Source organism: Phoca vitulina, unplaced genomic scaffold (genome assembly GCF_004348235.1).
Source record: "Phoca vitulina isolate PV1807 unplaced genomic scaffold, GSC_HSeal_1.0 scaffold18, whole genome shotgun sequence".
Classification (NCBI taxonomy): domain Eukaryota; kingdom Metazoa; phylum Chordata; class Mammalia; order Carnivora; family Phocidae; genus Phoca; species Phoca vitulina.
The window spans coordinates 21,046,660-21,118,748 of NW_022589721.1; the positions used below are offsets into that span (position 1 = coordinate 21,046,660).

The 72,089-nt window shown below is 43.6% G+C and overlaps 1 protein-coding gene and 1 long non-coding RNA gene across 3 annotated transcripts; one reads left to right on the top strand and one right to left on the bottom strand.

Annotated features, from left to right (window-relative positions):
• Window positions 1-21,084: 21,084 nt before the first annotated feature.
• LRATD2 (LRAT domain containing 2) lies at window positions 21,085-26,850 on the bottom strand. Its single transcript, XM_032415899.1, has 2 exons — window positions 26,393-26,850; window positions 21,085-25,870 (listed from the first exon to the last, which is right to left on the bottom strand). The coding sequence occupies exon 2, from the start codon at window positions 25,772-25,774 to the stop codon at window positions 24,833-24,835; it is 942 nt and encodes a 313-aa protein (XP_032271790.1). The 5' UTR covers window positions 25,775-25,870; window positions 26,393-26,850; the 3' UTR covers window positions 21,085-24,832.
• Window positions 25,894-43,841, top strand: LOC116639481. Of its 2 annotated transcripts, none has more exons than XR_004300851.1 (3): window positions 25,894-26,144; window positions 38,282-38,407; window positions 38,903-43,841. It is a non-coding gene; the product is annotated as an uncharacterized LOC116639481 (long non-coding RNA). The 2 variants fall into 2 exon arrangements; XR_004300852.1 differs by lacking the exon at window positions 25,894-26,144 and adding an exon at window positions 26,902-26,960.
• Window positions 43,842-72,089: the final 28,248 nt, after the last annotated feature.

The window sequence follows — 72,089 nt, forward strand, 5'->3', positions numbered from 1 at the left end:
TTTTCAACCAACATCTTATCAATCCCTTCTTAAAAAAAAAAAACATTTTTATTTTTCATTTTTAAAGTCATATTCTATCCCTTCATAGTAGTTACCCGTATTTTTGGCATATATATATAAGTTGTTCTCTCTTTAAAATCTTGAATAGTTTCTTCTAACAGATCAAAAGTTACTCTAAATCTCTAGTGTATGGTTTTTTTCTACTCCCCTGCCTGATCACATTCTCTCCCTTTTTTCTTTCTTTTTTTTTTTTAATCCTCTTTCTTTTTTCAAACAACTTATCAAATCCTTTTATAAAATTTTTATAATTTCCATCTTTACAGTCATATTCCATCCCTTCATCATATCAACCCTTATTTTTGTACATATATAAGTTTTTCTTTCTTTAAAATTTTGGGAGGGATTTTCTTTTAACAGACCAAAATACACCCAAAATCTAGTGGGTGGCACTGATCTATAAACCAGCCTGATCATATTTGATCACATTCTGTTTTTGTTTTGTTTTGTTTTGTTCTGCTTTTGTTTGTTTTTATCTTTATCTTTATCTTTTTCTTTTTTCTTTTTTTCTTTCTTTTTCTTTTTTCTCTTTTTCCCTTTCTTTTCCCACTGCTTCAGGTCTTTTCTGATTTGTTTAGAGTATATTTTCTGGGGACGTTGTTACCCTGCTAGCATTTTGTTCTCTCATTAATCTATTCTCCTCTGCACAAAATGACAAGACGGAAAAAATCACCTCAACAAAAAGAACAAGAGGTAGTACCGACTGCCAGGGACCTACTCAATACGGACATTAGTACGATGTCAGATCTAGAGTTCAGAATCATCACTTTAAAGATAATAGCTGGGCTTGAAAAAAACATGGAAGTTATTAGAGAAACCCTTTCTGGAGAAGTAAAAGAACTAAAATCTAACCAAGTAGAAATCAAAAAGGCTATCAATGAGGTGCAATCAAATATGGGGGCGCTAACTGCTAGGATAAATGAGGCAGAAGAAAGAATCAGTGAGATAGAAGACCAAATGATGGAAAATAAAGAAGCTGAGAAAAAGAGAGATAAACAACTACTGGATCACGAGGGCAGAATTCGAGAGATAAACGATACCATAAGACGAAACAACATTAGAATAATTGGGATCCCAGAAGAAGAAGAAAGAGAGAGAGGGGCAGAAGGTATAATGGAGCAAATTATAGCAGAGAACTTCCCTAATTTGGGGAAGGAAACAGGCATCAAAATCCAGGAGGCACAGAGAACCCCTCTCAAAATCAATAAAAATAGGTCAACACCCCGACATCTAATAGTAAAACTTACGAGTCTCAGAGACAAAGAGAAAATCCTGAAAGCAGCTCGGGAGAAGAGATATGTAACCTACAATGGTAGAAACATTAGACTGGCAACAGACTTATCCACAGAGACCTGGCAGGCCAGAAAGGACTGGCAGGACATATTCAGAGCACTAAATGAGAAAAATATGCAGCCAAGAATACTATATCCAGCTAGGCTGTCATTGAAAATTGAAGGAGAGATAAAAAACTTCCAGGACAAACAAAAACTAAAGGAATTTGCAAACACGAAACCAGCCCTACAAGAAATCTTGAAAGGGGTCCTCTAAGCAAAGAGAGAGCCTAAAAGCAACATAGACCACAAAGGAACACAGACAATATACAGTAACAGTCACTTTACAGGCAATACAATGGCACTAAATTCCTATCTTTCAATAGTTACCCTGAATGTAAATGGGCTAAATGCCCCAATCAAAAGACACAGGCTATCAGATTGGATTAAAAAACAAGACCCATCGATATGCTGTCTGCAAGAGACTCATTTTAGACCCAAAGACACACCCAGATTTAAAGTGAGGGTGTGGAAAACCATTTACCATGCTAATGGACACCAAAAGAAAGCTGGGGTGGCAATCCTTATATCAGACAAATTAGATTTTAAACCAAAGACTGTAATAAGAGATGAGGAAGGACACTATATCATACTTAAAGGGTCTATCCAACAAGAAGATCTAACAATTGTAAATATCTATGCCCCTAACATGGGAGCAGCCAATTATATAAGGCAATTAATAACAAAAGCAAAGAAACACATTGACAACAATACAATAATAGTGGGGGACTTTAACACCCCCCTCACTGAAATGGACAGATCATCTAAGCAAAAGATCAACAAGGAAATAAAGACTTTAAATGACACACTGGACCAAATGGACTTCACAGACATATTCAGAACATTCCATCCCAAAGCAACGGAATACACATTCTTCTCTAGTGCCCATGGAACATTCTCCAGAATCGATCACATCCTAGGTCATAAATCAGGTCTCAACCGGTACCAGAAGATTGGGATCATCCCCTGCCTATTTTCAGACCACAATGCTTTGAAACTAGAACTCAATCACAAGAGGAAAGTCGGAAAGAACTCAAATACATGGAGGCTAAAGAGCATCCTACTGAAGAATGAATGGGTCAACCAGGAAATTAAAGAAGAATTAAAAAAATTCATGGAAACCAATGAAAATGAAAACACAACTATTCAAAATCTTTGGGATACAGCAAAGGCAGTCCTAAGAGGAAAGTATATAGCAATACAAGCCTTTCTCAAGAAACAAGAAAGGTCTCAAGTACACAACCTAACCCTACACCTAAAGGAGCTGGAGAAAGAACAGCAAATAAAGCCTAAACCCAGCAGGAGAAGAGAAATAATAAAGATCAGAGCAGAAATCAATGAAATAGAAACCAAAAGAACAGTAGAACAGATCAACGAAACTAGGAGCTGGTTCTTTGAAAGAATTAACAAGATTGATAAGCCCCTGGCCAGACTTATCAAAAAGAAAAGAGAAATGACCCAAATCAACAAAATCATGAATGAAAGAGGAGAAATCACAACCAACACCAAAGAAATACAAACAATTATAAGAACATATTATGAGCAACTCTATGCCAGCAAATTAGATAACCTGGAAGTAATGGATGCATTCCTAGAGATGTATCAACTACCAAAACTGAACCAGGAAGAAATAGAAAACCTGAACAGACCTATAACCACTAAGGAAATTGAAGCAGTCATCAAAAATCTCCCAAAACACAAAAGCCCAGGACCAGATGGCTTCCCAGGGGAATTCTACCAAACATTTCAAGAAGAATTAATACCTATCCTTCTGAAACTGTTCCAAAAAATAGAAATGGAAGGAAAACTTCCAAACTCATTTTATGAGGCCAGCATTACCTTGATCCCAAAACCAGACAAAGACCCCATCAAAAAGGAGAATTACAGACCAATATCCCTGATGAACATGGATGCAAAAATTCTCACCAAAATACTAGCCAATAGGATCCAACAGTACATTAAAAGGATTATTCACCACGACCAAGTGGGATTTATCCCTGGGCTGCAAGGTTGGCTCAACATCCGCAAATCAATCAACGTGATACAATACATTAACAAAAGAAAGAACAAGAATCATATGATCCTCTCAATAGATGCAGAAAAAGCATTTGACAAAGTACAGCATCCTTTCTTGATCAAAACTCTTCAGAGTATAGGGATAGAGGGTACATACCTCAATATCATAAAAGCCATCTATGAAAAACCTACAGCGAATATCATTCTCAATGGGGAAAAACTGAGAGCTTTCCCCCTAAGGTCAGGAACGCGGCAGGGATGTCCACTATCACCACTGCTATTCAACATAGTATTGGAAGTCCTAGCCACAGCAATCAGACAACAAAAAGAAATCAAAGGCATCCAAGTTGGCAAAGAAGAAGTCAAACTCTCACTCTTTGCAGATGATATGATACTTTATGTGGAAAATCCCAAAGACTCCACCCCAAAACTGCTAGAACTCATACAGGAATTCAGTCAAATGGCAGGATATAAAATCAATGCACAGAAGTCAGTGGCATTCCTATACACCAACAACAAGTCAGAAGAAAGAGAAATTAAGGCGTCGATCCCATTTACAATTGCACCCAAAACCATAAGATACCTAGGAATAAATCTAACCAAAGAGGCAAAGGATCTGTACTCAGAAAGCTATAAAATACTCATGAAAGAAATTGAGGAAGACACAAAGAAATGGAAAAACGTTCCATGCTCATGGATTGGAAGAACAAATATTGTGAAGATGTCAATCCTACCTAGAGCAATCTACACATTCAATGCAATCCCCATCAAAATACCATCCACTTTCTTCAAAGAAATGGAACAAATAATCCTAAAATTTGTATGGAACCAGAAAAGACCCCGCACAACCAGAGGAATGTTGAAAAAGAAAAGCAAAGCTGGCGGCATCCCAATTCCGGACTTCCAGCTCTATTACAAAGCTGTCATCATCAAGACAGTATGGTACTGGCACAAAAACAGACACATAGATCAATGGAACAGAATAGAGAGCCCAGAAATGGACCCTCAACTCTATGGTCAACTAATCTTTGACAAAGCAGGAAAGAATGTCCAATGGAAAAAAGACAGTCTCTTCAACAAATGGTGTTGGGAAAATTGGACAGCCACATGCAGAAGAATGAAACTGGACCATTTCCTTACACCACACACAAAAATAGACTCAAAATGGTTGAAAGACCTCAATGTGAGACAGGAGTCCATCAGAATCCTAAAGGAGAACACAGGCAGCAACCTCTTCGACCTCAGCCGCAGCAACTTCTTCCTAGAAACATCGCCAAAGGCAAGGGAAGCAAGGGCAAAAATGAACTATTGGGACTTCATCAAGATAAAAAGCTTTTGCAAAGCAAAGGAAACAGTCAACAAAACCAAAAGACAACCGACAGAATGGGAGAAGATAATTGCAAATGACATATCAGATAAAGGGCTAGTATCCAAAATCTATAAAGAACTCATCAAACTCAACACCAAAAGAACAAAGAATCCAATCAAGAAATGGGCAGAAGACATGAACAGACATTTTTCCAAAGAAGACATCCAAACGGCCAACAGACACATGAAAAAGTGTTCAATATCGCTCGGCATCGGGGAAATCCAAATCAAAACCTCAATGAGATACCACCTCACACCAGTCAGAATGGCTAAAATTAACAAGTCAGGAAATGACAGATGTTGGCGGGGATGCGGAGAAAGGGGAACCCTCCTACACTGTTGGTGGGAATGCAAGCTGGTGCAGCCACTCTGGAAAACAGTATGGAGGTTCCTCAAAAAGTTGAAAATAGAGCTACCATACGATCCAGCAATTGCACTCCTGGGTATTTACCCCAAAGATACAAAAGTAGGGACCCGAAAGGGTACGTGCACCCCGATGTTTATAGCAGCAATGTCCACAATAGCCAAACTGTGGAAAGAGCCAAGATGTCCATCAACAGATGAATGGATAAAGAAGAGGTGGTATATATATACAATGGAATATTATGCAGCCATCAAAAGGAATGAGATCTTGCCATTTGCAACGACGTGGATGGAACTGGAGGGTATTATGCTGAGCGAAATAAGTCAAACAGAGAAAGACATGTATCATATGACCTCACCGATATGAGGAATTCTTAATCTCAGGAAACAAACTGAGGGTTGTTGGAGTGGGGGGTGGGGTGGGAGGGATGGGGTGACTGGGTGATGGACACTGGGGAGGGTATGTGTTCTGGTAAGCGCTGTGAATTTTGCAAGACTGTTGAATCTCAGATCTGTACCTCTGAAACAAATAATGCAATATATGTTAAGAAAGAAAAAAAGAAGAAGAAGAATGTAGCAGGAGGGGAAGAATGAAGGGGGGGAAATCGGAGGGGGAGAAGAACCATGAGAGACGATGGACTCTGAAAAACAAACTGAGGGTTCTAGAGGGGAGGGGGTTGGGAGGATGGGTTAGCCTGGTGATGGGTATTGAGGAGGGCACGTTCTGCATGGAGCACTGGGTGTTATGCACAAACAATGAATCATGGAACACTATATCTAAAACTAATGATGTAATGTATGGGGATTAACATAACAATAAAAAAATTAAAAAAAAAAAACAAAACCTATAATTAAGCCTATGGTAGGCAAAATTCTAAGACAGCCCCCAAGAATCCTACCCCCTGGTATATATACATTATATAATCTCTGCTCCCTAAGTGTAAGTATGTCCTGTGGATGTGATAGGGTAGTCACTCCCATGATTAGACTATGCAACTTCAGTCTCTATCTTAACAGACTGTAGAGAGACTTTTCCTGCTGGCTTTGAAGAAAGTAAGTTTCCAGGTCATGGTTAGGACCTAGGGATGGCCTTGAGAAGATAAGATGGACTGCCTGCCAGCATAAAAACAGGGATTTCAGTCCTACAACCAAAATTTAAATTCTACCAACAACCTAAATGAGGGTGAAAGAAGAGTCTGGCTCCAAAAGAGAACTCAGTCCAAGCCTTGTAAGACCCTGAACAGAAAATCCAGTTACTCTGTGCCAGGCCTTCTGACCTACAAAAACTATGACATAATAAATGGGTGTGGGTTTAACCTCTAAGTCTGTGCTAATCTGTTACATAACTATAGAAAATGGATATACAATTGGTTGTTCTGAAATAGTTGATTGAGGATCTCTAAAACCCATTTCTCTATAAAAGCAATGAGGACACTAGTGAAAACTGTCAAAATTAACTGTTTCATAATTCTGAAAAATCACCAGTGGCTTGCAGCAATCCAAGCAGCATTTATTCAAGAAAAATGGCTGAATCCCGGCAAGGACAGTGAGCCTTGTGGCATTTTTAACTGGACTTATGCCCATCACCCTCTCCCTAGCTCTTCAGTATCACTGAAAGCCAACAGCCTCACAGCTACAGTAGCTGTGAAAAACAGCAGCTTAGCAGCTACCAAAGAAAGCAAAAGGGGTTTGGAACTTCCAGGAAGTCCCATTCCTAGAAATTGTCAGCATGTGATCTGTCTGGCAGTTCATGAAAAAAAGCTCACTTTTAAGGATGTCTTTATTTCATCTCATCAGAGCTTGCTCTTTGTGAGGAGCCCCACCCACAGAGTATTTGTCAAATACAATCAGTGGCAATTGTTTAATATCACAGCTGCCCAGAGCTGTATTAACAGTTGGAGCTAACAAGTGGCAAACCAAAAATATTAAAAAGAAAAGCTGGGTAATGAGATATCCATAGGCATCTTTGAAAAGCTCCAGCATATTCCTGGGAATCTAGAAGCCCATGTGCATTTTGAGGACTGTGCGTATGCCCCAGAAAGCCCTGAGAATGTCCTACCCTCTCACCTCTGGTTATGCTGAGTCTCTTCATGAGCAAGGAGTTAAGTACAAGTTAGAGTTGTAAACTGTCTGACAGAGCACTGAAAACATAACTCTACACACACACACACACACACACACACACACACACACACACACAGCCCTTAAAAAGGTTGGAAGATTATTAGTTCAAATAGCTTTATGGAAATCTCTTGTTCAGCCATTAGCTAACCACTAAGCTAAATAAATAGAACTTCAGTAGCCACACATGACAAAGAGTACAGATTTTATAGAAATAGTCCAAGAAAGTCACTAAGCTAGCAAATAGCAGCAATAATAAAAAAGCCTGGAGAAGAGAGAGAATCTTATTTTCAGAGTTGACACATCATACTATTTAAAATGTCCACTTTTAAGTAACAATAGCAAAAAAATACAAGACACGCAATGAAATAGGAAAGTGTGGCTCATACAAAGAAAAAAAAAAAAGTTTACAGAAACTGTCTCTGAGAAAGCCCAGACACTGGATTCACTAGGTAAAGACTTAAATCAGTTATCATAAATATATTCAATTCTACTTGGTCATGATGTATTATCCTATTTATATATGCTTGGATTTGATTTGCTTGTATTTTTTTAAGGATTTTTACATTTATGTTCATAAGGTGTATTAGTCTAAAGGTTTTTGCTACTTGTGAGTCATTCCAAAATAAAAGAAACCCACATTTTTTCTTCTGAGTATCTACTCTGCCCCCAAGCTCTACTAACCAAGAAGCAATAGAGCATACACTTCCTTAATCACTATGTGACCTTGGACAAGTTGTGTGAACTCTCTGAGCCTCGATGTCCTCATCTATAAAATAGGAATGATATTAATACCTGCTTCTTTGGGTTGCTGTGGAGATTGAATGACAAAATATGTATTGTTATAGGTGGACTTGTTCTCTCCAAAAAAGATGTGCTGGAGTCCTAACCCTCAGTATCTCAGGATGGGACTTTATTTGAAAATAGAGTCATTGTAGATGTAATTAGTTAAGATGAGTTCCAACTAGAGTAAGGTAGGCCCTTCCTCTAATATGACCGGTGTCCTTATGGGAAGATAACTAAGTGGCAACAGAGACACAGGGGGAAAATGCCACGTCATGAAAGAAGTAGAGATTAGAGTTATACCACCACAAGCCAAGGAATGCCTGGGGCTACCAGAAGCTAGGAAAAGGCAAGGAAGAACAACCATCGGAGACTTTTAAGATAGTCTAGCCCTGTGAAGATCTTGACTTTGGACCTACTAGCCTTTAAAAGATTTCTATTGTTTTATTTTTATTTTTATTTATTTTTTTGTATTTTTTAATTTTATTATGTTATGTTAGTCACCATACATTACAACATTAGTTTTTGACGTAGTGTTCCATGATTCACTGTTTGTGTATAACACCCAGTGCTCCATGCAATACATGCCCTCCTTAATACCCATCACCAGGCTAACACATCCCCCCACCCCCCTCCCCTATTGTTTTAAGCCACCTAATATGTGGTATTTTGTTATGGCACTCTAGGAAACTAATGTACATATGAAGCTCTTAGAACAACACCTGGCATATGATAACTCCATAATTCATGTTATAATTAGTCTAGATGTTTTTCCTTCTTGTTTGTGTTAATTTTAAAACAATTTGATAAGTTAATTAATTAGTCTGCTTGGGCTATCGTATCAAAATACCACAGACTGGGTGGTTTCAGCAACAGAAACTTATTTCTCACTGTTCTGGAAGCTAGAAGTCCAAGATCAGTGTGCCAGTATGGTCAGGTTCTGTTGAGGACCCTCCTCTTGGCTTCCAGACATCCACCTTCTTGCTGTGTGCTCACATGGTGGAAAGAGGAAGCAAGCTCTCTGGTGTCTCTTCTTTTATTTATTTATTTTTTAATTTTTATTTATTTGAGAGAGAGCAAACTAGAGAGAGTGAAAGAGCATGAGCTGGGAGGAGGGAAAGAAGGAGAAGCAGACCACCCCCCACAACTCTGGGCTCCAACCCAGGACCCTGAGATCATGACCTGAGCTGAAGGCAGGCACTGAACTGACTGAGCCACCCAGGTGTCCCTCTGGTGTCTCTTCTTATAAGGACACTAATCCCATCATGGGGGCTTTGCCCTCATGACCTCATCTAAACCTAATTACCTCTTGAAGGCCCACCCTCCAGATACCATTACATTGGGGGTTAGTTAGGTCTTCCACGTATGAATTTTGGGGAACATAATTCAGTCCATAGCTGTAGGTATTATTACCTCTGCTTTATGGGTATGAAAATGGAGTCTCAGTGAAATTATAACACAAGAAAAATATAAAAGGATACTGGTATTAAAAGGAGAAGATTCTAGTTGACATGTAACTTCATCATGGGCATTTTCACACACAGCCATGTATGTTTCATAACAACAGTGGTGTTACAGGCCTTGGACTCAGAGAGCCTGAGTTCAATTCCACCTTCTGCCACTCATGAACTCTGGGACCTTGGGAAAGTTACTTAACTGCTCGGAGTCTCAATATCCTTACCTGCAGAAGGGACAATTCCTAATGTCATGGAGTATGTCTGAGCACTAAATGACAAATACATATAAAGAGTGTCCCAGAGTACCTGGCACAAAGCAGACATCAAATAAAAGTTCAAACTTCAAAGATAAATATACAAAGATGGTTGATGTAGCCGTGATTGTTAGAACAGATGTGAACAACTTCAACATCCAACAATAAGTTACATAAATGACGATTCATTCCCATAAAGAGATACTGTTCAGGCATAAAACAGAATAAGAGAGATTTATGTTGACTTACTGGGTTCTTTTCCTGTCCCTATCTGTTGTGTGATTTAGGCAAGTGATTTAACCCCTCTGGGCCTCAGTTTCCCCATCTAAACTATGAAAATAAAAGCAGTACCTAGTTCACAGAGGGTTACACGGCATACAGTCCAGACGAGATACTGAAAATCTTCTCAGACACATAGCAAGCACATGATAAATATTAGCCATTATCACATTACGATTCCATTTACATGGAAGGAAGGAAGGCTACTTGGTTAATATCTGGAAAAAGATAAGAATCTGCTATTAACTGTTATTTCTAGGGAGTAGGAGGGAGAAGGGCTTCACCTTTCCCTTTACCCTTTGGGTACCACTGGAAACAAACCAACTCCAAATTATTAGCTCTCCTCTTCCCTCTTCCTCACATAATGAAGAGTAGACCAAATGGTAGCTGAGCACTTTCTTCTCCTGGCAGCCAGGGCTGTTCCTCAGCCAGGACATATGAGTACAACAGCTCAAAGACTGCCATTCTGGTGGGTATATAGCCTCCTTGCCCCCTCTGATCCAATAAGGAAGCATTAATTCCTTGCCTGCTGGGGGCCTCTGAGAGCCTCTGAAATGCTGTTTCACCATGACTCTGGTTTCTTTAGGTCCTTGTAGTCCAAGTTAGTAAATACCTTGACTCACTCTTTGTGCCAGGGACTGAGCTCAGGGCTGTGCACGCACTGTATCTGACTCTAAATAAGTCTTCAAGGTACTTATTCTCATTTCCCCAAAGATGAAACACAGATTACTTATATATAACTGGCCTGCCAGCACACAGCTCATCAGAAAGTCTCTCTGGCTTCCATGGCCATGCTCCTTTCATTGTGTCTTTGCTTTCATTGGCTCACTTTCCCTCTCTAAAAATATTCCTATGTTCTGACTCAACAAGTTATTTTCAAAAAGTCAGTTTTACCAGCTTTGTAATTCTGGCTTGTCCCAACTGGTTCAGCAATTTCAAGAGAATTACCAACTCTGTGAATAATTAACAAGCTGAGTTTGAGCTGTGGCCTAAAACTGACCACTGAACTTGATTATTTGCCATGAACAGAAAGACAAGGAAAACGTCCATAGATCGGCACTTTTTCTGTGCCTGGAGAGGTAGGGAAGCCAGAAGGGTCATTTTCACTCTGTTCCCCCTCTAGGAGATGAAGTCCCCTGTGCTTGGGGACTGGGACTCCACTCCTCAGGGACTGGGCAAGGTTTTGGAAATTAAATAGTCTCAGGTTTAAGTCATAATCAGTTGTGTGACATTGGACAAAGTTACTCCCTCCATACCTCAACTTCCTTCGTCATTTGTAAATGGGGGTTATAGTATTTACAGGCACTTAAGCTAATATTCTGCAGAGATATTAACATTTTTCAGCAGTCATCAACCCATTGACGTGCTGCACACAGAGCAGCAGCTGAGCGCTGGAGGCCCCAGCTCTGCAGGCATGTACCTGTTAGTCTGTGGGGATATAATGGGGCCTCCAGGGCAGTGGCCAGGTGACCAGGAAGGTGGGGGTGCTGTGGTAGTGAGGGGTGGGTTTCGGGGAAGCAGCTATTTACCGACTGCTATGGAAGTGTTTTAAGATTTTAATATCTGCTAAGGATTGTTCGAGTGGCTACAGGATGAATAGGGGTCCTTTGCAAGGTGAGTTTCCATTTCTAGGGGAATTTACTCTGTGCTTCGTACTCTGGCTAAACTTTTTTCTCTCACATGATTCCACATAATCTTCACAAAGACTCTGGAAGGTGCTACCTCAGGCCCATGCTTTCAATGAGGAAAATGCGTCTCTGAAGTTTACGATGGCGAGTAAGTGGTAGACTAGTGATCTGAATTCACGCTGACCCACAGCAGAGCCAGCCTCACGCCTGCAATGGAAGAGAGTAGGAAATCCTGGGCAATAGTGCAAAACTGAAGCTGAGAACACGGGGAGAATGATGAGTAAGAGAGCTGGGCTGGAGGACACTTCAAATGAGAAATAACAAATCTGCTAGACACGCAGAGTCCGTGGGCAAGAATGACATTAAAAACATATCCCACCTGCACTTTGCAAATGGAATAAAATGTTGACAGAACATGAATCTGCGTCAAGGGTAGACAGAGGTTCTTCTGCACTGTGCTTATTCAAGCAACTGAAATCTTGCCCAAATAATAAGTTCAAGTTAAAAAAAAAAAAATCACAGCCCTTGCACATGGGGCTTCATCTTCTCTCAGCTCTTGGTCATCTCTCAGTTGGTTTGTCCAGTTACTTGCCTTCATCGACTCAGTTTTCAGAGTACCAGGGGCCACTGAAGAAGATGTAGGTGGGAATGTTCCACCTCGTCAACTTTCAGCAGCACTGAGGAAACCTGAAGAGAAGCTTTTGTGATTGTGTGACTTGAAGATGCTTGCAAATGAGAGCGAGTGTAACCACTGGAAGCACCTGCCATGTAGCAGGAAGAGCATTGGCCTGGGAGTCAGATAACTGTGGGTTGAATCTTGTTTGGTGCATTTCACAGCTCAGCCATCTTGGATGAATCATGACTTCATCTTAAAATGACAATCACAGTGGCAACTTCCCAGCTTCTGCTGGAGATGAAATGAAATACCATTTGTAAGGTTCCAACCACAGGGTTTGGAATACAGTATGTGCTCAGTAAACATTTTATTTCCTTTTCTCAGAGGCTCAATTTCTACACCTATTCAAGGAGAATGGTAGTAATATCTTAAGAAGAGGGCGCAGAGATTTAATCCAATACCTGTGAAACACACTTTGACAATGAGTAATGTTACCAACACGTTAAATTAGTGTTGTAGTTGTTGGAAGGAGTTGATGAACTCTTGTCCTTAACTACATCTCACAGTTGAATGTCTCATTCTATCTTTATTGCTTTCAAGTGTCTTCTGATTCTTGATTCTGATTCTTCCAACAAGACTATTGAAGCATTATATATGCCTCCGAATACAATTCACATCTCCCCCTCATGCCTAGCCCGGGGCTGTGGAAGCTGCAAACACGTTGTGAACACGGGCATTTCCAAAGGAAAGGCTACGGAGGTCACGGGCATTAAAATGAAAGGTTTGTGCAAAGTTAACTGTTAAGTGGTAAAACTATGAGGCTCTGGATATTTTCTTCCCTTACCAGTAAATCATCAATTTTAGGATTTTGACTGGTCAGAAAACATTAAAGTGCTGACAGCTTTCGGGGGGCCATGATTCTGCATCAACTTGCTACATGGAATCCCAGTGCAGTTAGGAATTGTTTGGTAAAATTTAGCTTCAGATATCAATGTCTATTCACATATATACACACACGTACATATATGTAGCCATTTAGTTTTGATACACAGTTCATTTCTTATTGTAGGTCAGTAGTCAGAGTGTCTGAAAACGCTGCTCTAAGCAAGAAGGAAAAACCCTGGTGTGTTTAGGGAAAAAAATATAGGCCCGTGAGGCTGGACTATAGTTGTAAGAGGGAGGGATAAGAAATGAAGTTGGCTGCATAAGCAGAGGCCAGACTGTGCGGCTCAGCAGGGCACGGTACAGAACTTAGATCTCATTCTAAGCACCACTGGAAGCCACTAAAGGGTGTAAACCAGCATGTCACACACTCTGATTAACATTTTTAAAAGAAGGATAATTTTGGATACCTTTCTACCGTTTGCTCAAGTTCACAGATTGGACTCTAGAATTCCCCAGACTGACCCAGTAACCAAGTGCTTTGGAGAGAATTAGAATGCTTGGAATAGAATAAAACTATAAACCACTGATTTGAGTTCTTGGAGATACCAATGAGACTAGCTCAGGTGGTAAAAAATAAAACTCCCATAGAAACTCAAACAACAATGTACTATTTTTCACCTATAAGTAAACAAAAATTTTCAAACAGCTTTACCATAATTGGCACAATCTTTTATACAGGGTCACGCAGTCGTTCCTATCAAAATCTAAATTTTACTGGGGTGCCTGGGTGGCTCAGTCTGTTAAGCGTCCGACTCTTGATTTTGGCTCAGGTCATGATCTCAGGGTTGTAAGACTGAGCTCCGCATGGGGCTCTGCACTGGGCGTGGACCCTGCTTAAGGCTCTCTCTCTCCCTCTCCCTCTGCCCTCTTTACCCCACCCCCTCAAAAAAAATTAAAAATAAAAAAAAAAACCTCTAAATTTTGCATAATCTTTAATCCAGAAATTTCACTTGAATGATTATATTTCCTTCAGAAATACTCTCATACATGCCAAGAACAGGTATAACAAAAATGTGGTATCATTTATAATTAGGAAAAAATGGATATAGTTGAAATGAGCATCAATGAAAAAAAATGCATAAATATGCAGAAGCTTTTTACTATGAAATACTAAACAGCTGTTTAAAAAGAATGTTCTAGACACTTCCTGTAATAATATGAAGAAGGTTTGGATTTATTAATGAGTAAAAAAAAGGAGTGTCACAGTAATATGGGTGGCATGATCTAATTTAAAAGCACTGGGAAAAATACATGCAGCTAAGCATGTCTGAATGTTCATAGAAAAAAATCTAGAAGGAACACACCGCACACCTAATATTGATAACCCTTGGTTACAGGTGGAACAAGGTGAAAGAAGGCAATGGAAAATGTCCTTTCTTTTACTTTATACACATTGGTATTTGAACTTCTTTTAAGCACATATTATTTTTTAACTGTAAGAAAAAAGTAATAAAATTATATTAATAAAAAACATTCATAGGCTGAAAGGGCAGGCAGAGAGAGGTACTAACCAGGAGGTAATAAAACAGTTACAGCTTTAAGATGATAGGATGATATTGGGGCGCCTGGGTGGCTCAGTCGTTAGGCGTCTGCCTTCAGCTCGGGTCATGGTCCCGGGGTCCTGGGATCGAGCCCCGCATCGGGCTCCCCACTCAGCGGGAAGCCTGCTTCTCCCTCTCCCACTCCCCCTGCTTGTGTTCCCTCTCTCGCTGTGTCTCTCTCTGTCAAATAAATAAATAAAATCTTTAAAAAAAAAAAAAGATGATAGGATGATATCAATGCCTGAGCTTTATCTCCTAGGTTGTCAGGCTGGGGAGAAACTAAAGATTCAGATGAAATGATGCACTTGGCTTGTGTGTGTGTGTGTGTGTGCATGTGTGTGTGTGTGTGTATGCACATATATTTATGATTGTGTGTGTGTGTGTGTATGCACATATATTTATGATTGTGTGTGTGTGTGTGTATGCACATATATTTATGATTTTTCTCCAAACACCTGGAGCCAGAGAGTTTTAACCAATACAAAACCAAATGTTGCATCATCTCTGACCATCTTAAGTTTCTTTGGCTTAACCTGCTCCACTCTGCAATTCACCTGTGAGATTTTGGTGAGTCATGAACACAGGGCAAAAGTGGAAAAGAGAAAATGGCTAGTGATAGCAACCGATCCCTGAGCATAAAACTTCCTGCCAGGACTACTTCTGAGTGATTTGTGTATATCACCAACTCCAAAACCTCGCATGGTGGGTGACGCATCATTCCCACTTTACAAATGAATACACTACGGCCTCCCAAGCCAGGCGAGGGCATCTGGCCGACTGGCACATGAGGGGAGGTGTGGGGCTGACAATCCAGGCCTCACTCCCATGCCAGGCAATGCTTTCCACAGTGCCTCTTGGGTCCTTCAAACACAGAGAAAGCAGCCTCAATCCCAGCTGTATTGGAGCTGCTTGGCTATGCCTGAAGTCAGCTGGGTGATGGTGCTAAAGAGAACAGAACACTTTTAATGCAGTGAAATTATCCTTTCGGAGTTTTCGATAATGTGCCCTAGTTGGCTGAGATCTGTAACAGCACTACGAAGAAGAAAAAAAGGAATTACTAAGCAATTTATAGTAGTTGTTCTCACGTCCCCCCTCCCCCCCAGCCACATACAGAGACAGATGTGTGTTTTGCTTCCAAAATAAAGGGTTGATGAGTTGGAAGCAGGATTATGTTAGAGTCTTCCTCTGATCAGACCTCCTCCTATCTGCTTAACTTTGCCTGGGAAGGCTACTCTGGACCCTTCCCCATCCCCACCGTGGGGGGTTAGCTGCCAACACGTCCAGCCCTCACGGTGCTACAAACTTCTCCATCAACACAACTTCATCACAGGTCTTGCACTTACCGCGTGCCTGTCTGTCTTGCTCAGCAGAATGTGGGTGGGCCCCTGGAGCACAGGGGCCACACGGTATTCCTCTTTCTAGCCCCAGTGGGTAGCCCTGAAGGGCGTCAATACAAACTTAAAGAATGAATGAATGCAATTCTAGCCAGACACATCATTCGGAATGGCAAAGAAAACAGAAGGGCCCTGTGCAGAGAAGTGCCTTTTAAGTTTTGATAAGAGCAGCTGAAAGTAGTCCAATTCCTTGCTTGGGAGTGAAAGAAATGAAGGAGATGTGTCTTGTGTACAACTCTTCCATGACATTATAATGGTGGATACATTTTTCAAAAGGATAGAAGGCACAACACAAAGAGTGAAACCTAATGTAGCTATGTTTAACAATGATGTGTCAGTGTTGGTTCATCCAGTGTAACCACGTGCCACCGTGACAATGCACGCTGACCCTGGGGGAGGCTGTGGGGTTGGGAGAGGGGGTATGTGGGAACTCTGTGCTTTCCACTCGATTTTGCTGTGAACCTAAAACTGCTCTAAAAAATAAAGTCTATTACTCTTTTTTTACAGTACTAAAATAGATGTCAGCACAAAGAACTGCCACCGTTTGATGCTTTATGGCTTTATGAACAACCTTGCTCTCGCTGAAATATATAAAAAGAAATAGACCCCATTAGAATAAAGTAGGATAAATCATGCATATCCATTGAGATACAAGAGAATTCTCTCCATGGGCTTTGATGTATTGGCCAACACTATAGTCAGGTGGCAAAGACAAATGTACCCTAGTATGCAAAAAAAAAAAAAGAAAAGAAAAAGAAAGAAAGAATATCAGTGTTCAAAAAGCAAATTTAAACAATTAAAAACAGAACAACAACAAAAAACAACGAAATACTTTTTCCAGAGAAAATACCATTTCCAAAGGAGATACAGATTAATTTACTCTTATCATCACCTTTTTCCTCATCCATGGCCAGGATTTGGTTTCTAATATTAAAGATTATGACAAAATTTGCCAGTTCAAAAAAATTTTTTTGTGTATAATCCTTACTTTTCATAATAAAAGCACTCCCTGAAAGTCAGTCATCTTATTATTACTTTTTTGCGTTTACATGTTAATTTTTCTACATATTAATTTTTTACATGAATGAGGTTTAGGGCTACGGGCAAGGAAGAAGTACTAATTAGTATTAATTGGTTATAATTAAGTATAGCAACTAGCAACTTCTAGAACCATCTCAAAGGATAAAGTTGCGCTTGGAATCTTGTCAGGGACTCCCGCTAGAGTCGGGTACTCCACACACACAAATGTAGATCCAGGCTCCTAGTTGGTAAAGGGACTTGCTCAAGGTCATGTATCATTTGCGGCGGGGCCAATGTGGCGCTCACGGCACACCTAAGTCCTCCACGATGCACTTGGTTTACATTATCTCATGGAAGCCAACGAACAGCCCTATGGATTAGACAGTCCTAATAGCCCCAATTTTTATGTAAGTCAAGGAGGCTTAAAGAAGTTACTAACTTGCCCAACGTCACACAGCAAGTCAGGGGCTGGAGCGAGATCTGAAGTAGGACCGTGTGACCTGAACTCAGCCTGAAAGGGGAAAGGGAGTCACAAAAGCACAGACAGAAGAGGGTCAGTTGGAGTACGGATTATCACAATGCTCAGCCACGGAAGGGTGGAGGTAATTAGGGAATGGTCAACATTCACCCAGGGCTTGTTATTGTTACTCAGAGAGTTGCTTCCCCTCTTTCTGCCCCTTCTTGCCTTGAGGGTCACTGCCTTTGGAGTTGCTGCAACAAGAGTGAAAATCTACCTGCCTCTCAGATAATGCTGCATGACAAAAGCTGGAGCAGAAGAAGGTTCTCTGTATTCTCCCTGGGTACGGAGAAGGGAGGGGCAGCCAAAGGGTAGGAGGGGCCAGATGATCTTTCAGTGGAAGGATCCTAGCCTGGGGCTTTGGAGACCAGCATTCCTAGTCCAGGCCAGAAGCTGTGGCTTATTAGCTATGTGACCAGGGACAAATGGTTTCATTTCTCTAAACCTATGTCCTCAACTATAAAATGAAGCTATCAGCAGCTGTCCAGAAAGGCCACTGTGATAATTAACACTGGACGGGGGGGCGGGAGGGGGGGCAAGGCGACCTTATCAGTGTTAATATTATCTAGCACTTCTAATCCCCCCTCGGCTCTCCAGCACCTAGTACCTTAAAAGTTCTTAGGCAATATTTGTTGAATAAAATATTATAAACAAGTTAAACGGTTCATCTACTAAAGATCAAAGCCCAAGAGACATTTCAAACCCTCTAGCAGTGGCTAAACGACTGAAGTTTTAACTAGAGTTACCTCTTTATCTTACCAGTTTCTTGTAGCTAAGAAATACTCCATTAACTAAAGGGAAGACAGAAACTTCATTTTGAATAAGGTTTTTGAATACCTATAATATCCTAGATTTTCTCTAGTCAATCATAATAGCTATTGATCTGGGCTTTATGTACATTGTTTCATTTTGTGCTCACAACCATTTGAAGTAGATATTATTTTAGTCTGATTATAATATTATATACATACTATTTTTCAAGTACAACTGAAATTCAGAGAGTTGAGTGAATTTGACCTATGTCCATAAGTCACATTGTACAGAAGATAAAATAAAACTTCCAAGCAAGTATTTAACTTTTCCCAAGGTTACCAGCTTAAGAGTAAGCGGAGCCCAGAGTAGAGAAACTCAGGGAGTCTGACTGTCAAGACTTACCCACTCTTCAGTTCTTTGTGCCTGGGTCAGACCCTGTACCTAGTGGTTAGTTAGTTTAGCCTAACCACTGAGAATCCTCAGTTACGAGGTTAAAATGAATGCACTATCAAGGTCATCAAACCTTGGAAGTTAAGTACATTGTTGTACAAGTTTCCCCCCAAAAATGCAGCAAAGCTCATCTTTTGAGTCACTGATGGCCACCCCTGACAAGGCACCAAAGTCTATATTCTAGCAGTGGCCTGTATTGGCCAAGTGAACAAAATAACGTCTTCTGTAATCATGACTCCAAGACCACGGCATGAAGGCTGTCAGACTTGGGCTGTTTTCCCTCCGCTTCCATCCAGCCTGGCCTGTGCCACTTGTCTCAATCGGATGAGGCAAAGGCCTGAATTCACACTCTACTTCATAACCTGGCTGGCAATGGGGTTCTGGGAGAGGCAAGGACAGGGTCACTCACTTGCTCCCCTTGTTCTATCCATCCTAAAACCACTGCTGCCTCACCCTCTTCAAACCATAGAGATGACAGCACCTTGAGATGAAGTGACACTGAAGACAGAAGCTAAAACTGAAGACAGAAAAGATCTAGTTTATCTTTGTATGTTAGGCACTGAGAATTTAGGAGCCTCCCGGTTAAGTACTTGGTGAATATTAGTTGTATTAGTTACATCCTTTTTGCCACCATCCGTACCTTGAGAATTTTGGTCTGAATTCCCTAATGGGAGTACTCCAATTAAACCTACCCCCATCTGCTTTATTTGAAGACCTACCAACCATCAGCACTTCACAGGGCCACCTTTATTATAATCTGTCCTATACATAGGAGTAAAATTGATTTCCCCCGAGAAACAAACTCTGGGGCAGGGAGATTGCTTGTAATCTCTATGTTCCAGTACCTAGGCTGGAGTCCAGCATCCTCTGGCCCTTTCATTAATACCTACTAGTATCTTGTTGTGATTGCAAATGCACACCAATCGTTCTTGCATCTACTCTGCAGATAAAATGGCTGTATTTGTTCAATAAGCAGTTCCCCCAGTTAATTCAGTAAAAGGAAATAAAAGCCCTTCTGCACGTATTCTGGGTCTGTTCATTTTGGAAGTCTTTTTAAATGCTTCCAAACATGTCATTTTCCTACATTAAGCAAGCTCGGTCCACATAGCAGAAATTGGAAGAGCAGCCTACACCAAGATCAACCAAGAATAAAGGCACATTCTGTAGAAGGCTCCCCTCCCTTCACTTTCGTGTGCAAGGAGAACCATGATAAATTAAGGACTCCCACTCCAGGGATAAATGGCCTCCCTGCTGCCGAGCTCCCTATCACCTTCGGCATTCCCGGTTCTTCGTATCCCTAAGAGCCCGTTGACAGCGCCCAGGCTTTTTTTTTTTTTTTTTTTTTAAAGATTTTATTCATTTATTCCACAGAGAGAGACACAGCAAGAGAGGGGACACAAGCAGGGGGAGTGGGAGAGGGAGAAGCAGGCTTCCCGCTGAGCAAGGAGCCCGATGTGGGACTCGATCCCGGGACCCTGGGACCATGACCTGAGCTGAAGGCAGACACTTAACGACTGAGCCACCCAGGGACAGCGCCCAGGCTTTTGAACCTCACGGGACTGGCGCAGTGGCTTCAGGTGCTAGCCAAAGGAGTGCTGGGGGCCTCCCACACACCAGAGCCAGCTGCCACACCTGCTCCTCTACCGACTGCTGGCATCTGCATCCCTTATTATGCCAACAGTGCCAAGTGGTCACATTTGTCCGTTTCCTGTAATTCAATTACCCAGTGAGTGCACTCCCTTTGTCTGAAACTACAATCACCCAAGATGCAACTGATTTTAATACCAAAATGCCCCAGTGTAGATTCCAATATGGGAGTGTGGTGATCAGCAATGTTTGCATTGATTCTGAAAATCAATGTGCACTGAAAATTTATGTTTATGAGACATTTTTCAGGAACACTGAGCGCCTAGGAGCAATGGGTGATTAATTCTCGCAGAGGAAATGCAGGGAGGGCTTTGTCACTAAATGAATTCATCAAAATGTTTACTGAGCAATGTAAAGATGAGACACACCAATATTCTCAGAAAAACTGCAGCTTGATTTTTTAAACCACATACGGCAGAAAGAGGTATACAAGTGGAAAAAATATAAATTCAATTAACACTAATAGATGGTTTATTGGACACCCTTACAGCGTTTTCCAAAAGGACTTGACAGATTTTATTTTAATAAGACAGTGGAGAGAAAGTGGTTCAAAAGATGTCATCAATCTTTTATTTAACTAAACACTGCCCTTCATTTTGAAGGAAATGATACAATTTCAAATCGGAACCTCCTTCTCAAGAAGTGGTATGAGAACATAACATTGATTTAACATACATTCTTCAACAAAAATACAGTTTACACAATTCACTAGGAAATAAAATATACACAGAATTTACTGTGTTAGTTAATGTAATTCTCCAGGGGTCACAAGAATTACAGCTAACAAAACATAGTGAAAATATGAATAAACCAGTCAAGTTTGTAGTTACCATGATTTAAAAAAAAAAAATTTTTTTTCACAAATAAAATGTAACTTTCCAAACAAAACCATTTGTTGACCATGATCGTAGATTTTATTCTAATGTATTTTTTAAAAAAATGGTTAGACAATCACATGATATCAAGAGTCTTCGACACAGTGGATTCCATTTTGTTAAGAAAAAAAAATAGAAAACAAGTAGTCATTAATTTTTCTTCACTCTCCATAGCATATGTCATATAAAATTAAAGTTTTGCTTCCAAAAATATGTTTCCATGTGGTTGTCGTGTTGTCTAGTGGTGCTCTTAGGGCCAGAAGCACGGAAGACACGAGAAGTTGAACCACTGAAGTGTAATTTTTCATAAAAACTAAAAATTTCCTTAAAGGTCTGGTGTCAAGTCTTCTGCTATAGGCATTTTAGTGCTATAAAGTCATTTTAAATTACATGTGGAATAAAAGCTACAAAAACCACGAGTTCTTTTGATACAAAAAGTTGCGTAGCTGATGTTGTGGGCTCCTCTGACATACATAAGCAGTCTCAATAAAATATTTGCTCAAATAAGAAAATAGAATTTGTTTTCATTACTTTTAGTATGTGATCCAGTCCGGGGTCCTGCTTATCCCTGCCACAGCTTCTGAAGAACGTTAGAATCAGTATTTCTTTCAAAGAACATACATAATTCACAGTACAAAATAGTTCTAAAGTCTTATTCCCAAGGAGAAACAAAAATGATTAAGTATATATATTTTTTTAAAGTGCCAGATGTAGCCATAGCCTGGACATTGCGGACTCACTTATCCGCAACACTGCCACCTTGAGGAAAGGCCTGCGTGGACAGATTCCCCTTTCTTGGAGCCTCCATTGGTTGGTTGGTGCTTTAGAGCCTCAGAGAGCCCTAAGAAAACTTCCAGTGGAATCATTCTTCGTATTACGTACTTCACACCTCTGGTAGCCAGTAAAAATGCTCGCATGACATGGGAAAACAGTCTCTGGAGTGGATGGATTTTCTCTTCTAGTTCATTTTCAAAAAACCTCTTGTCTAGAGGCAGAATACTACTACAGGTGTGGATTTTCTAAGAGTTCTTCCTTCAGGTGGAGACTTCCCACAAAAAGCAGTTCCTTTGTAACAACAGTCACTGGTGTACCTACCTCCGTGGGACCAATGACATTCACTTTCTAACTGAGGGCAAAGGAGGCCCACAGAGATAGGGGAGTGGAAAAGCTAGCTGGCTAGCCAGCCCAGAGCTGCTGGACAGTGCTGTTCTGTTCTGTTCTCCCCTCTTGCTGTCTGCACACTGGTCTTTCAACTACCGTGTTAAGCATAAAAACAAAAAAACCCCATATCTGTTAGATGTGTGAGGCTCTCCTAAATATCTTTTACCTTGCTTGGCTTTTCCATGAACAAGAGAATATAAACACAAAGCTGAGAGATTATTACACATGAACACTAGATCTACATTTCCCCCAGGTGACTGACGTCTCTCCGAAGTCCCAGACTATGGCTGAGTGTGGTTCCTCTATAGCAAAGGGATAGGACCTGCTTGGTGATCCTTGTGAGAACAGGCAACACAGCAAATGCCCCTAAAATTAAATTCATATTGAGGTGCTACGACGGTCTAGGCTTTGAAAAATTATGGCATCAACTTCCAAGTTTGAAAAAAGTATACAAGGAAATCCTTCAAGTCTTGCTGCATGAGTTAGAAACCCCCAGGGAGAAAACCCAAGGATTGGGTTTTATACGACGCTCAAATAGGATTCCATTCCAACTCTAAGAATTTGTTCAGAAAAGGACTTGTTCGGTGTCATCTAAAATGACACCCAAGAGAAAGGAAAACTTCATGCGACTTTTGAGACGGCGTTAGCAGTGCCAATCCGCAGCAAAACAGCACTGTGAAATCGAGGGCACACATCATCCAAGTGCTCACGTGAATACAGGAGACAGGCTGTAAAAATTTCTAGAAGCCCCACAGTACAACAAACAGGATCAGCAGCAGAACCCAAGAGTACAGGCCAGCCTGCTGCCGACACATCTCACAACCACCAACCTGTGCCCTAGGACTGTCACCAGATTCAGTGCTGACTACACCAGGTGGCATTAATTTGTGATGGCTGTCACCCCTCTTAATTGCGAAATCGCACTGAAGGGGGGAGGGAGAGTTCTCCAAGGAACAAAGGGAAGGCTGCGATATAACAAGACTCTGCCTCTTGATTAAATTGCATCAGGTGTGGCTAGCAAAACACCTTATCACTGAATAGACCTCAAGCCTAAGATTTTATCACCGGCAGAACAAAAGTGAGCGAGGGGGATGGGGCAGTGAGGAGGCAAAAAAAAAAAAAAAAAAAAAATCACAGGTCCACCACCAAAGCCTTACAGTTTACAAAAGGTTACCTTCACTGTCCAGGAAGGGGGTTAGGTGATGAGTGGGAAATTAACTAATTTCTGCCACGGCAACCCCATTTGACTGCCTCTGTAGTGGATATTTTATGGGGTGGCACCAGCGAACCCCCTATGTGACCTGCAGATGAACACAGCCAAGCAGTTTTAATTAGATCAGAGACACAGAGGGCTTCCTTCCTTTGATAAGAACGCGGCTCCAAGTGCCTACAAAAGCAGGCTAGAAACAAAGGCGGCAAGACAGAATCATAATTGAATCCCTCTCCTAGCTGGCCTGTGACAATGATTTACTCGGAACCTGGGAAGCGGTGGCTGGAGCAGGGGACTCTCCTAGAAGTCAGCTCCACAAGATGAATTACTTGGCGGTTGGGGTGGGCAGGGGGCGGTAGCAAAGTCTTTGTTGTGTAGCCCAAGTTTACCCAACTATTTATTACACTTCACGGTGGGGGGGGGGGGGCTGCTTGGTTGTGGTCTGCTGCTCCCAGACCTGGGCCTGGTCTCTCCAGCCTTAAACCGCAGGAATCCCCCAAAGTAAATCACCCGGCTTCCCATATCCCACACTCCCACACACCCCCCTCGGGGGTGGGGGTAGCAAATCTGCAGCTCTCCGTGCTGGCAGGGCGCCCCCACAAGCCCTCTCAGGCCTCAGTACAGGGCACCCCCCAAGCCCAGGGGAGGAGGGGAAGCAGGAAGGACGCAGTAGCAGGGACTGGTACTCCGAACTTCCCTCCACCCCCGAGTGCGTGAGAAGGGTCGAGTTTGGACCCAGGTCCAGCAAGGATTAAGTATCAAGCAAGTCCACCATTTGGCCCACCTCGGAAAGGAAGACTGATCCAACGGGAGGGCAGGAAGTGCCCCCGGCCAAAGTGCTCCTACCTGCTCCCTCTTCCTCCTCCGTCCAAGATAACAAGCTCAAGCCACAGCTGGCTGCGCTATTTCGCCAACTCTCCTTTTTTCCAAATGGCCCTGGAGCCCAGATGGGGCCCGGAAGGTGCTGGAGGAGGGAGTGAGAGGAGGGAGGGGGCGGCGGCTGCTGCGAAAGGCTCCCTCTCAAGACTCCGCACTCAGGGGGCCCCTCAGTGCACCACCGCCTGGCGGGCCTCGTCCTCCCGGGCCGGCGCAGGGGGGCGCCCGGGAGGCGGCGTAGTCCGCGCCGAGTCGCTGTCGCCCTCGTCCGGCTCGGCGGGATGCAGGTGCGTGGCGAGCTCCTGCAGCACCGCCGCGCGCCCGATCTGGTCGTTGCGCCGCTTCTCCATGATCAGGTCCTCCAGGCTCTGGAACTCGAGCGTGTGGCTGCGCTGCGCCGAGAGCTGGATCTGCAGCCGGTACGGCTGCTTGCCGATGCGCAGCTCGCCGCCAATCTTGAACTCGCGCTTGCCGTAGCGGCACCAGGCGGCGAAGCTCTCCGAGTTGCGCCAGCTCAGCTCGCGCTCCTTGGCGCCCACGTGGGCCAGCGCGTTGCGCACCACGGCGCCCGGGCTCAGCGGCTTGTAGCGGTACAGGTCGTTCACCACGCGGCCGCGCCGGCCCTGGCTCGCGTCCGTCAGGAAGCTGTTGCTCACCTCCAGCCGGTGCAAGTGCACCACCTGGAAGTTGCCCACGTATACAGCCCAGTGCGGGTACTGCGCCTGCGACACAAACTCCACCAGGTCGCCAGGCCTGCACTTGTTGAGCAGGTTCTCGGGCGTGTAGGTGCTCAGCGCCGCGGAGCCCGGCGCGAAGCTCTTCTGGTAGATGCACTCGTCGCGGTAGAACACCGAACACTCCACCTCGTGCAGCCTCGGGTCGTAGGGCTGCGGCGGCGGCAGTGGCGGCCCGTCCCCGCCGTCGGGCAAGCCGTCGCCGCCGCCACCATCCGGCCCCTGGGGCGGCGGCTGCGGCTCCACGTCCTCGTCGTCGTTGGAGAAGATGTAGGAGACCCCGATGCGGGGCCCGTCGTCCCGGTCCACGCCGGTCGGGTCGGCCGTGGGAACTTCCTTATAACTTAGGTGGGTCAGTTTCTCCACCTGGTTACCCATCACGCTGCGGATACACGTTCACACAGCCGAGAGGGGAGAAAGCGAAACCACCACTAGGGTCATTGGCACGGGTCCCCGGACAGGGGCGGAGACCACCTGTTGGGAGAAGAAAGCAAGAAAGCCATGTAGGAACCCCTCCATGAAAAGGACGATTTCTTAAGAGGAGGAAGAAGGCCTGGGGGCCGAGCACCTGGAGCCATTTTACGGGGAAGCTCCGATCTCCACCTCCAGGGTCACGGTCGCAGGAGACCGGGCAACTCTAGCTCTACCCCGCCCCCAGCACTTCACCTCGCCCGGGCAAACGCCCATTGCATCAGCAGCTCCAACCGCTTCCGCCGGCGCCCTACCTGCCAAGCCCAGGCAGGAGGAGGTAAAGAAGAGAAACTTTACTCCAACCCCCCTTTTCTTAACCCTGCCTTTACCCCAGGGCCCTAACTTAGCCCCTGAGACGGCTCCCAAGCCTCCAACCTCGGGGAAACCGGCGAGGATCCCGCAACTCGGCCCGCGCAGGTGAGCCACCCTACCTGGCTCACCTGCGGCGCTTTCTCCCCGCGTCTCGCCCGCCCCTCCCCCGCGCGCTCCCCCGCCCTTAGGTTCGGGTTACCTGCGAAAACTTACCCGCAGAGAGGTGGAGGCCTTGGGGAATTGGCCCCTCTGCCCCAGCCGCACCTTGAGACTTCTAAGGTGAGTTTGCAGGTGTGGGATCCGCAATCGCTCCTCTCCAGGCGCCGGTGGCAGCGAGGCTGGGCAGGGGGGAGCGACGCATGTCTTGCCCCCGCGGCTACGTAGCGCCCCAAGACTTGAAGGTGGGGAGCAATGCCTGTTTACACCGCACCCCTCCCTCCTGCTGGGGCTGCGGCTCCCCCTCAACCTGCTCTCGGGGGAGGTGGGGCGCGAGAAGGCGGAGAAGGAAGCAGCCTTGGTGCCCGGCGGCGGCAGCTCCCGCTCGGACCCGGCGAGCAACAAGCGCCGGAGCGGGAGGGACGGGATTGTAGATCCGGCTCCGGGCTCCCCCGGGCGGGAGCGCAGCCCCTAGCATTTAAAGAGACAGACGCTTGCTCCCGGAGCCCAGGTCTTTCCCACACGGCGCAGAGCCTCCGGGATCCCCGCCCCCGCCCCGCCCACCCGGGCCACGGGGCTCCGCCCAAGCCACGCCACCGCGTCGGAGCGGGTTTAAATCCAGCTGGTAAGTAATCAACCCGAAGGCTGGTGACACTCTGAACGCTGGTGTCTCCGTCGGCCACTGGGAATCCCGCTTGCCTTCTTAGAGCAAGGGCTTGATGTGGGGGTCTTCGCTGCTTGCTCACTTCGTATTTTTCCGAGCTGACGTCTTTAAAGAGAAATTGGAAGGCATACGCCACCTGCCAGTGTAGAGATGAGAGAGGGAGTAAGAGTTTTGGTGTTGGCGTTTCCCCTTCGCCTCTTCTTGCCCAGAGACCTGGAGAGAAAGGAATAGTCATTAGGGAGTAAGCAGACGTTTGCTTCTTCCTTTTCTTTCCTAGAATGTATTTTTTGCCAAAGGTCACAGAAAAGAATTTTTTACTTGGACAGCTCGAGAAGCTTTTCAGTTTATTTCTAGAATGAATGCTGTGAAACTTCACGGTTGGAAAAAAAGTTCACAGAAAGGAAACAGTATAAAACAGAACGAAGACTTAGTTCTGGCTTGCTTCCAAGCCCTGCGCTCTATTTTATTGCATGTGCCTGGAAGTTAGCACAAAGTAGATTTCATAACCTCTGTTATTTCGAGAGTTACCAGGTCATGCGGTAGAGAAAGCGTTTGCTCTCTTTGTTTTCCTTGGGGATAGGGGATGTAGGAATTGTCTAATTGTCCTTAAATGAAGAACAAATGAGCAGAGGCCTCTGGTGGATGTATTTCCTTCTTGCTGACTTACAGAAGGAAGTGACAGGAGAGGAGTATTATTGCCTATTAACCTCCACCACAAGAAGACACTTGCTCCCCCCATGCTGATTTTGCTTTTTGTTTTTCGTATTTGCGTGTGTGTTTTGTTTTTCCTTTTGTTTTGTTCCCTACCTAAGATGCAGGTTACCAAAGTGTTCTTTGTCTTTTAAAAAAATAATAGGTTGGAGTGGGGGTGGAGTGCTGTTGATAGACAAGCTTAGGCATTCACTGGAACACCAGACTGATCCGTAGTGGAATCAAGAATGCAACTTAAGACCTCTTCTACCCTGTTTTCCATCACTGTTTCTTTTACCTAAATTTTTCCGGGTAACACTATTATTTATTCAGTATGCATACCAACCAGTGGAAACAGGAATATACTAACACTACTGCGATCCTTTTTAGTTTGAGAGAGAGAGAAAAAAAAAAAAATCAATCTACTTAGGTACTTTTGAGCCCGAACAATCAATATTGGCAGGGCTGTGATGGAAGTTAGTCCTTCAGCAAGTCCAAGATCACAGTATAAGTTAGGCCAAAAAGAGACTTCTGTGTGCCTGCTGTGCAGATTAAATTAAAATATTTTCCACACAGCCTCAGGCACGTGCTCTGAGATGTTGCTGTTACCTGAACGCTTTGTGTCATCACCATGTGAGCTCATGGAGGTACCCATTTTACAGGGATGAGTTAGGCTTACAGAGGCAATGGCGAGTCATCCCATGTCTGTTAGCCTGAGCAACCTCTGCCAGGGTCAGCAGCGGTAGGCCACTTTGCCCCAGCTGGTACTGGGTAGGTTGGCTGGGGATGGGAGAATGCATAGAAGGACACACAGGTAGGACAGTTTGCTTCCAGCACTCTGGGACAAAGATCTAATGAGTAGGAAACAACACCTAGTTGTCTAGGTGCCTGTCCCCTTGTCTTGAGGAGCTGTGTTCAGGTACGTGGTGATTGTGGCTCAACAACATTTCTTGAATTGAGCAAATAGAAAGTCTTAGAGGAAACAGGTTCTGAGTCATTTTTATATCCCAGTGCTTGGTAGTTAGTAAGTGCTCAATAAGTGCTTGATGGAGGCTTTAGCAGAATTCTTGGCCATATTGGTAGCCTGCCTCCTGTGTAGCTTCTTCCATTGTTTGCTGATTAGGGCCCAACCTCCATCCCATCACCCGGGGCTCTTGGTCAGAGGTTATATAAGTGCTCTCAAACATTCTTTGCTCATCTCAAATAATTGTTTAATGAATTTAAAGTTAAATTAGCTGTCAACAATCTGGAGACTTGAGAAATCTCATGTTTAGATTTCCAACTTTACTTGAAAAAGCTAGCTATGTGAGCCCATCAGGCCCACATTCCATGACGGCAACAAAAAGCTAGAACTAAGCGATCGTTGCCTTGGAGATGAGATGTACTCTCCAGCTGGCCCCCATCCCATCCTGCCCACCTCAACTACCCTAGTTCCTTGGCTGGCCTGGGGAACCTCTGTGTTGGCCATCTCTGCCATTCAAGTTCTTTTTTTTTTTTTTTTTTTTAAAGATTTTATTTATTTGACAGAGAGAGATGTAGCGAGAGAGGGAACACAAGCAGGGGGAGTGGGAGAGGGAGAAGCAGGCTTCCCGTGGAGCAGGGAGCCCGATGCGGGGCTCGATCCCAGGACCCTGGGATCATGACCTGAGCCGAAGGCAGACGCCCAACGACTGAGCCACCCAGGCGCCCCTCTGCCATTCAAGTTCTATACTACACATTGTATCACTTGATTATATATAATTCAGCACTTGATCCTATACCATCTGGTATTATTATTTAATTCATGTATTTAAAATGTGTTTTCTAGAGAGAGCTTGATTCAAAACCTATTTCTTGAAGACGTACTAGGTACCTACTTGTCTCATACACCACACATTCATTCTACAAATTCAACAGGTAGCATGCTAGGTTTTATAGGTATTCATGTCCCCATGGGGCTCAGTGTAGTGGAAGAGACAGAGAATAAGTAGACTTCTTAGAACAGTATGACATGTCCCGAAAGAAGGGGAAGTAGAGGGTGCCTAGGGGAAGTTTCAAGGCATGTGCACACAAGTGAATTCCAAAATGTCTGCCATCAGGAGTGTTGGACTCCTGAGGGTGACACAACTCTAGATCAGTAATGACAACTACCAGTGAGCTCTTGATTCTATTATTCTGTTAAGTTTAGAGAGGCCAGATGACTTCTCTCAGCTGACAAGTGGGACGATCTCACAGGTCCTTTGACTTGATCCACTTATTTGCCACTTGCCTCCTCCTATCAACATATAAATGCTGTAAGAGAAAGGACTTTGTCTACTGTCTTCTTGGCTTTAACTCTGGAGCCCAGTAAGAGCAGCAAAACTCAAGTATTTGCCAAATCTTAAAGACTGTGTTTGTCTCTACTTAAAAGGTAGGAAGCTTTGAGGTTTGAAGGTCCTCAAGCTGGCTGCCCTTGGAAAATGGACTGGAAGGGATGGGAGAGAAAGCAGGTCCGGTAGAAGGCCAGGCTGTGGGAAGGAAGGCATTCCGCACAAATGGAGCCTGGCGGACAAAGGAAGAAGCCCGTGAAGGCACCATCCCCAAGGGCAGCCGCTCACTGGAGACATGTTCACTGGATTGGGATTCTCAGCCACACCGTCGCTTCATCCCCCCAGCCCGGCTGTGACCCAAGTGTCACATCCCACACACCTCCTTGGAGGAGACACTCAATAAAAACAAGCTGTGTTGAATGCCAGTTAGTCACTCGCACAGTCTTCCTGTCCAAAGCAGTGGGGAATAATCGAGAACTGACATTTCTACCGGACAAGGCCGTCCCTGACTCTGCAGGTGTAGTCGTTCGAGTGGCTCACTCCAAGAATGTACAAAACCAGAGCACGAGGGCAGAATTATCTGATTAGGCAATCTGGAACTCTGCCTGTTCCCTGGGGTTGGGCCCCAGGCTCCCGGTGGCAGCAGATAGCTGAGTGAATTTGCTGGAAAACAGGTTCCTCCACACCTCCTTATACTGGGAAACTCCCAGACTTACCTGCGCCTGTTCCCCGCTGCTGGGGGTTTTGTTGAAACCGTAGGAGGTGAGCCATAGCAGAATGGGAGCAGGTGATGTGGGCTGGTGTCCTGTTTGCCAGGTGCATGACCTTGGAGCCTCTCTTCTCCATCTGGCCCCCTTCCCCAGTCTCTAAAGTGGGGCTGATGATACTCCTTATCTCACTTGCGAATCCTCCAGGGAGACAGCTATATGGAAGCATCCTACAAACCCTAAAGCCTGTGGAGATGCCAGGCATTATTCACACAGCGGGTGTAAGAGCCAGATGATGATTTTAATATGGGGAGGAAAAGGCAGAGCCATTTGTTGTGGGCATGGTCTTAGAAATTTCCATACCGATCCTGTTTTTACATTCCCCAGATAAGCACCCAAAGGCCTAGGGATAGGAATCTTGCTGACTGTAAGTGGGAGAAGCTGGATTCAAATCCAAATCTGGCTGGTTCCAAGCATACTTTTCCCGCTGCATCAAGCAGCCTCAGGGACACCAGCATATATGTTCCTGCAGCCTTGGCCAGTCTGAGGACCAGGGGGCTGGTGTGTCTGCTGGACGTAGAGTGACCAACTTGTCCTGGTTTGCCTGGGACTATCCTGATTTTAGCATGTCCTAGGCCAACTGGGACAGTTGGCTGCCCTCTGTGGGTGTTTCCCCATCCTGGTCATTGCTCTCCCTGGAATGTTGCCAGGGATGGAGCAGGGATAGGAGGTGGGGAGCAAGGTGAGTCAGGTGTTTTAGCCCAGACTACCTGTCACAAAGGGCCCCCATCTCCAGGTGAGGTTACATACATAGCAGCAGCTGCATAAGCAGGGCCATCTGGTAAAAAAGACAACAAATAACCTGCTTTGGGCATGTATTCTTTTTTCTGTCTCTTTTTTTAATTGGATGCTTCACAGGAGGTGAGGACTGGGCCTCTCTCCCCTCTGAGAGCTGGTGGCCTGCAGCTGCCCTCCCCACCCTCTCAGCCTGGCTGTCTTGGGCTTTAAAACCTGCAAAGAGAGTTTTGCGCTTTAACTGAATTATTCCTTGACCTTCAGATTAAGGAAGGAATCATAGAGGCTGCTGAGTGGCATCCCTTTCCTCGGCTTCTGTATTTGACTTGCTTTTTCCCTCAGATAACCAGAGCAGGCTGTCTCAAGCAGGCTGGGCCAGAGCGGGGCTGCCCTGTGGGTAGGCACGGAGAGGAGACGCCCTGAGAAAGGGTCTGGGGCTCTAACGCCCACACAAAACCATTTAGCTCTCCATCCATTCATCCTGTGGCTAACCTGTGAGGAGGCTTTTAATCCTTTTCTAGAAGAGGGCTCACCAGTGGGAAAACACTGAAGCCTGTCCCTTCCAGATCCTTGCAGTTTCGGGAGGCCCCTGACAACATACTGTTGATGTTGAACCGGAGAGTTTGATTTGTGCTCGAGAGTCTGAGCTTGTAGCTGGGCTCCTGCAGGAGCCTCATGAAAGATGCATTTCACCAAGCGGTTCCGGGGAGAGACTGGCTTAAATTACAGCTCTATAAATCCAAATATTGGCATATCTGCAAATCCAAATGTAGAGATTTCAAAAAAAGTCTAAATTCTAAGAATCTTATTTTGTACTTCTTGTGCAAAAAAGGGGAGGATGAGATATTTAGGGAGGAGACAGGGCTGTCAATAATGAGAAAAGTTTCAGCACAGCAAACCCAACCTCCTTTTCTTTCCTTGGGCATTCTTCATGCTTCCAGGGAAAGAGAGCTGACATTAGGGAGAAAGACCGCATTTGTTCAGCATGGCTTTCTGCAGGACAGATTAGGGGGACCACCCACCCAGGATTTGGGGCGTAAGTCTCAACAAATGTGATTGGTCAATTTCTGTTTTTCCCAAGCCAAGGGAACCCCATGGGGCACTTACCCCACTGTAGTCTGTTCATAACCCAGCAGCCCCTAGCAATCCCATGAGACTATAAGCCAAGCCAGGTCACTGCTTTGCTCAAAGCCCTCCTGAGGCTCTCCCTCTCTGTTGGGGAAGGGCCCAAATCCCTAAAATGGCCCCCAAAGCCCTGGCCTGTCTTCCACATTACCTCTCTGACGCTCCCTCATTCACATCTCCAGACACACTGGCCCCTTGCTGTTCCTTCCCCAATGGTGGCCATGCTTCTCTCTCACAGCCTTAACATTTGCTGTTCCCTCTGCTTGGAACAGTTTACTACCAAATAACTTCATGGTGTGCTAAGTCTTGACTCAGATGATAGCTTCCTGGTGAGCCTTCTCTGGCAGCACTATTTAAAATTCCAAATGTCCTCCCACACATACTCCTTATTCTTCTTTCCTGCTCAATTTCTCTATCACTTACTCAACTCACTTATCACCTTTTAGGGTTCTATTTTAATTTCTATATTATTTTGTTTATTACCTTTCCTAATTGAGTACAAGCTCTATGAAGCCAGGGATTCTTGTTTTGTTCATGGAGGTATCCTTAGCTCCTAGAACAGTGTTGGACACTTGTTAGGATTATTCTTAGTTTAGAGATGAGAAAATTACTTTAAAAATTTACTAAAGGCCTGGGGTGTGCCAGGCTCTACCCTAGACAGTTGAATTTCAGAGGGGTTACGAAGTGGGTTAAGAAGAATTTAACACAGCTAAATTCATCAAGAAATTATAGCTCTGCCCTGTTCAACATGGTAGCCTCTAGTTATGTGTAGTTATATGTGGCTATTGAGTACCTGAAATGTAGCTGGTCTGAAATGAAATGTATTGTTAATGTAAAATGTACACCAACTTTACAATATGGTACGAAAAAGTAAAATATCTTACTAATTTTTTCCAAGTGATTACATGTTGAAATTGTAATATCTTAGATCTCTTGGTTTAAAAGATAATTTTACAGAGCCAGGACACCTACCATTAACATTACCGAGCATGTTCTACCACCTACCAACAAAGCAGACCTCCTGAGAGGCATTTGGGGAACCGTAGAAGACCTGCTTATAAACAGTACAAATTGACCTAATAATTATATTTCTTTTCGTCAATCAGCAAGAGAGGTGGGGGCCTGGCTTTATGCCTCAGACTCTGTGGGCTAAGTCCCTCCACTTTCCATGGGTTGGCAGAGTTGGGTTTCTGAGTCTTTGAGCTTAAGGATTATACCTCAGATGATGAAGAATTCATGAAAGTGGTAATAAACAAATAAGATAGTAGCAGCTAACATCTGTGAAGTGCTTATTATAAATAATGCCATTCTAAGAGCTTTATGTATATTCACTCCTCTAAGCCTCACCTATGAGCTAGGCATTATTATCAATATCCTCAAGCATCTTACCCACGACAACACAGCTAGTGATTTGCGGAGTCAAGAATCAGACACAGGACAGTGCCACAGAGTAGGGGTAACCTCCAGCCACCCAGCTGGCCCAGATAGTAGCCAATATGGCTGAGTTCCTTTGTCTTCATACTCCACATTCCTTCCATCTTTGCTTTCATTCATGAATCTGACTCCTCACCACACTTCTGGCCTCATGTCCTCCCAGTTTCCCAGTTGCCCACTCTGTATGGCTCAGCCACATCAGTCCTTGGTTTCCTGTCCACACCAAGCTTGTGATTACCTCAGACTTTGACATGTCCATTCCCTGGGCCTGGAATGTTCTGGAATTCCACTCTTCACAAAGCTAAATCCTTTGTATTATTTATGCCTCCAATTAAGTCAAGTCCTTAGAGGGGGTTTTGCTAACGAGCTTGTTACCCACCTCACCCTTCTTCAGCCCATTTATTTCCTACAAAACACTTATTACAATAGTGATTGTATTTGCTTCTTTCATCATTGCCCATGTCTCAAGGAGGCCAGACTGATGTGTCACTGTTGTACCCCCATTGTCCAGTGTAGTGTCCTACACACAGTAGATGCTTGACAATTATGTGCTAAGTAAACAAACCCTTCTTTGGATTAGCCTGATATTCTCATTTTGTGTGGCTCAGGAGTAGCATTTCTTTAAAAAGTGATTTTGAGTTTCAAGTATGTGTTCAGTTCGCAAAACTAAGGTGTGAAGTGGAACCAGGAAGAAGCTGATGGAGTAAAGTGGTCAAGGGGGAGAAATAAAAAAAAAAGGAAGTCAATAAGGTCCTATTAAGGAGAGCAGATATCAAGAAAGGATTTTGCTAAAGGTCATGGCATTGGGGGTTGATTGCCAGTTGAGTGGATGAGTTATCTGATGACACTGCAGGAGCAAAGGATGGGATGGGGTTCTCCCTCTACATAGGGAGGACTTACCTGTGGGCTAGCCCTGCCCTGGACTCTGGCTGGGGCTGAATGTGCACCACTGTGCATGGCAGTCAGCTGCTGTGTCTGCCAGTCCCGTTCCAGGAATCCTTACTGAAGGCCTACTTTATGCCATCCATCATTCTCACTTGCTATGCAAAGGGACCAAAATCTGATCCTTGCCCTCTGGATGCTCAGGGCTCCATCATACCAACTAGCATCTACTGAACAGCTTAGGAGATGTTCAGTAAGCATTTTTTAAGTAATAGATTAATGAATGCATAGAATTAAGCCTTTGTCTTAAGAGTCCTAAAGGCAGTTGGGGATGCCAGACAAGGGATATTTAGAGACTGAGCCAAAAGGATAAGTATATAAGCTATGTTTACCGAGCTTTTACAAATTGGAGAAGCTATAATCACTCTGTACATAGCTCTTGTAGGGGAGGAAGCAAATAATTTTGCTCTGTCTTAGTTTCATTGGCTGGGGTCCTCAAATTAGACTAGCAGATGACAGATTAACAAGAGAAAAACAAATAAAATGCTTTTTACTTGCTTATTAATATGTGCATAACACATATATAGGAGCCCTCTGTGATGAGTAGATCAAAAGGGTGGTTGCAACTTGGGCTTTTTTTTTTTTTTTTTGCAACTTGGGCTTTTTTATATTTTAGCAAAGTACAGTAATTTTGTAGAGAAGTGACATGACAAAGGGCTTTGAACTTCTATGGAAAGCAAATTATGGGAAGACAAATACATGGAGAAACTAATGGTAAACTAATGGAAATTTTCTCTGTGTCATCTTATCTCCAACGGTACAGGAAGTGGAGAAGGGGGACACCTTAACAAGGGGAATTTATGTCTGTCTTCAGGCAGAGAGGGGGAGGGCAGAAAGCTTTTCTTATATCTGCTTCTCAGTTGCCTTCAACTCAAATTAATCCTTGTGCCAAAACGACACCTTTTGGGGTAGCATATTATGCTACTCTTCACTGTGAACCAGAGAAAGATGAGGTCTTGTCTCTGAGATAGCAGAATTCATTCTTTGCCAGGTACCGTGCTAACTATTTGTAATCATTGCCTGGTTCACCCTTCTCATGACCTCACAGGGCAGGTTCCATTTATGATTCTAATCCCCATTTTAGAGCTGGGGAAAGTGAACTACCTAAAGTGTCAAATCAGCCAACCAACAGGATATGGACCCAGATGGCTCTGAATGCAAGCCCCACTGGACAGGGGACCCTGGTGCTCCAGCCACTATTTGTCCCACTGATGTGACCAACAACAACAACAGGAAGGAGCTTCTTGCTAAGGCAAAATGCAGCCATTAACTGTTCCTTTCTCTTCTTCCTCCTCCTCTAAGTGGGGTGTGCTTGCACCAGAGCATCTAGCTCAAGGGTTTCAGACTGGTGTCTTAGACTTTAGCACACCCATATAGATTTCGGTAACAGACTGATAGAAGATGGCCCCATTGGGAAAAGGGACCTGAACTTTCTGTATCCGGACAGCCCAGGGAGAGGGGAAAAAGAAACAATCTGGGGACCCTGACTAATTTGACAAATGAATGTATTACTATGGGAGGGTCTGAGTCATTAAAGCTTTGGGGACATGACAACTATGATGAATAAATTGGATTTCAGTGTGCTGTACCGAACGAATCACTACATCCCTGCAGGCACTTAAACACGACACCAAACTGGAGCATGAAGAAGTCTGCCATTTTGGCAAGGTCAGAAAGATTCCCATTCCCACCTGGCAAATTTCCCTCACCTAGTGATTTACAAATTCCTGCCCCAAATTGTCAGGGACTTGATCAACATTTACCAATACTGCACTCAGCCCCTTTCCTTCCCTTGTCCACAAACCCCAGGGGCTCTTGCCTCCTGGGTCATTATGTAAATGAGTTATAGGCAGACCCTAACAACCATTAACTAGGAACACTCCACCTTGACCATCTCTAGTTAGCTGGATTTCTGCTTAACTGAAGGTTAAATAAAACCTGCCTTGTTTTATTCCTTGTTATTGAAAATCTTTCTAAACTGTGTTAGTGCACCTACCTGCCTAAGTTTCTGGAGCAGAATGAAAATAATTACATTTTTGCTCGATGACCAGACATCTTGCAGTGTCTTGGGGCACTGTTCTTGCTAGTGGTTAGGATTAAAATTTCGCTTTTGTTGCAGACTTTTGTGAGAAATTGGGTGCTAACTGTTTTAAGTTGAAAAGAAATTAATTCAATTTTGTTGCGAGAAGCATACCATCTTGCCTTCCCAGTGCCTAGTAGAGTGTCAGGAGCGTTTTCTCAAAAATGCTGATGGAGTCAATGATTGCCTGATATGAATTTATTTCTTGCAGGTTTTTTTCACCTAATAATGATTGTATCTGCTCTTTATTGATTGCTAGTGATTTTTCCAGGGGTTGTGCTAAGCCCTGTGTATGCTTTACAGCATTTCATCCCTTGTTGCCACGCAGTGGGTGGGCTTTATTGTACAGATGAAGAAAAGGAGCCTCAGGGAGACTGAGTGACTTGGCAGAGGTTCCCAAACCAGGAAGGGGCAGAACAGAATTCACATTACTTGAGGGGTTTTATGGATGGCGGTTTTCTTCTGCATGTGGGGCTTGATATACCGGAACTGCCTCAAAACCACAAGAAAATGGAACCTCTAGGAAGTGAAGTTGAGGTGGGACAGACATACATACACCCCATGGTCCTCGACTCTTCATCTATGAGGGAATCAGTACAGCATCGTAGTGTTGAGCAGTGATTTTCAAATTATCTGTAGGGAAGGACCAGGCTGTTTGTTTTGTTTCCTGGTTTTGTTTACAATTTCTAACTTTTTGTGTACAATACCTTTGTAAAATAACATTGATATAATTTACTAGATGAACGCAGTAAAAATAATAAAACGATGTACAAGCCTTAAGTTTTGCTACTAGATTTAGCAGATATAAAATAACTGTCATATAGTTATAAAATTTCTAGCAGCTCACTCCCAATTTTTGTTCTTCTTTCTCTGTGGACAGGTAACAAAGAGTAGGTGGACCAACAGAGGTGCTCCCATTCCACTGTATAGTGCTGGGTCCTGGGTCCAACTGCCCCTCCTCCAGGTGTGGTCTATGACCTGGCAGCATGGGCCTCCCCCGGGAGCTGAGCTTGTGGGAAAGGCAGGATCTCAGGCCCTTACTTCGACCTGCTGAATCAGAATCTACATCTGAACAAGGTCACCCGATGATTCTTGTGTGTGTTGGCGCATAGGAAGTGCTGTCTTAGAACATAGGCTCTGAAGTCTGACTGCCTGTTTTAATCAAGCTCTTACCTCTTACTTCTGTGTGACCCTGAGCATCTCAACCTTTCTGTGCTTCAGGTCCCTAGCTGTAACAGCGCCCCCCTCTACTGTGAGCACTGCGGGGTCATACACCTGGAGGGCTGAGGCTAGATGATTACACTCAGGGAACCTAGCCCCGAGCCCTGCGGAGCCCTGCACTGTAAGGTAAGGGCTCTGTAGCTATTGCTGTTGTTGTTAATGATTTATTATTATTATTATTATTATTATTATTATTTATTATTATTTGTACTAAGCCATCCTATTGCCTTTGAGGTCTAGGCATCCAGGCCAAGGATGTTTACTTTAATGATCACATATCTGTTAGCTGTACGGAGGGGTCCCCTTTCCCTGCCTGACCCACGTTATTTAAATGGCTGCTGAGGCCACTTAAAACCCACTTGGACAGGTTCCTCACCGCACTCAGGACCATCTGTTCATACTAACCGTCTGGAACAGAGTGAGTCTGCAAGGGTCCCCTCCAGGCTGGTAAGTTCTGGCCTCCCAGGATGTTGAGGGCAGATCTCACTGTGGCTTGGTGGATCTTTCTGGCCCATGGAGCCATGGCAGTTCAGCCGGGAGAGAGTCTGCTGTGGGTGGTGGGGTTTCTGGGGCAGTCGTGACCCTAGCTGCTCTCTTTCTTTCCTTCTGTTATCTCTACAGAAGAAAATCAGCGTGTCCACTGGTGAGACTAACAGTTCCGTGAGCCGCGGCCAGGAAAAGGCAGCAAACAAAGTGAACAGTCAGCCAAGGAGCGTTTGCTGGAGATTTACGTGGAAACCTGCTCACAGATGCAGGGCTGCTGGATTTATAACAAGGGTGGGATAATTTGTTCTTGTGTGCGAAGATAAGGGCAAACAAATTTCATGCTGTGATGTAAGCTCCTATCTGCAGAAGTCAGGAAAGATTCCTTGCCCTGCTGCCTAATCGCGTGCTTGACAAATTATCCTCAGAGGCTTATTTCTCCGGCGACTTCATCTAGAGGTCACGCTGGGGCCTGAGTGTGAAAGGTGGAAGGACATGCCTGGTTGCAGAGGAGGGAGACTCTTGTGTTCCTGTGCGTCCGGAAGCCCAGAAATGAAAGTGGCCGTAGTGCTGGCTGTAGTATTTGGAAAATCCCCCAGGGATGCTGGGGTGCCGCTGAGTAGCTCTGTGGGATCCGTGGGCACGGTTGAGGAAATATGGCTGGAAATGTGCATTCCCATTTCACCCCACGCTTGGCCTTGGTCCAGCAGAGACACACACCCTGGCCCTGCCCTTTGTACTGTCAACAGCAGGTAGATAAGTGTCCTGTGTTCCCAGCGAGCCTCATCACACATGGAAGGAAGCCTCCCCTGGGCTGTAGGAACTAGCTGGCTGTCTCTGCCACCCCTTCTGCTTCTCAAGGACCAAGGCACTATCTTGATCATCTTTGTATCCCCGATGCAGGAGCTACTCTATATAGTTGAATAATGTTTACAGAAATAAGAAAGCAAGCTGGAGCTCAGAGGGTGAACCTCTAAGAAGTGTTGGGGCGCTACTTAAAATTTGGCAAATGATTATTCTGTCGTATACGTTATTTGGTGTTTTGCATATATTTGTTTTATAATCCTAATTATTCTCTATGTAATTATTATTACCCTACCTTACAGATCTTCCAACGGAGGCTCCAGAGCCAAGAAAACACAGGTCTCCTGTCGTGAAGCCAGGATTAGAACTTACTACTGTTAGGCGCCCAGCCCCTCTTTGCCCAAGCTGATCCCAGAGTCCTGATTCCAGGGTATATCACTATCCATGTTCCTTTAGGAATTTCCCTGGGCCTAGGCCTCGGTCTCATTTTTCCCATCTGTAAAAAAGGGGGAGAGATAGATTAAGATCCCATCAGCTGCTTGTCAGCAGGTGTCAGGAATGCAGGAGGGGGACGTGTGCTGTCAGGCAGACTGGGCTTTAAGGCTTGGGCAATGTCAAGTGTGAATCCCCAATAAGCTGGATGTTGCTACACAGTCTTGGGTGTGAGAAAAGTGAACAGGGAGCCAGTCGGTAGCACAGGACCTCCTAGCGGCCGTTCATCCCAGGGGCTAGAAGTCCAGCCTAGGACTGATGAGGGAGCAGGCTGGTGTAATAGAGAACAGTGATCCCAAAAGATGGGCGTGGTCCTGTTTGTGTGTGTGCAGAGTAAGGCACACATATGTGCACACTTACACACGGATACAGTCATCAAGAGAGTGTCTCTGCGTAGCCAGAGACACAGAGACGTAGGATAAAATTCTTCTGTATTGCAGATGATATCATCCAGACTCTCGGCTTCCCAATATAGGACTCTGAAGATCATGAAGGTCTCTTATTAATCTCCCTCTGCCCATGATTTCCATATTCTCGGTGCAGACAGTGTGTATAATATATTACATTCTGTGGAAAACAAAGAAGGTAATATATGTGTGTGTACATGTGCATATGTACACACATATATATGTCACTATGTATATATTGTTTTTTCCCATGATTTTTCCATATATAGGCTATTTCTGAAAGTTTATCCAAAAAGCTAGTAAGCATAGTTGTCTCTGGGTAGGGATCTAAGTGCCAGAGGTACAAAAGAGAGTAACTTTGCATAATATCCTCTTTTATAATATTTGAATCTGTTGATCATGGATATAGATTCCTTATTCAAAACAGTAAACCAAAACAAACAAACAAACAAAAAACTATGGTTAAGCATTTATCTTACACTCAGCTGTTTCTGAATTGGTTCCTCGGGGAGCAGCTGATTTGTTTCTGAATGCCATTAACTCTCTGAGTATTTATGATACTGTTAAAGGTCCTTTAGGGTTCATTGGAAAGAAGTAGATTGAAGGAAGGCCCCTGGAGGTGAGGAGGATGGAAATGCCCTAGGGGGTGGCGGTTCCTCCAGCCTCAGCCAGGAAAGGCTAGACCACTGGGGCCTGACGAGTGCCAGTCATTCTAGCAAATCAGTTAAGAAATAAGGTGGACTCTCCATCTTAACACTGGCTGAAAGGGGTGTATTTAGAAGTATTGGGAGATTTGAACTGGACTTAGGGAACTTATTTTTTATTTTTGAAAGTAATTCGGCTGCAAATGCCAGACATTTGCTGCTGGACTGAGCTGTGGACACAGAATTGAGATGCAGACTTTAAAAAGAGAGTCAGCTGACTTTATTTAATACCTGCCTTGGGCCGGATTGTGGGTAGGCATTTTGCGGTCTCATTTCATCTTAAACAATCCTAAAAAGTATGAATCCATTTTACCTGTGAATGAAATGAAGACCACGGGACCCTAGGGGTTAATCAGATGTGGCCCCAGATGTCACAGCTAATATGGCAGAATCACAGTATGACACGAAATTCTCTTTGATTCAAACCCTAGGATTTGCCCAATACTGTCTAAAGAAAAGGAGTGGAAGCTTCTTGTCTCACTGTATTGGCAAATACTTATCATAAGGTAGTGGCCCTGAAACAGTGACTACATCAGAATCACCCGAAGGGGTTGTTCAAGCACTTACTGCTAGCCCCGCCCCCAGAGCTTTGGCTTCAGTAGGTTTGGGGTGGGGCCTGGGAATTTGCATCTCTAACAAGTTCTCAGGTAATGCTGATGCTTTTGGTTTGGTGACTCCCCTTTGAGAACCACTGTCCTCAAGAGACTAGAGTAGGGTTCATAGAGCTTAACTGGTGATTTTAGGATCAAATGTGATGGGAACAGGGCAATTTCATGCTGTTTATATTTCTTGTAATTATTTTCTTTGGGTTTTAATGAAATACTTTTCAAAAATATCTACCTATCTTATATGTTTTAAGGTGAAAGAGGAAAATGCCTTTGGGTTTACACATGAGCCAGAGACAAAGTGGGACCAGCGCATCTTGCATCTTACGGTATGGCATGCAGAGGGGGCCACAGGACTCCCCAGGGGAAGACCAAATCACTGATCAGGACTCTTTGGATCACTAGTGACAGAAATCTAACTCATTTCTCTCAGGATCGAATTTAGCTATGTGAAACAGCAGCTCACTTTAAACAGGTGTCTTAAAACCAATTTTTTGTTTTTCTTGTTTTTCTCTAACAAAATCAGGTCTGGCATCTCTGTGATTCTTTTTTCTTTTCTTTTTTTTTAAAACCCATGGTCACAAAAGAGCTGCTGTGGCTCCAGTGATCACATCTGTATTCTAGTAAGGAAGGTGGAAAGTGGAAGAGATGTGGTCTGCCTCCTCAATTGTTATATCCCTTTTAAAGCCTTCAGCTGTGTCGCATAACCACATCTAGCTGCAAGGGACACGGACAGAGCATTTAGAGGATGGTACATTCCCCCCTACACAAAATCAATATTTTTCAGTCAAGGGAAGAAGAGCTATTGGGTATTAGGAATGCACTGAACAGTCTTGCACAGCAGATTGGGCAAAATCTGGAAGACAGTGGCTTCAGGAGAAAGGCAAAAATGAGTGGTTTCAAGAAAGTTAGAGGGGTTAGCTTTTGCTGAATAACAAGCCACTCCAAAACTCAGTGTCTTTTAAAGTTTAAGTTTAAATAAACACATATTTGCTTATGAATCTGTGGATTGGCAACTCACGTGGGAGACTCATCTGTGCTCCATGTGGTGTCCACTGGGTTTAGTGTTGCATCTGTGACCTTAGATGGCTGGCTGGGACAGCTGGGATCTTTGAGACACGTGGGTTCTTCTTTCTACATGGTTTCTTGTCCTACTGTCCCCTTCTTTACATGATAGCAAGAACGTCCCAGGGACCCACAAGTTATTTATTGTGGAGCAACAAACCACTCTAAAACTTGGTGAAATAAACAACCACCCTTCCATTTGCTCATAACTCTGTGCACCATCATTTTGGGCTGGGCTTAACTTGATGGTTCTTCTGCTCATCTCTGGTATCCCTCATGGGGCATAACTGGGGTCAGATGATCCATGATGGTCTTCCTTTTATGTCCAGCAAATGGTGCTGGCTATCGGCTGGGCCACCTCTCTCCAGCAAGCTAGCCTGGGCTTCTTCACATGCTGACTAAGTTCTAAAAGCAGCAAGGGAGAGGGTAGGTCCCAATGCATAAGTATTTTTTAAGCCTCTATCACATCACATTTGCTGATGTCCCACCAGCCTAGCAAGTCATATGGCCAAGACCTGAATCAATGTGGGAGGGGACTGTGCAGGTTGTGGATACAAGGAGACATGATTTAAGTCTACCACATGTACCTTAAACCAAGGACTTGAATGTCCACAGGGTTGTCCCTGTCATATCTTTGCTTTTCTCTGCATGTCCTCTTCATTCCTTTAGACAAAAGCCTTCCCTGGAGCCACACCTGCCCTCAGTTCCAGAAATCACTTTTTTTCAGTTTTCCAGCAAAGGGAGAAGGGTCTTTCTCCCTTCAGTTCTATTCTGAATGCTGCTGGGAAGAACTCTGATTGGTCTGCTTTTGGTGAGATGCCCATGTTGCAGCTAAGTAGTTAGGATACGATTATTGGCAGTTCTCACTAGAAATGCATATTTGGATAGGGGTTGCAGAAGGAGCAATGGTGGAGACACTATTCTAAAAATAAAGTGGTGTCTCTTCTGGAATAATGGAGATATACTGGCCGGAAAAGACAAATGTATGGGCACAGACATCATTAGGGACCTTTTTTTTTTTTTTTTTTTTTAATTTTATTTATTTGAGAGAGAGAGTGAGTGAGCATAAACAAGGGAGGAGCAGAGGGAGAAGGAGAAGCAGACTCCTGTCTAAGCAGGAGCCCAATGTGGGAGATGGAGGGCTTGATCCCAGGACTTCAGGATCATGACCTGAGCCGAAGGCAGACACTGAACCATCTGAGCCACCCAGGTGCCCCATTAAGGACCATTTGAACAGAAAACCTCACAGATTCTTGTGGATATTTTTTGTTTGTTTTGTTAGTTGGTTGGGAGGGTTGGTTCTCTTAAGAATTTAAGCTAAGCTTAAATTCAGGTTCTATAAAAATGTAATCTAAGCTTAAATTCAGTTTCTATTGTTTTCCAAAAACTCTACACCAATCTACACATTTTCCCTATTTTATTTGAAAAAATGCAGACTAATGTCCACTGCTGGCCCCAGTGGGAAGGTTTCTAACTGGGTGTTCTTTGTGGCAAATATACAATAGCAATTACAATGTTTTGTCACTCACCTACCCCTGAGATTGTGTTGGGATGACAACACAGAAAAGCAAAAGGAGAAAGACCTCAGTCCTTAATTGGCACATTGGTCACATCAATGAGGATCTATTTTTTTTTTCCTCCAATCCCATTAGGTATTCAAGAGTATGCTAATGACATTTCACTTTATGACCTGTGAATATATGGGAATGAAAATTGCTGGGATCGCCTCTGCGATGCATGGCTTCTGATGGGGGCATTCCCGGTGAGTGTCATGGAGGGTCCCCAGCATGAGTGGAGGATAAGGGCCCACTCTTGCCTTTTTAATTGGAGTGAGGGAAAGTAAAGAAAAGCAGCCACGGAAAGTGCACGGGGCGTAGGAATGCTGGTCTTTGGGGAATGCGATCCAATTTCCACAAATAGCAGAGATTCCTGAAAGGCTTTGAGGCTGGCTTTGCTGGGTAGCCAGGGAGATGCTGTGCTTCTTGCCTCCCTGCTCCTGGAGAAGGTGAGTTTGCTCCCCCCTGCCCAGAGGCCTCGGCTGGTGCAGCCAGGGCTTATTTCAGAAACTCTCCCAGATACAGCTGCTACTCTGAAGCACTCCGTTCATTGGTGGAACTGGCTCCTAATGGTTTCGGTGCCCTGAGGCATTTCACAGACTCCCCTTCCTCCCAGCAAACATTTGCCAGTAATTGTGGTGTCACCACTCTTAGTTAACAGGTTCTGGTTTGCCTCAAGGGGTTGTTGAGTTCTCTGTTGGATTCTTTGTTAACAATTGTGGTGTGTTTATAAGTAGGACTGCTGAGGAGTCTCGGCTGTGACTTTGGAATATGAAAACAGTCTGGCTTCACATACACCCCATTCAGAATCCATGTTCCCTCCTGTCTGTACTCCTCCACGGTCTCCCATTCCCACGGGTCCTGGATAGACATTTGTGGGAGATGCCTGGGCACAAACTGGGATTTCTCAGCCAATGCAATGGAAAAGCCAAAGTGAGAAGAGTAACGTTTCAATCAGGTAAATTGTGCTAAGGTCCACGAGAAGCCACAAGGAGACCACCTGCCTTTCTAAAATAGCAATGGGCTACAGAGCAAGGAGTCAGGTCAGACTCTTTAGGGCACACTTGGGGTGCTGGGGGTGGGGATGGGAGCTGGGGGGTAGGCAAAGCAAGGGAAGGTTTCATGTAATTGCTTAGCCATAGTCATATCTCAGGGACCCACAAGGAGGGAAGTGAGACCTGAGATGAGTTTGTAGGTAGAAAGTGGGAAGGACTGCACTTCTACTTCAGCTAGAACCCATCTATTATATTTTATACATTGAATGACCAACTAGGATCCAGATTTTAAAAAATTAGTAGACTTTTTAGAGCACTTTTAGATTTACAGGGACATTGAGCAGAAATTACAGAGTGTTCCCAAATATCCCTTTTCCTTTCCAACCCATCCCTCACCCCATTTTCTCTTTTATTAACATCTTCCATTAGTGTGGTACATTTGTTACAAGTGATGAACTAATACTGATATATTATTATTAAAGTCCATAGTTTATTGTTACAAGTGATGAACCAATACTGATATATTATTATTAAAGTCCATAGTTTAAATTAGGGTTCACTCCTTGTACATTCTATGAGTTTTGACAAACCCATAATGCCATGTATGCACATTATACTGTCAGAATAGTTTCACTGTCCTAAAAATGCTCTGTGCTCCATCTATTCAGCCCTCCCTGAACTCCTGGATTCCATTGAGCTTTTTACTGTCCCTATAGTTTTCCCTATGTCAGTCATATCTTTGTAATCGTACAACATGTAGGCTTTTCAGATTGGCTTCTTTTACTTAGCAATATGCACTTAAGTTTCTTCCATGTCTTTTCATGGCTTGAGAGCTCATTTCTTGTTATCACTGAATAATATTCCACTGTTGGGATATACTCCAGTCTGTTGGATGTAGGTTTTAAAAGAGGTCTTCTACAAAAAGCATGTTTAAAAATCACTGGTTTAGAAACAAATAAACACTGGGTTAGAATTTATGGCTTTCTTTTATGAGGTAACCAAGATGTTGGATAGACCACCTGCAGGGACAGCACCCAGGTAAACAGATGTGAGGACAGGTCAGAGTGACTGGTTTATAGGAAAACCTCAATTCCTACACACATATAAAAGACAGTATTTAAAATGGCTGGTATTAAGAGAAAGAACATTGGACCAGGAATGAGAAAACGTGGTCCAATATGAGTCGAGCATAGAGTGACAATTTGTTTATTCACTCATTCATTCAGCACTGATTTACTGAACACCTAATTGGAAGATTCACGCTTGGTCCTGGGAATAGAATAATGAACAAAACAGATGGAACTGATGGGACTTTCAGGAGAGTCAGGCACTCGCCAAAAAGATCACACCAACAAATATACAGTTACATACAGAATGAAGTTTCGAAGGAAAACAACACGACTGCTATTGGAGAGCCAGGGGTAGTTCCCTATAGGAAGGGGCACTTGACCTGAGATCTTAGGAATAAGTGGGAGTTGACTTGGGTAAGGAAGAGGCTGTTACTCTTGTGACCAGCCCCACTAGCATCCTGCTTATCAGACCCTTCTCTTCCATTGTCCTCTCTATAAGGCAACTCCATGATGGAAATACAGCCCTCTGTGGAATGACTGGGGCATACAGTGGGTATAACCCTCTGACACCAATCCAAAGAGCTAAGTACCTCCACAGACTGCAAGGGTGCCAAAGACAATTAAGCTTTAATTTCTTGCTTGCTGTGTCCTCCATCTCTTTTTTTTCCAACAAAATATATTTTGAGCAGTCATGATATTCCAAACATGGGAGGCATAAAATTAAATAAAAGATGGTGTCTCCCTTTGTGGATGAGGCTGATGAGTCAACATGTAATTGCATAACACACTCCGACAGCAGCCCTTGCAGGGTGTTCTGAGGGCATCCACATGTGTTTTTCTTGTAGTATGTATTGAGTGCCCACTGTATGTGTTGGGCCAGGGATGGAGAGATGAAGGAGGTATAGGATCTGCCTATAAGGACCTCACTTTCCAGTGCAGGAGATGATCTGTCAACGTAATTCAGTACAGTGAATCCCAAGATAGGCACAAGAGGTAACAGAACTACTTGGAAGAAGGTACTGTTGAGAATCCTCGCTTAAAATCTTTTTTGCTTTAGGCAGAGGAAGTAGACTTCTTCCTAATTTATGGTAAAATGATTTATGGAAATGTATATACGTAACTATTTTAGCTAAAAAATTCTTTTCACTTAATCTGAGGCCTGAGATGACAAATTCCTCACTCTGCAGAGGGAGGCTCAGTGTTGCAGAATTAAATAAAGATTATGCAGCTTCCTGAGGTGGAAGACTGAAACCAGCATGCTGAGGTCAGTCCTGCTCAGATGCAAGTGACATCTTTAGTTCCGGCTATGAATTCTCCTAGGGCCTAGTGAATGAATTCGATGTTGGGGGGTCAGATGTAGCCCTGATTTTCCTTTTGGAATAAAGCATCAACCACAGCCTGTTCTAATCTATTGGACCCAATGGGAGCCTCTCTTGGTTCAACCAGGGCCGTTAGAGAAAGGCTGCTGGGGGTCTGGAATACGCTTCCCAGCCAGGATTTAAATGTGTCTGGTGGCCCCTCCCAGCCTCTCTGTATTGGCAGGTGTCTTCTGCCCCAGTATCATAGAGTCCAGGATGCAGGGGCAGCAAGCCCAGTGAGGATGTCTGTTTTTTGTTCACTTTCTTTTGGGTAAGCTCTCTGCCTGATAAAGAGGCTGACGGGGGCAAACCATCTGCGCCGTGTCATTCTGCCCACCACACGTTCCCATGAGGAGGTACATGAGGCCATGTCCCTAGGATGCCCAGTTTGCCTGCATTGTCCAGAACCATTTATTGCTGTTCCAGTATAGCAGTTGAGAATGTGGGCTCTGGACTTCGCCAGGTCTGGTTTTGAAATCCAGTTCTGCCACTGAATAGCTGTGAGGCCTTGGACAAGTGGCTTTACTTAGTTCTAAGGCCTGTCTGTAAAATGGGTATAATCACAGTACCTATATCAGGATCCTGACGGGAAATAGAGGCTGCACTCGGGTTAGGGTCATTCGAACAGGTTTTATTTACAAAAAAGGGAAGCTATCAATGTGTGGAAGTGGTTTAGGAAGCCACACAAGGTAGTGAGGTAACTCAGGTTCATAGGAAAGAGGGAAGAGACAAGTGACAGGAACTCGAAGGGGGAAGAGGTGCTTAGCAAAGGCCTCTTTGAGAAAAGCCAAGACCTTAGTCTACCAGAAGTGGCCTCACAGAGAAAGAACCTGACCTTCCTTTCCTTCCTTTCTCTAAAACCCTGCTCCCCTGAGGCTGCCTGTTGGCCAGACCCAAGGAGAAGCTAGAGGGCAAGAGAGCAGGTGTCATAAGCTGCACAGACAAGCCTCCCAGGGTGGAGAGAGCAAAGTGGAAGCGGGTAGGGACGGTGGTGGAGGGCAAATGGAAGATATCCAGCACAAACCTCACAGCGTGGTGGAGCTGATTACAGAACACAATGACCTAAGGCTTGTTGACCTTAAGGGCACAGTTCCCGGCACTGAGTATTTAAGGAATGTTAACCGTGACACTTAGTATTTCTATTTTCTAGATCAAATGTGAAAGAGTTGGCAATGTTTCAGAGTTAAGCGCATGAAGCAGGGCCTAACTGGAATAACAGGGATTTTACATGTGGTCCTCACCCATGCTCAAGTAACAATGAGTTTGTGCTTCCTTTGGTAGAAAAAGAAAACTGAGTGTTGTTTCTCCTGTCCAGAGGAATGTTCAAATTACTTCTTTGAACCCAGCCCACCTCCTACAACTCTTGTCATCTTTTCTTTGCCATTTCGGGTTGCATGTGAATGTGCTATTATAAAGAAAATGTGATTTAAGCTACTGATCACTAAAGTAATGGTTCTCAAAAGAATAAGGGTTATTTGGGTTATTGGAGGGGCAGGAAAAGGGGACTCCACCTAGCCATGAGGCAGTATGTGCGGGATGTAGAGGGTACAAAGATGACATGAGATCTCATCACCAGAGAGGCTGACTCGTAGGGATAGGTCCATTCCCAATCTTGGTATTAATGGATCTTCCACATGGTCCTTCTGCCTTAACTTTTGATGTGAGCATGAACCAGTCATGGTGCCTAGATTTCTGTAAATTTTGTGTCTTACCTCAGGAGTATTCCACAGATTAACAAACATCGAGAAAACAGGTGAGTCCTTTTGCATGGGGAAGGGAGCCTGTCTTCCTATTGCCTATCATTAATCAAGGTGGGATTGGTTCCCCAGTTCCCCCCTCTTACTAATGGTGTGAACTTGGGTGAGCCGTGTCACCTCTCTGAGCCTCAGTTTCCCCATTTGTTAAGGTAGGGTAGGAATACTTTTCTTGTGAGGTTATTTGGAGTAAATGAAAGGAAATCACGCATGCAAAGAACCTGTAGGCACTCAATGCATGGCTCTCTCTCTCTCTCTCGAAATCCATTTTATATTATATTATATTATATTTAATTTTTAATTTTTTTTATTTTTAATTTTCTATTTCATTTTAAACAGCCATAAATACTCCAATAATGGGGAGCCAGAGATACTTCACAAAGATTCTCTAACACCAACAGAAAATAGAAATATTTCCCAATTCTCCTACATTCAAGTGCCGTGGATTGACACAAATTCTCAGATCCCCACCTCCTTCCACTTGCTCCTGATCCTTCATCTGGAAGGCTGCCCTTCTCACACCCCACACCATCAGTTCTTCTCTCTAGTTTCCCTATGTCTACCCTTCCCCAGAACTGTGTTCACACCGCATTCAAGACCTCACACACCAGGATGCTCTGTTCTGCCCACAGGCTCCCCGCTAGGCTGTGTCCTCGATGCGGGTAGCACCCGAGGTGTAATCCCAGCGAACATACGTCAGGCTCTTCAGTTCCAGACATGCTCTCTCACTGCATCCTCACATCCGCCCTACAGGGCATCGTTACCAATGCTTTATGGATGAAGAAACTGAGGCACCAAAAATTTCAGCATTTTTACCAAAGGTCTCAGAGGTGCAAGTAGCAGAGCCAGAATCCGAACCTGGTCTGACTTGGGGGTCTCTGTTCTTCTCTGCACTAGCTGTGTTGGCTCTGGATAGAATCCCTGCCTCATCATAGGTGTTCCAGAAGTGCTTGTTGAATTAACTGGAACAAACACCCAAAGCTATTCTTAGAAAGTTTTAACTTCATGGGCTATATACCCTTATGTGAAGGAAATGCTGATGTAATGAATTTGCGCCCATGAGGCATTGGAGAAAGCTAGGTTTAACACTTAATTTTTTTTTTTAAGATTTTATTTATTTATTTATTTGAGAGAGAGAGAGCACGAGGGTGGGGAGGAGCAGAGGGAAAGGGACAAGCAGATTCCGTGCTGAGCGCAGAGCCGGACGCAGGGCTCAAACCCAGGACCCTGAGCTCCTGACCTGAGCCGAAATCAAGAGTCAAGAGTCGGTTGCTTAACAGACTGAGCTACCCAGGTGCCCCAAGTTTAACACTTTAAAGTCATTCTGCCATTATATATAACAGAATTTGTGTAGGATCCTTTTTCCATTCAGATACTTACCGAGCATGATATGAACACACAAGCACACACACAAAGTACACATTCCACACACTACCATTTCCTAGGCAGGGACGAGCTGGGATAGCTTGGGGAGTAAGATTGCAGCACCTCTCTCTGTGTTCTTGCAAGGAAATTCCAACAGCTCTCATTTAGAAGGTTCCCTTTGGTGGCAAGTGGCTCACCACGCAGCACAGAGGAGTGAGATAAGTGTTATCATGGCCATTGGACTTGACTGTAGTTCAACCCCAAGGTCACTGGGAGGCCAGAGCAGAACAAGGGAAGGAATGTTGGCCTCTGAGCCCGCTGAACCTCAGGGCACAGTCACTGCCCCTGTTGGCTTTCCCAGGGAGCACTGTGACAGCCTGTACCAGCCCTTCACGGCGCTGCCATGCTTCTCCCCACAGGAAGGGAACCAACCCCACACCCGCATTCTGGAAAGCTCAGGCACCACCCTGCATGGCCCTCACTCCTCTTTGCCCATGCAGCCTGTCTCCAGTTCACACAAAAGACTCTTTCAGAAACTGGTTACCTGGATTTGAACTTTTCAATGAGGCTTTTTTTTTTTCTTTAAGCTCTGCAGCTCAAATACCAGATCCTGCTGTTGCTAAGATTAAGGATTTTCTCCCTCAGCTCAGTTTCCATTGACTAGGAAAGACCAGGAGATGGATTACTGTTCTCTTGCCAAAAGCAGAGAGGGTGCTTGAGCTTCTGGGGCTAACACTGGGATCCGACATTATTCAGGCCTGTGCTAATAGTCCTTAGTTACTCCTCAAGCTCTCACAAAAGTCACACACATTTGTGTTGGTAACTAAGGCCTACGGAAACCACTCAGCCCTAAGTGCACACAGGAGAACCATGGAGTCGGAGTAAAAGGTAATTTTACATGAATATTTATATACTGTACATACTGCGTGCCGTGATTCACGCAGCTTATTTTCAGTTTATGCATTTGCTTCCCATTTGCCGTCTTTATTACAAAGTTAAAGCCGTTAGCGAAATAACACATCAGAGTGGGTTTTCTCCCCCACCCTCCCCCATCTTTAAAAAATTTTCTGCTTTCTAATCTATTTTTGGATAAGTCTGCCAATATAGCAACGAGACTGGTCACTGCTGCCAAGCCCCAGAGATTCACGGAGTATTGTACTGAGTGGAGTGCCAGGCCTGTACCACCGAGCGCTGCGCCGGCCACCATGTGAGCCCCGTGGCTGCTGAGCTGGGGAGCTCCCATCCATCACCATTAGTGACAAGAAGCACCCGCTGCTCTGACTTTCAAGGTGGGGATGCAGGTGCCAAGACTGCTAGAGTGTTCGCTGGGTGCATGGGATCTAGAGCTAGAGAAGCTTGGGTTTAGGGCTCAGCACTTCCCCTTACTAGCTCTGGGATGCCTAGCAAATGACTTTCTACATCCTTTCTATGAACATTCTCAGTCTCCATTTCATCTTCTACAAGATGAGCCTAATACACTCAGCTTGACACATGACAAGCTCGAAATATACAGTGCTCCTAACCGTAACCTGGAGGTGACGAGGAAAAACACAGCCTAGGGAGGTTTAAGTCCCTTCCCTAACGTACACACCTACTGCATTTTGGACCTAGTTGTCTGATCCCTGTTTGCTTCATTCCAAAGCTTCCAATCTGTTCGTAATGAAACCCACCTCGATATCTCTTGCTGCTTTCTACCAGAAATATGTATTTGAGATCTGGCAAATTTGAGCTTTTGGGGGCCTTGACCTGGATACAAATGGTAAGAATAGGTTAAAAAAAAAAAAAGGCGCAGTTGTCCTCGTACCAGTGCCAGATGAAACGTGCTTTTTAGAAATGTCATCCTAATATTTTGATTTGCGCCTGAGTTCCGTTTCTATGGGAGCTGCAATTCCCAGCACTCCTAAAATTCGCTGCTGCCGCCATGGTCTTGATGACTGGTATACAGAGAGATGCATCTCTCAATCCCAGGGGAAGAGCTTGTTCAGCTCTGGATGTCATTTTCCAAGAGAAGCAGAGACATGTTGGGCATGCCCCAAGGAGGGCCAGCAGGATGGTGAGGGCTGTAAGAACATGCTAGGAGCAATGCTTGCTCCATCTCAGAGGAAGAGGCCTGATGTGTGGCAAACAGATTAATCTTTGCCTTTGAGGCTTCAGACGGAAGGTCTCACACAACAGGTGCGAGGCACAAGGAAATAGTTTTGGGTTCAATTGGAAAGAGAGAGTTTTGAGCCTGCAGTTAAACAGTAGAAGGAGCTCTGCTGAAAGGGAGGCATTTTCATCTCTATGGTGTGCCTGATGGACTGAGGAGCAATTTTTAACCATGTTGTTCCAAGGGTTTGTACATAGACGAGAAGAGAACCAAGGTGCCCTCCAACTCATAGATTCCATCCTCATGATATGCTGGGTGCTTACAGATGTGCAAAAGGCTTTCCTACACCTGTTTTCTTTCACTCATTCACGTGCAGTTAGTCAGTAGACCAATGAATGGCTTTCGTGCTCCCACTATCTGGCCCTAGGTATCAAGTACATAGCAGTTAACAAATGCTGCTGTCAAGTACCTTACAGTCTTGTGGTAGAAAGGGACAAGAAGACAGACATTTGTAACAGAGCCTGGTAAGGGCTGGAAGAAGAAGCATAGAGAACACCAAAAAAGAATATCTACCCCTGTCTGGGGAGGAGAGAAGGCTTCCTGGAGGAAGGGACATCTAGGATGGGACCCAGTTGGACTCAGCCAGGGGAATAATGGAGGAACATAGTAGGCAAGGCATTAGCCTGAACCAGAGCCTGGAAATGTAAAAGAAGAAGGCAGGATGGGGAGCTGTAAGCAGTTCTGTTTGGCTGGAACAGAGTCTGTGAAGATGAAAACAGGGACACAAAGAGATGAAACTAGAAAAGGAAGTTGTGGGAGATGGTGAAAATGGACACATCCTCTTTTCTTCTTAGCAACAGGGGACATCTATTTTCCCGTTTCATCCCTTGAATCTGAATCACCGATGGGACTTGCTTCAGCCAATGAGAAATTAGTAAATATAAGAGGAAGAACAAAAAGAGGCTTGACAAATGCTTGCACAGGAAAGTTTCTTGCTGCTCTTGGAACCTGACACTGACACTTTTTTAAGTCCATGATAACCTGCTGGAAGATGAGAGACACTTGCCCCCAGTGTCTTCTTGGTCATCCCTGGCCTGGAGTCAACTGTCTTCAGAAGCAGAGCTACCCAGCTGACCTGCTGTTAACCACAGATGCGTGAGTGAGCCCAGCAAAGCTCATCAGAAGAACTGCCCAGCTGAGCCCAGCCCAAATTGCTGACTCAGAAAATCATGAGCTAAGTAAATGGCTATTATTTTATTCAACTAAATTTTGAGTGTTTTTTTTTTCTTCTTCAGTAAAAGCTAATTGATATGGCAGTCTTAGAGATTTATAAATCATGTTAAGGAATTTGGACTTGAATCTGAGAGCGCCACGGAGACTTCAAAGGGTTGAAGCTATGGAAATGTTAGTATCAGATTTGTGTTTCGGAATAATCACTGTTGGATCCAGCCAATGAGATCATGTGTGGTTAAGTATCTGCAAATTGTAAAGCAGTATACAAATACAGTTGATGAGTAAAAATAGTACATACCAATGGCCTAGAGACACATGACACACAATTTCAAGGCAAGCCCTTCAAATCAAACTCCCTGAAAATATCCAGCAATGGCACATCTGGCTATAAACAAATTACCTCCCAAGTACCTTGCTGCTGATAACCAGCTCTGAGCCTAGAAGGAGAGCTGGTCAAAGCAAGGTGGCCTGGGGGAGGGGCAGAGTGTGCCAAGAACATGGAAGATTCACTTTTCTCAAAGATGACTTAGATCAACAGTTATTCAGGCTAATTTGGTCCCTGTAACAATTACTAGGTCCTGGGGCCTCAAGCAAGCCTTTTAGAAGATTATCATAAGGGCATGATCAAAGAATTACACAAGGATGAGTTTACTTTTTGCAACATTATCTATACTGTGAAAAAGTTAACACAAATGTCCAACAAGAGGGAAATAATGATGTAAATTATACAACTATATAATAGTGGTTGAAAACTATGTAAATATTAAAATACTTTTAAAGATTGTGGCACAGAAAATGTTCACAATATAAAACATATGCATATAAAGTAGGTAACAGTTTCCTACTAACAGTTTTCTACCCTTTTACTTTTAATAATAAACTCCTGATTTTTAGCTGAAAACATGGCCCAGCTAGAAACCTCATTTCTCAGCCTTCCTGGCTTCTGAATGTGACCATATAGCTGAGTTGTGGACAATGGAATGTGACCAGGAGGGATGTGTGCCACTTCCAGATTGTTCCCTAAGTATTTATGGATGGGTGTTCCCGTCGCCTGTGCTTTTCTGTAAGGTTGAGTTGCAGATGTCATGATGGGAGCTCAGAGATATATGTTGGACCCAGCACCTGTCTAGGGAGTAGGTGTCTCCTGTGTTGATGAAACTCCTGCCCAGTGTGAATGCTTCACCAAAGCTCAGGTGACCCATGAGCTGCTGCATGTTTGAGGGACACTCATTTGAAGGTCAATGATCAGGTGCTCAGGTGGGCAACTTGAGAAAGTCACACACTCAGCAGCAGAGTCCCGCAGAGCCAAATATTCTCGTTCCAAGTCTGGCACCTTATCTCTTAGATTAACTGTGATATTGTGGGGACTGCAAGTGATGTGAAGAGACAAAGGAAGGACTGTCACAGGAGTGCAGGTGGGTATATATAAAGTGTGAATGAACTTGGGCTATTCATTTTGGGTCATTTCTCCTTTGATCTCTTTTTGTTGACTCTCGGTTCTGCTCCCTTTCTGTCATGGGTTGAATGCTTCCCCCCACCAAATTCTTATATTGAAATCCTAATCACAATGCCTCAAAATGAGACCTTACATGCAGAAGAATCTTTGCAGATGTAATCAAGTTAAGATGAGGTCACTAGGGAAATAAGTCAATCAGAGAAACACAATTATCATGTGGTTTCACTCATATGTGGAACATAAGGAATAGTGCAGAGGATAATAGGGGTGGGGGGGGGTACCAAATGGGAAGAAATCAGAGAGGGAGACAAACCATATGAGACTCTTGACTCCGGGGAAACAAACTGAGGTTGTGGAAAGGGAGGTGGGTGGGGGGATGGAGTAACTGGGTGATGGGCATTAAAGAGGGCACGTGATATAATGAGCACTGGGTGATATACTCAACTAATGAATCATTGAACATTATATCAGAAACTAATGATGTACTACACCTTGGCTAATTGAATTTAAATTAAAAAAAAGATGAGGTCACTAGGGTGGTCTCAAATCTAACACGACTGGTGTCCTTATAAGATGACACATGGACACACACAGGGAAGCTGGCCATGTGACAGTGAAGGTTGAAGTGTTAATAACTGCAAGCCAAGAGTGCCTGCAAACCACAAGAAGCTAGGGAGAGTCAAGGAAGGATCCCCGACACAAGCCTTCAGAGACAGCATGGCCCTGGTGACACCTTGATTTTGGACTCTGAAGCTCCAGAACTATGAGATAATGAATTTTTCTTTTAAGCCACCCTGCTCATGCTACTCAGCAAGGCAGCCCTAGGAAACGAATACACTCTTTCTGGGCCACCTAATTCCCTGCAGAAATGGCCAAAGCAGGCAGAGCAGTCCAGGCAGCGGGGCACCCATAGGGTTCTGACCCCTTACCCAGGGCCCTGGGAGTGACTGGCTGGCCAGGCTGGGGCCTTGACTTAGAGGATTTCCCTCAGCATTAAAGCCAGAATGGATCAGGCATGAACAATTGCAAGATTTATTACTTAACCCTGATTCCTACCAGGGTTTTGGGGGGAAAGAAACAGATCAGTGGTCTATGGAAGACCTTCCAAGCCCAAGCTCTTGTCATAGTCTCCGTGTTCCCAATCTTTTTCTGGGACAAAACTACTCCCATTTGTACTCAGATCTCCTGAGAAGATGGAGCAAACTGGACAAATGGGAACACCCTCACCAATAAAATCACAAGTTACTTCATTTGCATGCACTTTTCTCATTTAAATATCATTACCATAAGGCGGAGGTCCTATCGCCAGGGTGATGAGTAACAGAAAATGAGCAGGGTAGGTTTGCCAGAGACTCTCCACTTTGACCCATTCCTGCTGTGTTCTCAGCTACCCTCCCAACTGCCATTAAAGGAATACAGATCATTCCATAGTTCTGCCTTTTTCTCATCTTGTTTCACTTTTCCCTTTGCTTAAGATTCTCCTTACCCTACCGGATTTGCGAATTTAGCTCTTTCATTTCTTCCAGCTGAACTTGATGACCCTTCTATTTCATGCCGTCTCCTCCGATCGACCCCCCACTTTACTGTTTCCCTTTCTGTGTTTCTGGTGCCTGGCACTCGATCATATGACCTGTCCCGAGTGTGAATTCCAGCTTGGCTGTAAATTAGCTCCCTGACCCTGCGATAAATTCTTGAATAATTCCAGGCAGCAGGTTGCCGATCTGTAATAAGAGATGTACTTTAAGAGAATTAAATAAGGTAACATATATGAAGGCCAATGCATCTAGCCTTTGTATTAGTTATCTAATGCTGTGTAACTTAGGAGCTTTGAGCAGCAAGACTCATTTATTATCCCTCACCCCGTCTGGGGGTTTGAGGTTTCTCATGAGGGTGCAATTAGGTGTTAGCTGAACCTGCGGTCATTTAAAGACTTGGCTGTAGCTGGAGAACCCACGTGGAGGGTGGTCTTTTCATGTGATCCACTCACAGTGGTGCTGGCTGTTGATGGGAAGCCTCAAGTGACTCTCTCCAGAGGGCTCTGGAAACCCCTCGTGGCATGGTGGCTGTCTTCCCCCCAGAACAAAGCGAGGGAGAGGGAGAGAGGCACAGGGGTGCACGTCTTTTATGACCTAACATCTGAAGTCACATACCATCACCGACACCACATCTGTTTGTTGAAAACAAGTCATGAAGTTCTGCTCACATTCAAGACAGATTTAAACTCCATTATTGGAATGGAAGAGTGTCCAGGCCACGGGCAGAATCAGGTGTGTCCACGGGGCCTGCAGAAGCTCCCCCTGGTCCCTGGGTGTCTTCAGTGAGTCTACGGCCATACCACCCTGAACGCGCCCGATCTCGTCTGATTTCGGGAGCTAAGCGGGGTCGGGCCTGGTTAGTACTTGGATGGGAGTGGGACAGTCCGGACGCAGCCCTGGTCTGGGCAGCTGAGGGTGGCCCAGCCGGGCTCCGCGGGATCCTCTGCTGGGCCGGGCGCGGTCTGTCTCTGGCCCATCAGCCTTCAGAGCATGCTGCTGCTGGAGAAAACTCTTCACCGGCCCCGTGTTGGGCCTCTCAGCCCCCACCGGCTCCCGGGCCAAGCAACACAGCACCACAGCAGGCTAAGCGCCTCTTTTAAGGCAACGGACAACGTGTGTTGATTGTGTGCTGGTCTGAAACCTCGGGAGATCCCCAGGCAAAATTCGCCCGGCACAGGGAAGGCAGGGCGAAGAAAGAGGCAGGCCACTCCAGATAGGTCGATTGGCAGGTTTAATAGGCAAGGGAGCTTACCCAGGAGGCTTGTCGTGGGCCCCCAAGACCAGCAGACCTCTGCACGGGCCAGCCAGAATCTTAGCAGTATAATGGGGTTCCGTCTCGGACCAGCCGGCACCTCCCACCCTCCAGCTGCACCCTTGAGCCGCTCCTACTGTGGCAGTGCTGGGCTGAATGTACCTTCCCAGGCCAGCGGAGGGGGTGGGGAGCCTCCTTTTGCTCCAGGGTCAACCGGAAGTCCTGTCCTCCCCGTGACCTCCTCCTCCGACAGCGTGCTCGGGAAGCAGGCGGCCGGCAGGATCGGCTTCATCTCCGCAGGGCTTTCGCCCTGACCTCCGGACTCTGGCTCCAGGCTGCTCCCTCGTGGACACAGCCAACCCCTGGCACCGAGTGCAGTCTTTTGGCAGAATCTGCACTCAGGCCCTCCAGGACCTGCCAGACCATGCAGCTGATAAACGCCTCCCCCGCCACCCCAGCCCTGCCCCCACGCTGGGAGAACCTTCCTGGCCAGAAGGATCAGCTGGCTTTTCCCAAGCATGGATCTGAACTTGGGGACAGAAAGCACCTGGAAACAGCCCCTGCAGAAGGCGTGTCCCGCCGGGATCACCACAACGGGTAGGTCTTGCTTGTACTTGACACATTCTGCTCCTAGCCAAGTCTCGGGGGAGCAGCCCCTTGGCTGCCGCCTCCCTGCAGTCCTCAGCCCCAATCCTACACACACATTCTATATGTATCTGTATTTGTGGCAAAAAGGAAAAAAAAAATGTTATTTCTAGAATTTACCGCATCTTGCTCTGATACCCCCTTACCTGCGGAGGGGGTGGTATGAAGGACTGAATGCTTCTGTCTCCCCAAAATTGATGTGTTCATATCTGAACCCTCGGTGTGTTGGTCTGAGGAGATGGGGCCTTTGGGAGGCGATGAGGTCGAGAGGCTGGAACCATCCGGAATGGATTAGTGCCCTTATGAAAGAGACCCTAGAGAGCCCTCTCGCCCCGTCTGCCATGTGAGGTCCCAACCAGACGATGCTGTCTGTGAACCAGGAGGTGGTCCTCACCAGACACTGAATCTGCCGGAGCCTCCATTTTGACCTCCTAGCCTCCAGAACCCTGAGAAATCCGTTTCTGTTGTTTATGGGCCCCCAGTCTGTGGTGTTCTGTTGTAGCAGCCCCCGCAGAGGAAGACAGGTGGCCTAGAGTAGCCGCACTAACCTTTGGTGACTGAAAAGATCAGTCTCTTCCTTTTTGAAATAGTTTCTTCAGCCTCCTTAAGGTAAATAAGCCACTGATGAAAAGCTCAAACTCGCGCAGGCCTGATGTTTTCCCTCTTGGGACACCCCTCCTTTCCTCTCTCCCTGAGGACCCCACACCCACTCACTGTCCCTGGACCTGTTTTCTGCACACAGCTCTGTTCCCGGCCCCCACCCCCCACGTTAGTCTTGCTCTGGCCCCATCTTGCTTCTTTGACTTTTGAATCAAAGTCCTCCGTCTTTGTCAAGGTTAACTCAAAATACAACTTTTTGCTGAAAATATTGCGATATGTTGTATTTAGATTTCCAGGCTAGTTGCCAAAGGCTCATTCCTCCTATAATGTAAGTAATATCTGACAATGGGCGTTTTTAGAAAAGTAATAATGTTACCAAATGAACAACTAAATAAAACACAAGAATATATTCTTTCATTTATTACTTTTATGTCTTAAATTATCATAGAGGAAAATTGACTCTTTTGGGGTACGTAGTTTTTCGAACTTGAACACACGTATGATTTATGGAGCCACCTCCACGGTCAGGTTACCGAACGGTTATGGTGCCCCCCCAAACTACCTCGTGATAGCAGCCCCCACCCCTACTCCTGGCAAACCACCCATCACTCCATTACTAGCATTTTGTCACTTCAAGAATATTATGTAAATGGAATCTTTTGAGATCGGTCTTTTCTATGATCCTGTTGGGGTTCATCCACATTGTTGAATATATCAGTGGTTTGTTCCTTTTTAATGTTGTGTAGTCGTCCATTCTGTGAGCATACAACAGTCTGCGTATCCCCCTGACCACTGAAGGGCATTCGGGCTGTATCCAGTTTTTGGCAATTGGAAATAGGGCTGCTGTAAACATTCAGGTGCAGGGTTTTTGCATGAATACGAGTTTTCATTTTTCAAGGAGAAATGCCTAGGAGTGGAATTGCTGCTGACTCATAGGACACACGTTATGTTTGTAAGAAACTGTTAAACTGTTTTCCAGAGTAGCTGTCCCATTTTAACTTTCCCACCAGCAATATACAAGACTTTCAGTTGCTCTGCATCCTCACTAGCACTTAGTATTACTGGTATCTTTTTTTTTTTTTTCATCTGTTCTAATAGACTTGTAGTGGCATCTTATGCTTTTTGTTTGCATTTCTCTAATGGCTCATTATGTTGAACATCTTTTTTAGATGCATATCTGCCATACCAGTATCCTCTATTCTTTTGCCCATTTCTAAAATCGGGGTTTTGTTTTCCTTCTGTTGAGTTGAGAGAGTTCCATCTATATCTACATATACACGTCCCTTGTCAATATCTAATTAGTTTCTTCTAGTCTGTTGCTTCTCTCTTCAATCACTTAACAATGTCTTTTGCGGAACAGAAGTTTTTAATTTTAATGAAGTTCAGTTTATAATTTTTTTTTTTTAATGAGTCACGCTTTGGGTGTCATTTGTGAGAGCTCCGGTTCTTCCATCTTCTTTGGTTTCTGAAATCTGTCATTCGAAGTGTTCCCACATAGGTAAGGAATCATTTCTCTCTGGCTGCTTTGAATACTTTTTTTTTTCTTTGTTAGTTTCTCAAAGTTTGATTAGGATGTGCCTGGATTTTTGAGGGCTTATCCTGTACGTGTTTTGCTTCGTTTTCTTAAATCTGTAGGTTTAAGTCTCTTGCCAGAGTGAGGAAGTTTTCAGCCATTATTTCCTCAAATATTTTTTCAGTACCGTCCTCTTTCTCCTATCTTTTTGGGACTCCAGCGACCTGTTTTTTACGGCCCCCCAGGTCCCTGTGACTATGTTGTGTTCAATCCCCTTTCTCTTTGTTGTTCGGATGGATGACTTCTACTGATGTATCGTTAGGTTCACTGACGATTTTCTCTGTCATGTCAGAACCCATCTAGTGAGCTTATTGATAGGGCTTTTGGTTATTGTGCTTTTTGTTTCTAAAATTTCCATTTGATTCTTCTGATATTTTATTTCTTTGCTGAGATTGTCTATTTTTTTTTTTCAGTTGTTTCGAGAATGTTTGCTATTGCTCGTGGCATTTTAAAGATAGCGGCTTTAAAGTCTCTGTCAGAAAGTTATGTTATCTGTGTGTATTAGTCTACCAGGGCTGCCATAACAATGACCACAGACTGGGGGCTTAGACGGCAGCTCACGGTTCTGGAGGCTGGAAGCCCAAGCCCAAGGCGGCAGCGGGTTTGGTGTCTTCCAGTGCGTCTCTCCCTGGCTTGCACGTGGCTGCATTCTCACTGTGTCTTCTGTGCACGTGCATCCCTGGGGTCTCTGTGTGTCTGAGTTCCCTCTTCTTATAAGGACACCAGTCAGATTGGATTAGAGCCCCCCAAATGGCCTCATTTTAACTCAATCGCATTTCAAAAGACCCATCTCCAAATCAGTCACATGCTGAGGTACTAGGGCTTAAGGCTTCAGGTGGATGTGAATTTTGGGGGAACACAATTCAGTGCATAACACTGTGTCATCTTGGCGGTTGTTGTCTGTCGATTGTCTTTTCCTAAGTGGATAGGGGAGTTTCTGTTGTATCAGGCAACTGGCCTGGTTAGATTCAGGCTGCAGGTTCCAACCTTTCTTCTGTGGGCTACCGTTCCAATGTCAGTTCAGGTTTGAAAGCCTTTGCAGGTCCAGTTAGATCTGTCCCCTGTGTGCGGCATGCAGGGATCAGGCTGAGAGGTGGGCAGTGGCTTGTGTGTTCAGTTCTGGAATTCTTTGATATGCTGATTACGATCATGTCCATGCATGCACAGCTTGGGGGAATGCCTAGGAGTTTATAAGTAACTTCATGGGGTCACTTTCTTGATCTCCTTCCATTTTGCAATCTGCTGGTATTTGTTCCCTGGGTGTCCCCTTTTGCACCTTTAGCTAGAAAGCTGGGGCTTTAGTTAATCTTCCCCTGCCTCACATTTCCGTGACTACCTCCATGTCTGGGGCCAACTTCTGGGAGGACAGAGAGAGACAAAGAGAGTAAAAATTAATTGCTTTATCCCACCTTCTTGGAATTGCAGCTCCACAGAGAGGAAGGGCCCTCCAACACCCTCCCCAGTCAGTGGGCTCCCGTGGGGGACCTCTGCCATCTCTACCAGGGCATTTCTTAGGGACCGGGGTATGAAACAGAAGGAAAAAAAATGAGGAGGGAAGTTTATATATTTTCTTTGCACTTCTTGAGGCCAAATTAAGGGCTTCTTCTGGAGCTCTCTGTGCTGATACTCACTTGCTGGTTCCAGGCTACATTGTACTCAGGTGGGGGGACACCTGAGGGCAGAAAAAAATGAAAAAATCACCACTGATTGGTGGTAGTTCAAAGTCTGATCTTGTTTCCCAATTGTCCTGCTACTATTCACTTCTCAGAGCCTCTGAGGAGGTTTATTGTGTATTCCGTCCCTGTTTTGTAGCTGTGTTCAGTGAAAGAGACAGAGTGGATTGTGCTTACTCCTTCTTCCCAGGGACTGGAGACCCTGAAACAGCAATGTTAAAATTGAATAAGAAAAAGGTGGAAACATGTCTTTTGAAGGCTAATGCTTAAGGCCAACAGATGCAACGAGGGGAAGATGAGGATATGGGTAGAAGTTTAAGGGAAAAACAGGAATCCTGAAGGAGATGTCTAAAAATCTGCAAAGGCTTTGAAATTGAGAATTCCTGTTTAATTTTAGATAAAAATGGATAGTTTCTATTTTCTTGAATGCTGACATATAACTAATACCATCTTTATGCTTATATGCAATGATGAATTTTCAGCTCACAAGAATAAAGGAGCAGGAAGAACATACGTGGGGAGTATAAGTGAAACAAGAGAGAGATGTAGTTTAAAATGATGTGTTTGTCTTAATTTGTTTGAGTTTGATGGTAAAGACAATGAAGGACAGAAGAAAGGAAAGCTGTTGGAGTCTCCTTAATGGGAAGAATAGAGGTCTGAGAAAAAGCATGCCTCATGCTATTCTTTGGTGACCACATGGCGGCGCTATTGGCAGGACACAGCTTTAGTGGGGTCCTCTCCAAAGGGGGTTGGATACATTCTAGGAATGTGCAAGAATATCCCTAAAGAAAATACTGGAACTTCAATTTCTGTTTAGATTTTATCTTAAGAAAATAGAAATACACTAAGCTTTACTAATATTTAATATGTGGACTGATAACTGGCTCCATCACCAAATAGGTAAGTTAGATGATTCGGTGTCACATGGTCTGCAAGGACACTGCAAGGATGGGGACTCTATAATTTAGAAGTTGGTGGTGGCCAACTCTCATTCATTTGCTATGAATGTATGGTGACATATTGCAGTTCACACGTTCTTGATGAAGTGTATTTGTACACTATATTACTGATTTTTTTTTTTTAAGATTTTATTTATTTATTTGACAGAGATAGAGACAGTGAGAGAGGGAACACAAGCAGGGGGAGTGGGGGAGGGAGAAGCAGGCTTCCCGTGGAGCAAGGAGCCTGATGCGGGGCTGGATCCCAGGACGCGGGGATCATGACCTGAGCCAAAGGCAGACGCTTAAGGACTGAGCCACCCAGGTGCCCCTGTATTACTGATTTTAATATACTAGCCCTCTTTAAACATATAAGTGACTTAGAATATTTCCTGCAAAGAAACTGCAGGTCAAAATTCTACTAACAAGGGCTCCTGGCTGGCTCAGTCTGTAGAGCATGTGACTCTTAACCTCGGGGTTGTGAGTTCAAGTCCCACACTGGGTGTAGAGCCCACTTAAAAAAAAATGATACTAATAATTCAAGCCAAAATAACAACAACAACAAAAAAAATGGAAGAACAGCAAACCTTGTTCTTCTGTTTTGGACTCTTTTCCAGACATATCATGGGATTAAAAATAATGGCTATTGGTGATAGATAGATAATCTGACAGTGATTTTAGGACAAAATATACCCACTTAATCAATCCCTTTGAGGTAAAGATAATGTTTTTGATAATAAATGAGAAAATAACAGCTTTATAAAAAATTTTTTTATTTGTCTGAGAGAGAGAGCACAAGCAGGGGGAGCAGCAGAGGGAGAAGCAGGCTCCCTGCGGAGCAGGGAGCCCAATGTGGGACTCGATCCCAGGACCCCGGGATCATGACCTGAGCCGAAGGCAGACACTTAACTGACTGAGCCACCCAGGCATTCCTGGAAATAACAGCTTTTTGAAAGAAATTCATGATTTGGAGAAAGAATTTTGAAAATATGTTTAAAAATATTTCCATCATTATGTGATTTTTGTTCCTGAGATGAAGATGGATGTATTTTAACCTATAAAACTCAGATTTTGATATTAATAAGGCTTTAAAGCTGAATTTTCCTGTCTGTTCAAAAATCTTCCAAATAGGGGCGCCTGGGTGGCTCAGATGGTTAAGCGTCTGCCTTCGGCTCAGGTCATGATCTCAGGGTCCTGGGATCGAGTCCCGCATCGGGCTCCCTGCTCCTTGGGAGCCTGCTTCTCCCTCTGCCTCTCTCTCTCTCATGAATAAATAAATAAAATCTTAAAAAAAAAAAAAATCTTCCAAATGAAGACTTTCAGTAGGTTTTAAGACCATTTGTAAAAACCATAAATATTAAATGCTTTCCACTAATTAAAAAAAAGACTGATATTATATAAAATGAAAATTTATTGATCAAATATCAACATTAAACTTCGAATTATTTGTGAATGGGACCAAAAGTAGGGACCAGGACTTAAAATAATTTGAGCTAATATGGTTACTTGTATATGAATATGCTTTTTCCATAAGGACCTTCTTTGTGAAGTATATTTTTTCAATTAGGCAGTCAGTAAGATCAAGAAACTAAATAGATTTTGAACCAGTCCATGAAATCACTGTACCACAAAATGTTGTGTCCAGACTTTTCAAAAGCAACAGAGCATATTTAATTGTATTTCTCTTGCTAAAATTAATATTAGTAATATTTTTAGGTAAGGCACAAAAGTTTATGAAATAGAATTTGTTTCATATTTTTCATTGTCTTTAAATTTATTTTTTGTGTGTTTTATAATAGACACAATCATAATAATTATATGTGGCATTTTATACATTTTACTGCATACCAGGTACTGTTTTAAATGTTTTACATGTATTAATTATTTTAACTCTCACAATACCCAGTATATATCCCAGTGTCCCCATTTAAAGGATCAGGAAGCTGAAGCACAGATAAGAAACTAGCATAAGACCAATTACTTAAAAAGAGATACAATCAAGATTTATTAGTGCAGTAATGCATATGTTTAATTTATACGTAAATTACTACATCTCTAAACCAATAAAAAGACCAAGAGAAGTATGGATTAAAGTTCAGAGACTATTTGTCTAAAACTAATAGGCATGGTGGTAGCATTAGAATGTGCTCACAGGGAACTCAACCCAACATTCAGTGTAGTTTATTAGCATTTATAAAGAACCTGTATGATCCTATTTAATTCCCACAATAACTTTTGAAGTAGTCATGTTAATCTCAAGAACACAAGCATAATAAAAAATAACATTTAATGGAGTCTCACAGACTTGAATATAAGGTCTCCCATTACCACTCACCACATCTTAGAGGTTCTCCTAACTTTTTTGAATTTAATTTTAATCATTTTTCAAAGTGGGCAAAATAATATATGTCCCATAGGGTGGCTGTCAGATTAAAGAGCATGTCATAGTGTAATGCAGGGTAGTGGTGAAGAATACAGATTCAGGAGCAGGACACTCCGGGTTTGAATCCTTGCTCTCCTGCTTAGTAGAAGCAACTTTCTTTGTGAAGTTACAAATCTTCTCTCTGCCTTAGTTTCCTCATCTGAAAAATGGGGCTAATAATACTACCTACCTCACAGAGTTCTTATGTGGATTGATTTATGTAATGATATTTAGGATTTGGTACCCCATAAGTACTCAATAAATGATGGCAGTTATAATAAATATAAAGTGCTTAACGCACAGTAGGTGCTCAACAAATAAACAAACAAATAACTGTTTGTAATCCTTATACCCATTGAGAGCTTTATTCAAAATTATGCAGTTAGGACGTATCCAGTCTCCCCCTTCTGGATTATATGCTATAAACAGCTGGAGTTGACATGCATGGATACTTCTCCTCTGAGGGATATAGGCAGAATGTGTTCCTGGGGAGAAAACAGCCTGAGCTCATCAGGAAAGACAGCACTGGGATCTAAGTAGGCTTTGGAGAGACAGGAGACTTGGAAGAGGGATTTTGAGGGAGAAGGAATGATGCAAAAGCCAAGAAACCAGAAGAGAGAGACATGTTCCAGGGAGAGTGAGTAAAATTTTTTTTATTTTTGTTTGGATTGGAGCAGAGCTACATTTTAGAAAGATTAACCTGGGGGTGTTTTTTTGGGTAGAACTAGAATAGGAAAATATCTGAGAAGTGAGGAGACAAAAGATATGAACACTGTGCTCATCCAGACATGAGTAGTAAAGACCGGAACTAGGCAACCACTGAGGGAATGGAGAAGAGGACAGGGAAAGATGCTCTCCGGAAGCGAAGTCAGCAGGGTCTGGATACTGATAAATGATAGATGAGCAAATGGAAGTCAGTAGATAGAATGACACTGATATTCTCATTTCAGTTGGTTGGGCATCAATAATGACATTGAGAAATAGGAAAGTAATATTTAGAGGGGCAATGATAGCTTTGACTTTTTACTTTGAATTTGAATTAATGGAGAAACACATTAAATAAAAATGTCCTGGGGCATTTGGAAAACTTAGATTGCAAAGGTAGAGTGAGAAGTCATTGCATAGAGGACATAATTGAAGGAGGTCTCTGTTATCCAAAGAAGATTTATATTGGAAAAAGATCATTTAAATAAATCCACATGGGACAAGACTGATATTTAACAATAACTAGTGAAAAACTGATTAAATTGGGACCTCAAAAGAAACAGATAATTACAATTACTTTTATCTTATATTTAAAACAATTTATATTATAATTCCAACTGGTTACTAATTCTTAGAATGAACAAATAATTAATTGCTTGTTGGTTATTGTTGTTGTTGTTGCCATACAGCCAATAAACTTGTGCGCTAGTCAGTTATGAGAATCTTCACTCCATTTTACTTTAAAAAATATAAATGCATGTTTATTCCTTAATCTTTTTTTTTTTAAATAAATCATTGGCATATTGATTAGAGTTTTGACTGGTCTCTCATGCACAGATCTCATATGTAGTAAAGAAGCCAATCTTGCTTCTTCAACATGGACTGAAAAATTTAGACTCTTTTGGCAATCGATCTGAATGCAATATCCTTTTAGATTTTTATGACAGTTTCCTCTAAACTTTTTAAATAGTTTTCTTTAAATTCTGGTAAAATACACATAACATAAAATTTGCCATCTTACCCATTTTTAAGTGTACAATTCAGTAGTGTTAACTATATTCACACTGTTGTGCATCTTGCAGGATTGAAACTATATACCCATTAAACAACAACTTCCCATGTCCCTCTCCCCCTAGCTCCTGGAAACTTCTTTTTATACCCAGATGTGGAATTGGTAGAATATACGGAAATTCTATTTTCAGTTTTGTGAGGAACTGCCGTACTCTTCCACGGTGGCTATACCATTTTCCATTCCCACCGTCAGTGCACGAGGGTTCCCGTTTCTCCACATCCTCGCCAACACCTCTTTTCTTTTTCCTTGTTTTCTTTTTATAGTAGCTGTTTTAATTGGTGTGAAGTGATATCTCATTGTGGTTTTGATTTGCATTTCCCAATGAGCACCTTTTCATGTGTTTATTGGCCATCTGTATATCTTGGAGAAATGCTTCTTTCATCTATATTTGGAGAAATGTCTATTCAAGTTTTTTGCCCATTTTTGAGTTAGGTTGTTTGGTTTTTGTTGTTGTTGAATCTCTGGAGTTTGCTATATAATCTGGATATTAACACCTGATCAGATACGTGATTTGCAAATGTTTTCTCCCATTTCATAGTTTGTCTTTTCACTCTGTTAGTTGTGTCCTTTGATGCACAGAATTTCAATTTCTGCGTGTCCCAATTTATCTATGTTTACCTGTTTTGACTATGCTTTTGATGTCATATCCGATGGGGTTCAGAGCATGCTACCCCAAAGTATGGCATCTTGGCAAATTCAATATTTTTAAACTGAAGGAGTTTGAGAAAATTTGTGGTCATAAAACCCTGTGTGAGAAGTACCCTCTCAATACCTGGAGGAAAGGAGCATTCTTATCTCTGAAGGTAAAGGAATGCCAAGAAGTCACACCAACAGGCTTTGCTAAATTTCCCCCAGTTTACTACACTTACCTTATACTCTTTGCCCCATCATATTTCTCCACAACTGTCTACTCTTCCTCAAACCCAGCATAATAATACTCAGATTTAACCATTTCTTTGAGTCTCGATTTCCTTTTGAAGGTGCCCATGTCACCCAAGACTTACATTAAATAAATTGGTGTGCTTTCTCTTGTCAAATCTGTCTTTATCGGTTTAATTTTCAAGCTCAGCCAGGGATCCCAAGAGGATCGAGGACATTTTTTTTTTTCTGTCATACATGTCCAAGAAATTACTGAGAAATCCAATGTCATGAAGCTTACCCCCTGTGTTTTCTTCTGGGAGCTTTACAATTTTAGGTCTTACATTTAGGTCCTTGATCCATTTTGAGTTTATTTTTGTATGTGATATAAGATAAGGGTACAACTTCATTCTTCTGCATATAAATATCCAGTTTTCCCAAACATTTGTTGAAAGACTGTCCTTTACCCATTGAATAGTCTTGACATGGGGTGCCTGGGGGGCTCTGTTGAGCATCCGACTCTTAGTTTCAGTTCAAGTCATGATCTCAGGGTCATGGAATCAAGCCCCGCATGGGGCTCTGTGCTCAGCCAGGAGTCTGCTTGAGATTCTCTTCCTCTCCCTCTGCCCCTTCCCCAGTGTGTCCACGCACACTCTCTCTCTCTCTAAAATAAATAAATCTTTAAAAAATAGTCTTGACATCCTTATCAAAAATCACTTGACTATATATGTGAGGGTTTATTTTTAGGCTATTATATTCCATTGGTCCATGTGTCTTTGTACTAGTAACACACTGTTTTGATTACAGCAGCTTTGTAATAAGCTTGAAATTATGACCTTCAATTTTGTTCTTTTCCAAGATTGTTTTAGCTGTTCAAGTACTCTGTTTTATGCTTAGAGCATCATTATAAAGAGGACAAATATTGCAAAAATATTTGAGATTTTATCATGTTTTTTCCCAAGAAACTCTTTTAATTTTTTGACACTCAAATCATTTTCTGTGAAGACTTTGAAGCCACTGTTCTGTCATCATCCTAATAAATTGATCTTCTTCATTTGTTCACTGAAGTAACTCTTCTGGGTTCTCATATACGCGTGCCTTTGGAAGTGTTTCAGCTGTACTCCAACCTCATGAAATCCTGCGTCTTTTACAAGATGTGCAATTTTACTGTGAGATAGAATTGCTTTTGTAGTTAGTGGTACTAGTAGATGTTTACATGTGATAATCAGTGAATGACTACCTTACTTGTCTTGATGGACTCGGAGACATTTGTTTTAAACAAGGAAGGATGTTTGAGTAGAGATGAATTTTTATAAATTGTCAGTTGTCTGGTAAATATTTTTACAGAATTTAACTTTGTGAGTTTGGGGGTTCTGATGATAAATATTCAAGTAAAGATAGTGTGTTATTGTTGAAGCCACAAGAATGGATGTCTTCTTCAGAGTAAAGCACTTTGAGCAGGAAAGAAAATCAAAGCAGTCATGGTAACACTAACTTTTAGACAGTGGAGCAGAAAAACAGTTGCTGGAGCAGGGGCTGTGAAGAAATTATGAGAATAATTTAGCTAATAAAAAAAAATAAAGAGGAGAGAAGAGAATTTCGGGTTAGTAATCTCGGGAAGACTGATTATTGAGGAGAAAGGCATATGGGGTGTAGCTTGCGCCTGTAAGAAAGAAAGAAGATATTGAACATGTTCAAGATTCCAGGCACAGTTCTAGGCATCAGAAGCAGAGGATGAAGATGTAGTAGGATTCCCCTAAGCCTTCTCTCTCAAATGTCACTGCTTTTAACCCAGCACTGACATATGGGATGAGAAGGGCTGTAGCTCCCAGGGGCTCTGAGCTTGACCAGTCATTGACCCCTCAGCATCCTCTGGTGTGCTGTTTCATCAGACATGTAAGGACAAGTCCAAACTCAGAAGGGAAGACACCATGGCTAGATTCTGGACATGATCTGGATTCCAAGTGAAGAGAACTGAGTACAGGAGTCACTTGTGACATACAATTCACAGTTCTTCTCATTTGCCTATGTGTTTAGTCCTGTGTTTCTTTCCACAGGGTATTGAAACCAATCTTGGGATACTGGGGGAGAGAAACGATAAATTTAAAATTATAAAACAATAATAGAAAACAAGAGTGAAAGAAAAAGGCAATACAAAAATACTAGCCATAACCTAGAAGCCCTGTCATGTTTGGTCCTGGCAATAAGAAAATACAGTCAGGAATATTATTCTCTTTATTTGTGGACTGTTTTTTTTTTTTTTTTTTTTTTTTTTTCTGGCTGACTGAGGTCCTTGAAATTTTAGAAACTGAAGGAAAAAGTAAAAACAATTTTAAAATATTTTGTAATCTCATTACAAAGAGATTTACAACTGTTAATATATTGGTATGTTTCCTCCCGGTTTTTCTCTCTTTCTGTGTATATAGATTATATCATGAGCATTCTCCCATGTCATTAACTACCTCATGCAAACATGATTCGTAATGGTCTTAAAATACTACCTCATATGGACATCCATAATGATTCCAAACCCATTATTACTGGACATTTTGATTACTTCTAAAAAATAAAAAAGGAGAAAGAGGATGGTAAATGCAAAAGGACCTTTGGTTTCAATTTCTTTTAAAATACGGGGGGAGGCGGGTAAAAGATGTATCTCCCATTGGGCCCCCATTATGTGTACTTTCTTATTTTCATGCACAGACTCATGCAGAGGCACCATTAGAGATCATATAGAGCTTTCCATTTTGATTGTGTTCTTGAACACCAGTCCACCTCCTTTCTCTCTGTCCTATAAACTACTCCTGCCGGGCTTTTGTCACAGCTGGCTTTCAGCCACCTTGATGTTGGTTAATAACTGCTGAACGTACTTTCCCCCGGAACGATTTGCAATTTAATGAGGGATTCTAGAAACCTAATAGAATCATGTACAACAAAAAGTATAAATATATAATGGTGGCATTTGAAGCATATTTACAAAGTCATACTGTTTTATTCATTCACCTTCATTCATTTCTTTTACGAGTGTTTATTGAGCTATGTGCTAGGCACAGTGTTGGATGGAGGGCACAGAAATAAGTCCTCAAGGAGTTTACTACC

What these genes read in the sequence shown, in the direction of transcription:
- LRATD2 (XM_032415899.1), bottom strand. Translation starts at nt 25,774, where the DNA reads ATGGGTAACCAGGTGGAGAAACTGACCCACCTAAGTTATAAGGAAGTT.